At 39.8% G+C, this 72,089-nt stretch overlaps 1 protein-coding gene across 3 annotated transcripts; it reads right to left on the minus strand.

The window, feature by feature from the left end:
* Positions 1–6,326: 6,326 nt before the first annotated feature.
* Positions 6,327–26,859, minus strand: oprl1 (opiate receptor-like 1). Of its 3 annotated transcripts, none has more exons than XM_073061848.1 (4): positions 26,354–26,859; positions 26,009–26,248; positions 12,105–12,460; positions 6,327–8,307 (listed from the first exon to the last, which is right to left on the minus strand). In XM_073061848.1, exons 2-4 carry the CDS (start codon positions 26,233–26,235, stop codon positions 7,787–7,789), a joined length of 1,104 nt encoding a protein of 367 aa, XP_072917949.1. In that variant the 5' UTR covers positions 26,236–26,248; positions 26,354–26,859; the 3' UTR covers positions 6,327–7,786. The 3 variants fall into 3 exon arrangements, with proteins under 3 accessions (XP_072917949.1, XP_072917947.1, XP_072917946.1); XM_073061846.1 differs by having other exon boundaries at positions 26,388–26,858; XM_073061845.1 differs by having other exon boundaries at positions 26,372–26,858.
* Positions 26,860–72,089: the final 45,230 nt, after the last annotated feature.

The following is a 72,089-nucleotide window of genomic DNA, read 5'->3' on the forward strand; positions in this document are numbered from 1 at the left end:
TAGAATGTACTGCTGAGGTGATATGGAATTAAGACAGTTCCAATTCCTTGTTCCTGATCTCCTCAGCAGTACATTCTGGGTACAAGAGGTAAAAGTATTGCATGCCTATGAGAAGGGGGCAAGCAGGTGAGGCTAGTGAGATTGCTTTTGCACAGAGTTGGCCTAGATTTGATGTTAATGATATGGATGGCATTGTGGTCTAGTTTGTAGGTGATACAAAGATAAGTGGAGGGGCAGGTATTATAATATTGAGGTATCAGATATGTTGCAGAAGGACTTGGAAAGAAGGAGAATGGGCAAAGAAATGGCAGATGGAATGCCATACACTTTGGTAGAAGGAATAAAGATGTAGACTATTTTCTAAATGAGGAATGAATGCAGATTTTGGAGGTGCACAGGGATTTGGGATTCCTAGTGCAGGATCCTTAAAAGTTAATTTGCAGTTTCAGTCAGTAGCATTCAGTTTGAGAAGACTGGAATATAAAAGCAAGAATGTAATGCTTGAGACTTTATAAAACATTGGTCAGACCACATTTGAAGTATTGTGAGCATTTTTATCCCCATAACTAAGATGTGATCTTCCGGCATTGGAGAGGGTGCAGAGGAGCTTTACAAAAATGAAAGTGTTAACATATATGGGGCATTTGATGGCCCTGGGTCCTGTACTCACTTGAAGTTAGAAGTTGCGGTGTTATCAGATTGAAGCCTGCCTAATACAGATAGTTCTAGAAAGAGTTGAAATGGAGAGGATGCTTCCAATAGTGGGGGAGTCTCGGACCAAAGGGCACAGCCTGATAATATTTAGAACATTTAGAACAGAGATGAAAATGAATTTCTTTAGGCAGAGGATGGTGAATCTGTGGAATTCATCATCACAGACGCCCAAGGACATTGTATCTATGGGTAGATTTAAAGCAGAGGATGATAGTTTCTTGATTAATAAAGGTGTCAAAGTTTACAGGGGAAGACAGAAGAATAAGATTGACAGGGAAAATAAATTGGTCATAACTGAATGGCGGAACAAACTTAATTGTCCGAATTGTCTAATTATACTCCCAAGACTTATGGTGTTATGAAGGCCTGAATGGCTTTGTTCCATGTTATAGCTTTCTGTAATTTTCCTTTGACTCCATCCATGCATTGGTAATATTTTTACTGCTTGAGGCAGAGTTTTGAATCTCCAAACAATATTTCAGCTGCCACTGTTCTGCTTTGTGTACTTGAAGGCCTTATAGAAATGAAGCATTGTGTACTTCTCATTGCGATTATATTTATCTTACATTTCAGCTATGGACTCATAATGAAAAGGTATTAATTATTACCAGCAATTTTTATTTTACAATCAACAAGCTTGTACCAAGTTAACATCACTGATGTTGCAATTACCCTTTTTAATTTTCAGATCTACCTCTGGTTATGAATGTGAGTTATCTGACTTGAATAACAACACTTTTCTAAGTAGATTTCATTAGACCATGCTGAAATCATTTCACATGAGGCTATTGTTAGCTCAAAACGCAATCATCCTTTTCAAGTGAGACGAAAAACAAAATCATTTGAGAATTTTTCAGAGCTGGGATAGGCAAAAATGTTATCAATAAATTCCGTTTCAGTTAGATGGGATAGATGGGAAAGACAACCCTTTTTATCATCTTCAATGCTGAATCAAATAGATTTGTGCACATATAAGTAGTTCTCAGTATTCCTTTGAAAATTTTCTATCCTGGATTGATCTACTGTTTGCAAATAGCAAAAAACTGTGTGTAAATCATGAGAATATTTTGTAGTGGTTGAAGCCATGAGGATGATAAGCAGTTGGTAAGCATTTTCTTGTGAATTGATTTACATTTTAATCAAGTTCCTGGCAAAGCTTACATTCTATCATAAAGCATAATAAAGGCAGTGTAAGCTGCTCATCTCAGACATACAGCACAGCAAAAGGAAACTGTTCCTTTTGGACCTATCTGTTTCCAGCATCATGCAGGCTACCTGAAACAGCTGCAAGAGAATTAATCTTGGGGTAGTATATTGTGACGCATACTGTATGTACTTTCGTGATAAATCTACTTTGAATTTGATCTTTGAACTTTGAATGTGTAACAGTCTGTAAAGTGAGTGCACAAAGTTTGGATTATACTGGTAAATTTTGGAGAATATTAATGTGGGTGAGGAATGGGTTGAGCTGCAAATCATAAACACGAGACTTTCTGCAGATGCTGGAAATCTTGCACAATGCAGACCAAATGCTGGAGGAACTCAGCAAGTTAGGCAGCTTCTTTGGAGGGGGAAGAAACAGTCTGTGTTTCAAGCCAAAACCCTTAATCAGGACCCAGTGAAGGGTCTTGGCCAAAAGCGTTGACTATTTTTTCCCCTTCATAGATGCTGGCTGACTTGTTGGCTTCCTCCAGCATTTTCTTTGTGTTGGTGTGAGTTAGACTGTAATGCTGAGAGGATGGCTGTCTGAAGCTATAGAATTGTTGTGACATGAACAAGATCACTGGAGGGACACTGAAGCTAATGATGTAGAAGTATTTTATTCAGCAAAAACAAGCAACAGGCATCATTTTGAGATGCTTTTGGAAGAAGAGGCCTGCTTGGCCCAATATTACGTGACATTTTTATATGCTAAAGATCAAAGGTGACAGCAGGACAATCCTACAGTTACAATGCATCTACAATGCTTCTGTTGAATTACAAATAGTTTTCAAACACCTTTGTACCCACACTCCAGACACTCAAAATTAATGTTAATTCCCACTGACTCTGGGCATCATTCATGCATATGGAGGCTTCTGCGGGTGGTCAAATTGGAAGGCCACTGTTCAGAGCTGCATGTTAAATTGAATCTACAATCCACATTGAGGGCTGAAGATTGGCTGCTGTTAAAATTAGTATTTGCTATATACCATAACTCTAGAATATGTCCGAACAGTACAGTGCATTGTATCTACTGGGCCTGGCCACTGGCTTCATGGGACCACTAGAGAATGTGAGTTGATTCATGACATTATACAGACTGATCTAAATGCAGTTGCATTATTTTACCAGTAAACAAAGTGATTTAAGATGATTATTCTCTACGGACTGCCACAGAACACTATGCTACCCCAGGGAAGACTTTGGATGCACAGTTGGAAACCTTCTTAATTATCACACTACAATCCATGATACAAGACCACATACAGAAAAATTCTGAACTGCTTGATATTTCTGCAGGAGTAGCAATCAAGGAGAAATTTGAAGTAGCATGTCATTTGTCTTCAATCAGAGATTAGCAACATAAGTACGTCCTCTCAGACTATTGTCAGTATCTTGAAGAACAGAGAAACTTGGGGTTTCTATTCCTAGCTTATTAAATTTCATGCCCAGACCAGATGTATTTAAGATCTCAGTCCTCAGACAGTAACTTCTTCCTTGCAAACCACTTCAATTTACCGGAGTTGCTAGAGCACTGCTGTTAAATTAGGAATGAATTATAAATGAAAATTAAACAATTTAAGGACAAAATTTGATCTTCCTTTTGGCCAGCATTAGTAAGCTATTAAGATGTTAAGAATTTTATCATTAACAGGTCTGTTGAAATAATGCACATTAGAAATATATATTACAATTGTCAACATCAGGTCCATTTAAGTATTAAGTATTAGTTTAAGGGGATTTTTAATAATTTAGGAGTTTTGTACACAGTCTAAGAAAAATAAGAATTGGTGGCATCAATGGCCATTTCCAACTTGTTTTGTTATTTATTAAACATAGCAGCAATCAAATTTCCTTTCAATGTATTCAGCAGAAATATGTCTTTCACATTTAATGGATATTGTTTCCTTTCAACAAAAGAATAAATATTACAAAGCAAGAAATAGTGTGCTGTGGTGAAGTTATCAATGCTCCTGATCTGATGCTGAAAGCTACCTTTCTCCTCTTCTAATTTGTGATATAGTTCATTAGATTCATCCCACCTGTTTTGGAGGAACTTATTACCTAATTCACCTTGCACAAATGTGACTTTTCTTTTTTAAGATTACCTACATTATGTTCCATTGAAATTAATTAGTCTGCCAATTTTTCAAGTGTCATTGGTTTCTTGTAGCACTGTAACAGCAGAAATGAACACTTAATTTCCACTGCCACCAACCTCATAGTTCCCACACCCCACACTTCCCGTTTCTACCTCCTACCCAAGATCCACAAACCTGCCTGTCCAGGTAGACCTATTGTCTCAGCTTGCTCCTGCCCCACTGAACTCATTTCTGCATACCTTGATACTGTCTTATCCCCCCTTGTTCAATCTCTTCCCACCTATGTTCGTGACACTTCTCATGCTTTGAATTTTTTCAATAATTTTAAGTTCCCTGGCCCCCACCGTCTTAATTTCACCATGGACGTCCAGTCCCTATATACCTCCATCCCCCACCCAGATGGTCTCGAAGCTCTTCTCTTCTTTTTGGATTCCAGACCTAACCAATTCCCCTCTACCACCACTCTCCTCCGTCTAGCGGAATTAGTTCTTACTCTCAATAATTTCTCCTTTGGCTCCTCCCACTTCCTCCAAACCAAGGGTGTAGCCATGGGCACCCATATGGGTCCCAGTTATGCCTGCCCTTTTGTTGGCTTTGTGGAACAGTCCATGTTCCAAGTCTATACCGGTATCCGTCCGCTTCTTTTCCTTCGCTACATTGACGACTGCATTGGCACTGCCTCTTGCACGCATGCTGAGCTCATCGACTTCATTAACTTTGCCTCCAACTCTCACCCTGCCCTCAAATTTACCTGGTCCATTTCTGACACCTCCCTCCCCTTTCTTGATCTTTCTGTCTCCATCTCTGGAGATGCCTTATCTACTGATATCTATTATAAGCCTACAGACTCTCACAGCTACCTGGACTATTCCTCTTCCCACCCTGTCCCTTGCAAAAATGCTATCCCCTTCTCACAATTCCTCCGTCTCCGCCGCATCTGCTCTCAGGATGAGGCTTTTCATTCCAGGATGAAGGGGATGTCTTCCTTTTTTAAACAAAGGGGCTTCCCTTTTTCCACCATCAACTCTGCTCTCAAACGCATCTCTCCCATTTCCCGCACATCTGCCCTCACCCCATCCACCCGCCACCCCACTCGGGATAGGGTTCCCCTTGTCCTCACCTACCACCCCACAAGCCTCCAGGTCCAATGTATAGTTCTCCGTAACTTCTGCCACCTCCAATGCGATCCCACTACCAAGCATATCTTTCCCTCCCACCCCTTTCTGCTTTCCGTAGGGATCGCTCCCTACGCGACTCCCTTGTCCACTCGTCCACCCATTCCTTCCCACCGATCTCCCTCCTGGCACTTATCCTTGTAAGCAGAACAAGTGCTACACCTGCCCTTACACTTCCTCCCTCACCACCATTCAGGGCCCCAGACAGTCCTTCCAGGTGAGGTGACACTTCACCTGTGAGTTGGCTGGTGTGGTATACTGCGTCTGGTGCTCCCGGTGTGGCCTTTTATATATTGGTGAGACCCGACGCAGACTGGGAGACTGTTTTGCTGAACACCTACGTTCGGTCCACCAGAGAAAGCAGGATCTCCCAGTGGCCACACATTTTAATTCCATGTCCCGTTCCCATTCTGATATGTCTATCCATGGCCTCCTCTACTGTCAAGATGAATCCAAACTCAGGTTGGAGGAACAACACCTTATATACCGGCTGGGTAGCCTCCAACCTGATGGCATGAACATTGACTTCTCTAACTACCGTTAATGCCCCTTCTTACCTCATCCCTGACATATTTAGTTGTTTGCCCGTTCTCCATCTCCCTCTAGTGCTTTCCCCCCCCCCCACCTCTTTCTCCCAAGGCCTCCCGTCCCATGATCCCTTCCTTTCTCCAGCTCAGTATCACTTTTGCCAATCACCTTTCCAGCTCTTAGCTTCATCCCACCCCCTCCGGTCTTCTCCCATCATTTCGCTTTTCCCCCTCCCCCCACTACTTTCAAATCTCTTACAATCTTTCCTTTCAGTTGGTCCTGACGAAAGGTCTCGGCCCGAAACGTCGACAGTGCTTCTCCTTATAGATGCTGCCTGGCCTGCTGTGTTCCACCAGCATTTTGTGTGTGTTGTTTGAATTTCCAGCACCTGCAGATTTCCTCGTGTTTGCACTTCCTTACCTATTTTTGTCTCCTTTGAACTGGGTTTCACCAACCTACCTAAGAAATTTTTTTGCAGCTTTCTTAAGTCAGAAGCAATTCTTGTATGTCCACCAATAATTGAGAGCTTTCCATCAAACAATATTCCTTAAGTTTAGAGTGAGTTTTACCATGGTATTGACTATTAAATAATGAGTTAATTAAGTATATTTATAACTTTTATTTATTGTTGCAAGAGACAAATACAAGTTCAACATCAATACATTTTCAATTTACTGCAGTGTATAATTTCAATAACAGCAAATATTTTAGAATATTCTGGCATCACAGATGACACAGCTCAGCTTTAACTTGGAGTCAGACAAACAGTCAGACATACAGTCAAACAAAACATTTCTTGAATTTTAGCTAATTTCAATTAACAGATAAATACACAATTGCATTAAGACTAATACTTACATAATTATAAACATAATATATGTTTTACATAATTAGTGCACCTATTACAAAATAATTGTACAAAGCATTTTGAAAATGTTTAACCATGAAAATAAGTTCCTCAATGGAAATTATTATAAACATTCAAACAACATTCAAAATGAATCTCGAAAGAGTATAATGTGATTATAGAAATGATCATCTGCAGGGAATGATTAAGTGGTGATTTGAATAACCAAAGCCTGAAATTATATTTGGACTTATTTATAAATGTTTAATATGCTCAAATTTCATTTCCTTTATCTGATATTTTTAAGGTCTATGAACCAATTATATATGGGAAATACTACTTCTGAAATAGCAAGAAAATGAATTTGATATGGAATTGTTCACAGAGAATGATATTAAACCGTGTGACTGTATTCACTGCACATAAAGATATGCTCTAAACATTAAGATAATAATTATATACATAGAAACTGGTAAAAAGGAATATCGGACTATTATATTGGAATGTGGTTCATGCTGCAAGCATTAAAGTTGCATCTTTTGTAAACAATCACAAATAAAGTTAAAGTGCAAACCTATACTATTATATGATTCTCTGAGTACCTCATGCCCTGCAATAAAAAGTTTTATTACAATTAAATAAATATAATTTATGTTTTCATATAAATAATTTTACAATATTTTATTTTCTCTTATGCTTTAGGTATTTTAACTTGGGTCATAAGCATCCAAAAATATTAAATTTCCAAGTCCTTTTTTAAAGTTAATTCATCTGTAACTGTAATAACTTTTTAATGCTATATTTATTAAGCCAGACATTGCCCTTAATTACTTCTTCCTATACAATGAAATGATCAGCATATTTCAGTAGCATGCAATAAATTCAATTATATATAATACATCTGACAATTAAATGAAATTTTTATAGCCCAAAGATTTGCTTAAAGTTATTAGTGGAGAGTGTGACTTGTCTGAAAATTTGAAATTTGAATTAATATGCCTGTTTATATTTTTGTTAATTTCTTGTATCAATTTGTGCAATTTTTCAATGTCTGAAATTCATTTTTATTAGTTTTCTTTTAAGAACCAGTTCTTAATTTATTTGAGCTAGAATTGCAGCAGAAATATTTATTTCAAAGGCCTGTAGTTTGGGTCATCTCCATATTTGATTATTTTGTTCTCCTGATGGCCAGCAGCTGAAACTGCCCCCATTTCTAGTCATGCAGCATTTTCATTGCCATCTGTATTCTTACATGAGAGTGCAATGCCTTTTGTGATACTTCTCATACCATTTGATGTCTTAATTTCTGATTTAAGAGCAGAGGGAAAGCAAAATTCTTTGAAACATCTTTTGAAATTTTCATCCAGAAAGGCATAAAGAACAGGATTGAGGCTGCTATTGGCATAGCCAAGGGCAACACAAAAATGCCAGCTTGGCATAATAGTTAAAATTTCACGATTACACACAGCTTGCACCAACACTAGAACATGGACTGGAGTCCAACAGATAATGAAGACAGCAACAACCACCAAGACCATTCTTGTGATTCTGCGCAGGTTCCTGTCCTTCTCCTTTGATCCGGAAAGTATGCGCACTCTTCGCAACCGCCTGAGCATTAATGTGTAGCAAATGGTTATGACAACAACTGGGATGACAAAAGAGAAGAAAAACACAGCAATCTCAATTATAGGCTTCCAGTAACTGTGGGGCTGAGGGTGAACCAAAAGGCATTCAATTTCTGAAAAAAAAAGGAAAAAGTACAATGTATTAACATTTGAATATTGTCACATCTATTGCAGTAAGCTTGCAAGTGTTTTGCAATAAGCTTGCATAGTGGCGGGGGTGCAACAGTAGCATTGTGGCAAGAGTGATGCTATCGCAGCTTGGAATGTTGGAGTTCAAAGTCAAATTCCAGCGGCGTCATTAAGAGGTTGTGTGTTCTCCGCGAGGTTGTGCGTTTCCGCAGGATGCTCCATTTTCCTCCCACAGTTCAAAGGCATTCTGTTTAGTATGTTAATTGGTGATTGTAAATTGTCCTGAGCTAAGAAGAAGAATGCCCTTAACTCTAAGTGGAGTCATTGGGACACCATCATGATGGCGTTTTCTTTTAGCAAGCTTTCTTGATTTTACGAGGCCAAGTTCCTACTTGATGCTCAACCCAACACAGACAGAAAACATGCAAGGGAGCCTTTGCTCTGAAGACCGGTGCTGATGCCACTACACCACCAACCGACTTGTCCTGTGCTAAGGCTAGAGTTAAATAGTGTGTTGCTGGGCAGCATGGTTTGTTGTTCTGTGCTTTGTCTCTAAATAAAGTTAAAATAAACTTTGAATTATTAATTGACACACTAAGTGATTAAATATGAAGGGACAAGTTCAAGCATAATCAGACCTAATTAGGTAAGTGTTAACTAAACCAGAAAGTGAAGATTTTATTCTGTCTCCATTTTAAAGTCACACTGTTTATGTTACGACTAATTTATCCCATTTATGTACTTGTTGTGGAAACTGTCATTATAACTGTGTCATGCTATGATTGTACTCTCAAGCCATTCACTAAGCAAGTTTGTTCAGTGATCAACCAAATTATGTCGACCAGAAGACTCTAGGTGCCCAATTAAAATGTTTGCCTTAAGCTCATAAGGGAGATAGCTAAGAGATGCTAGCAGGCACAAATCACACAAATGCTACAGAGTAAGCCCATGCTGATTTTGTGCAAGATAAATTCATTTATCTCACTTTCCCAGCTTCATTCCATAACTCTGCAATATTTTTTTCATTCTTATTCTTTTTAATTTTTTTTTTCTTTGAGTCCAGTGTTCGAATCTGTCTCCACTACTCACACACTCCCAACATTATACTCCAGATCCTAGTCATTCACAGTGCCAGTCAAATTAGGAAAAGGAAAGTTACTCAGAGTTTGTGTGTCTAATTAAGAACATAAGGCCATAAGATATAGGAGTAGAAGCAGGACATTTGGCCCATCGAGTCTGTTCCACCTTTCGAACATGGGCTGATCCAATTCTTCCAGTCATCCCCACTCCCCAGCTTTCACCCCATACCCTTTGACGCCCTGGCTAATCAAGAACTTTTTATCTCTGCCTTAAATACACCCAATGACTTGGCCTCCACCGGCGCTTTTGGCAACAAATTCCACAGACTTACAACTCTCTGACTAAAGTAATTTCTCTGCATCTCAGTCCTAAATGGACATCCTTCAATCCTGAAGTCATGCCCTCATGTCCTAGAATCCCCTACCATGGGAAATAACTTTGCCAAATCTAATCTGTCCAGGCCTTTTAACATTTGGAATGTTTCTATGAGATCCCCCCTCATTCTCCTGAACTCCAGGGAACACAGCCCAAGAGCTGCCAGATGTTTCTCATACAGTAACCCTCTTATTCCTGAAATCATTCTCATGAATCTTCTCTGAACCCTCTCCAATGTCAGTATATCCTTTCTAAAATAAAGGAACCCAAAACTGCACACAATACTCCGTGTGGTCTCATGAGTGCCTTATAGAGCCTCAACATCACATCCCTGCTCTTGTATTCTATACAGTACCTCTTGAAAAGAATGCCAACATTGCATTTGCCTTCTTCACAGCCGACCCAACCTGGAGGTTAACCTTCAGGTATCCTGCATAAGGACTCCCAAGTCCCTTTGCATCTCTGCATTTTGAATTCTCTCCCCATAAATAATAGTCTGCCCCGTTTATTTCTTCCACTAAAGTGCATGACCATACACATTCCAATATTGTATTTCATTTGCCACTTCTTTGCCCAGTCCCCTAAACTATCAAAGTCTCACTGCAGGCTCTCTGTTTCCTCAACACTACCTGCTCCTCCACCTATCTTTGCATCATCGGCAAATTTAGCCACAAATCCATTAATTCTACAGTCAAAATCATTGACATACATTGTAAAAAGCAGTGGTCCCAACACTGACCCCTGCGGAACTCCGCTGGTAACTGGCAGCCAGCCAGAATAGGATCCCTCTATTCCCACTCTCTTTTTTCTGCCGACCAACCAATGCTCCACCCATGCTAGTAACTTCCCTGTAATTCCATTGGCTCTTATCTTGCTAAGGAGCCTCATGTGTGGCACCTTGTCAAAGGCCTTCTGAAAATCCAAGTACACCACGTCTACTGCATCTAATTTCCTTAAAGAACTGCAGTCGGTTAGTCAGGCAGGATTTTCCTTTCAGGAAACCATACTGGCTTTGGCCTATTTTGTTATGTGCCTCCAGGTACTCTATAATCTCATCCCTAACTATCGATTCCAATAACTTCCTAACCACTGAAGTCAGGCTAACAGGTCTATAGTTTCCTTTCTGCTGCCTCCCACCCTTCTTAAATAGTGGAGTAACATTTGCAATTTTCCTGTCATCTGGTACAATGCCAGAATTTATTGATTCTTGAAAGATCATTGTTAATGCCTCTGCAATCCCTCCTGCTACTTCCTTCAGAACCCGAGGGTGCATCCCATCAGGTCCAGGAGATTTATCCACCCTCAGACCATTAAGCTTCTTGAGCACCTTCTCAGTCATAATTTTCGCGCACATACTTCACTATTGGAATGGCTGCCATTGCTAAAAATGCATAGTTTACCTACAGGAAAACAATCATCCTGGGCTACGATTTATGGCAAATATATTGTTCATACACAATACTGATCATTGTAAATACAGTATATAATGCCAGCAAAGTTGTGATGCTAAAGAAATCTCCGTCAAGCTCCCTGTCTACTAAACATCCTTAAGCCAAAATTACCCCAAATTAGATACATATTAGGTCTATGCATGTTGCTCTCGATTTCCAGCATCTACTGAATCTTGTGATTACATATTAAATCTGTTTACTGCACTTTTCCAGTTAGCTCTTCAACCTCTAGACTGCCTCCAAATCTGAATCAATGTGATATTTTCACTCTCTGACCAGCTAATGGAGCAATCTTCATATTTATTATTTACTTATTTAGGGACAGGGACTCCCAGCCCAATGAGCTGCACTGCCCAGCAACTCACTTATTTAACCCTGGCCTAATCACAAGACATTTTACAATGACCAATATACCATCTAAACAATATCTTTGGACTCTGGGAAGAAACTGGAGGACCTGGAGGGTTCTTCTGCACAAGGGAAGAACAATACAAACTTTCTGAGGGTGCCAGAATTGAACTCTGAACCCTGATGCCCTGAGCTGCAATAATGTCCTGCTAACCATTATGCTACCATGGTGCCCTATCCCTAATAATTTTTCCTGGATGCTTTTCTCCTCACATTCCATCAATTGAACCACTCTACTACCCTAATCATCATTAAATTGTGGTAGGACAATTGGAGAGACCACTATGGTCACAGGGAGTAGATGGAAACTCCATATGAACAGCAACAAAGGTCATAATTGAACCTAGGTCACTGGAACTTTGAAGCAGTAACATGCTGTAGATCATCAGTAATGTTAGTAAAGGCATACTTTTTAAACTACATACATCTTACATCTTAGTGTATAGTGACATTTTGCTGTGACTTACCCTTATTTTCGGTGTCAGCTGATCCCATGATCATTGCTGGTATTCCAATTACAGAAGCAAACACCCAGATGCACACATTTACAATCTTGGCATTGAAGGGTGTTCGCATATCTAATGCTTTAACAGGGTGACAGACAGCAATGTACCGATCGACACTCATCACTGTCAGAGTTAGGATGCTGGTGAACATATTGTAGTAGTCAATTGAGATTGCTAATTTACAGACAATATTTCCAAAAGGCCAGAATCCCAAGAGTGCATCAGTCGCTTGGAAAGGTAATGTTATTAATTCTAATGCATCTGCAAGTGCAAGATTGAATATATATATGTTTGTTGCTGTCTTCATCTTGGTATACCTGTAAGAAATGAACCTTATGAAAGGTGGAGTTTTACTTGTAACTTAACCAGCATAATTGAACATATGAACAGATTTATACATCACATTTATTAAAGATATTGAAACATTGCCCTCATAAATACACAATCCACAGTGCAATTTTTACCTTACAAATGAGATATTAATCCAGCAGAGAGTACTGACGGTGCAGTAACAAAATCATACAATTTCCACCTCAATAATTTACAGAAAATTACCACCTAATGATGTTCTGTTTGTTGTGAAATGACTATTACAGAAGCAATTGTTCTGGTACGATATTTTGTCAAAAGGTTAGTCCATTGCTTGACTTTTCACATCTAGTACAATGCATTCCAGTGAACAACAATGTAATAATTGCACAGATGAATCACTCCATGGCACAAACAAGAATGATTGTATCTACTTGCAAATGAATTGATAGTTCTTTGGGGAAAAATGTTCTTCCTTACTACATTAAAATCAAAAATATGTCAGCACAGGAAGTAGGTTATTTATTCAATTACTCCTGAACTGATGCAATTTTTCTGATGGAGCAATTTCATTCCTTTGTTTTCTCAAACCCTTTTTTCAAATATTTTGACATTAAATTTCTTTAATTTATATCAAGGTTACAATTGATAAAGGGTTCTATTGCTCCATACACTTTCTATGGTACGGGAGTTTCTTCTGGTATTCCTCTTCACTCTTCAATTGAGAATCCTGGGCATAAGGACTTGAAAGGTAATGTGGACAAAATGACATAGTGGTTCCAGGATGCCAATAGAGTTCTGATTGGGTGAAATTTATATCTAGAAATTCAGTGCCTTTAAAATAGATTGACAGCAAGTGAAACATTCAAATTCAGCAGTCTTCAGTGAAGCGCCAAACAGCATGATGGGCATCATAAAATTTACAGTGCCTTAGCATTAAAAAAACAAGCTATAATAGTTTACCTTAGTGCTAAAACTTTTCCTACCACCACATAAAATGATATCCTGTTTGAAACTCTTATTACACAAAAATTGCATCAATAGAACAGCAAAACAGCTCACATTACAGTACTACTATTGCCATTTATATCTGAATGGTCATTGAACAAATACTTAAGCTGTAGAAAATACTATCACATGAAGCTGAAGTTGACACATGACTAATTTTGATGAAAATGATCTAAATGCTGATCTCATAGCAGTATTATGAAACCCGCTTGCTATGATCGATAATTGTTTTCCCATTAAATTCTTTGTACCAATACCTAATTAATATCAGGGTTAACCCAAAATAAAGAGTACACGAGTAATGTAAATAAAATAAATTTAGTCAGTTTTAATCAGTACACAGAATGCTGTATTGTACAAACAAATTGCTCTTAAACATTGGGAAATGTATGGCCAGGCAGCATCTATGGAAAGGATTAAACATTCCACGTTTTAGGCTGAGACTCTTCATTAGGAGTTCTGCTTGACCCACTGAGTTTGTGCTTTGGATTTCTAGCATCTGTGGATTTTCTCATGTCAGTGATAGGGAAATGTATAATTGCTTGGTATTGCTTCATAGTGGGGGCAGCAAGGTAACATAGTGGTTAGTACAATGCTTTATAGTATCAGAAACCCAGGGTCCAATTCCTGCCACAGTTTGTACATTCTCCCCAGGACCACGTGGATTTTCTCTGGGTGCTCCAGTTACCTCCCACAGTTCCAAAATGTACTGATTGTAAATCATACTACTAGTACTCAGAAATACATGGTTCTCAGTAGTAAATCATTGTAAGTTGTCCTGTGTTTAGGCTAGGATTAAACCAGGGTTCTGTTGAGTGGGTGGCACAGCTTGAGGGGCCAGAAGGTCCCATTCTTGGTTTTTATCTCAATAATAAATATTCTGTGAGCACAGTTAAAGGAAGACTATGAGAAATTTGCTAAATGACAGAGAAATAATGAAATTGATTTCAGTACTACATTGTCATGCCAGAAGGTGTTTGCCAAACACACACCTTAGGTTCTTAACAATGAAAATAATTGGAGTTTTTTTTAACATGTAATTAATTATATTTGCAACCTCTTTAAATGGTTTGCCATCAGTAATTAATTGCTCATCTACATGATTCCAGGAATCTTTTCTGGAACCACGTGGACATCTGGTTGACTCTGGGAAGAAATTACCACTGGGCTGAGAAAAAGTTTCAAGGCTGTGATCAATGCTTCCTTGAAATCAAGAGCTAATACATTATACCATTTTATACTGCTAAATTGACGAAAGAGACAATTGTAAGGTATTGTTAAAAATAAATGTATTATCTGGCAAGAAGATATAGAGTGGCCAACTGCATCTCCCACTACCATTCCAAATTATCTGTCTGTTCACTAGAATCAGAATCAGGTTTATTATCACTGGCATGTGACATGAAATTTATTAATTTAGCAGCAGCAGTTTAATGCAATACATAATCTAGCAGGAAGGAAAAATAATAATAAATAAAATAAAGCATAATAATGATAAATTAATGATAAATCAATTACATATATTGAATAGATTTTAAAAAACATGCAAACACAGAAATGCTGTATATTTTAAAAAAGTGAGGTAGTATCCAAAGCTTCTATGTCCATTTAGGAATCGGATGGCAGAGGGGAAGAAGCTGTTCCTGAATCACTGAGTGTGTGCCTTCAGGCTTTTGTATCTCCTATCTGATGGTAACAGTGCGAAAAGGACATGTTCTGGGTGCTGGAGGTCCTTAATAATGGACGCTACCTTTCTGAGACACCGCTCCCTAAAGGTGTCCTGGGTATTTTGTAGGATAGTGCCCAAGATAGAGCTGACTAGATTTACAATCCTCTGCAGTTTCTTTCGGCCCTGTGTGGTAGCCCCTCCATCCCAGAGAGTGAGGCAGCCTGTCAGAATGCTCTCCACGGAACAACTATAGAAGATTTTCAGTGTATTTGTTGAAATGCCAAATCTCTTCAAATTCTCTTCAAAAAAGTATAGCCTTGTATGTATGTATGTCTTGCTTTCTTTATAACTACATCGATATTTTGGGACCAGGTTAGATCCTCAGAGATCTTGACACCCAGGAACTGGAAGCTGCTCACTCTCTCCAATTCTAATCCCTCTGAAAGTTGGTATGTGTTCCTTCATTTTACCCTTCTGGAAGTCCACAATCAGCTCTTTCATATTACTGACGTTGAGTGCAAGGTTGTTGCTGCGGCACCATTCCACTAGTTGGCATATCTCACTCCTGTACGCCCTCTCATCACCACCTGAGATTCTACCATCTATGGTTGTATCGTCAGCAAATTTATAGATGGCATTTGAGTTATGCCTAGCTGCACAGTCACGTGTATACAGAGAGTAGAGCAGTGGGCTAAGCACACACCCCTGAGGTGTGCCAGTGTTGATCATCAGCAAGGAGAAGATGTTACCACCAATCTGCACAGACTGTGGTCTTCCAGTTAGGAAGTCAAGGATCCAATTGCAGAGGGAGGTACAGAATCCCAAGATCTGCAACTTCTCAATCAGGATTGTGGGGATGATGGTATTAAATGCTGAGCTATAGTCTATGAACAACATCCTGACGTAGGTGTTTGTGTTGTCTAGGTGGTATAAAGCCATGTGGAGAGCCATTGATATTGTGTCTGCCATTGACCTATTGTGGTGATAATTAAATTGTAATAGGTCCAGGTCTTTGCTGAGGCAAGAGTTCAGTCTAGACATAAGCAACCTCTCAAAGCATTTTATCACTGTTGATGTGAGTGCAACCGGGCTATAGTCATTAAGGCAGCCCACATTATCCTTCCTAGGCACTGGTATAATTGTTGCCTTTTTGAAGCAAGTGAGAACTTCTGCTCATAGTAGTGAGAGGTTGAAAATGTCCATAAGCATGCCCCTTCCCCCATGACCCCTCCAAATGAGGGTAGAGTCTGCCCATTACAGGTTTATCATGTGGAGTTATTATGGGACCTAATGGTCTTCTGATTCCGTTCCAAACAAGTGGTTCCAATGTTTTTAGTTGAGATTGATACTTATCCCTATTTCATGGAATAGTTTTATCTGACTGTAAATTATCCTTGTACACAATGTAACTTTAAATTATTTGAATTTGTTTTCCATATACTTTGTGTTAACTGTATGAACCAAAAATCAATTGACTGTAAGAACCAAATATCAAGTCATCTGCCTTGTTTGCAAAGTTAGTTTTTCTAATACTTCAATATATTTACAGTTAACGAATATTCTATGAAATAATGAAAAATCTTATTTCTATTCACAGTATCATTATCTTTTACCAAGCAGCATTACCTCTGGCAGGCTCAGAAATCAAACATGCATGGTCCAAACAATTAACCACTCATATCATCCAAAACTTTCAATGCCATGCTTTATAAATTTAGAAAAATTATCATTTTCCTGGATTTGTCCCAGGAGGTCTTGCCAGTCCAAAGGAAAATTTAAGTGTTCACATCAATTTACATGTATTTTTATCAATGCAAAGCCTCATACCTCAGTGTTCAGATTTGGAACTGCACGTCATCGAAACAAATTCCCATGCACACAAAAGACAAATCTTGCAAAAGAAACAGGTCTGAAATATACCAGAAGTTGAATGAAAGCTGCTTATAAATGTACAATAGACTACCGTGATTCCTAAGACATATTTATTTATTGTTTGGACATCAATAACCACTGCTTCAAAACTCAACCATCCTACATTTTTCCGTGTTAGGCCTGCCATGATAAGAGTGGAGATCGGAGTAGATCCACATCACTGTGCTCTCTCAAATGTGCCTCTTTCAAGTTAGAATTATTGCTGGGAATGCTCATATCACCAGTTAATCCTGCACAGCTTTACCAGCTGGGTGTTTGCAGTTTACTGAGCAGCCAAATCAATACATCAGAAAGAATATTTCCATTCTAATTGCTGTCATAACTTTAGCAAGAAGCAAATCATATGCTGTCAACAAAATCCCCAATTATAACATTGTTCGGTCACTTAACAATAATGGCATTTGAGAGTGATGAAGTTAAATATTTATTTTCCTGATCACAATCCACTGTTCTGCTAGGTATTTAAATATTACAGAAACAAATCAGTCCATTGGTAGAGATCTATAAAAGAAAAAATGAGTCTTAGTTCACCCATTGAAATCACAGGTTAACTACATAATTAACATTATGCCTTAAATGTAGCCATTACTTCAGTTCTATTACCCTAGAGCAGATCCATATCATGAGTTGATAATGATGGAAGATCACCTTCTTTAAGAAGAATTTATGGGTTAAATGATTAGAAACGTGGTCCCAGAACTCACAAAGAAGCACTCAAACACTCGAGTCACATCACTGTCACATTATTTGAATTTCCAAACATTACATATTCCATCCTGCCACTCTATCCACAGCCTTGATTAATTGCTAAATATATGCAAACTCTGAGGGTGTTCTTTAAAGCTGATTTTGGGCTATGAAGAAGGTGGAAGTCCTCTTCATAGCCCAGAATCAGTTTTAGATAGATAGATAGATAGATACTTTATTCATCCCCATGGGGAAATTCAACTTATTTTCCAATGTCCCATACACTTGATGTTTTAAAGAACATCTTCAGAGTTTGTGTATGTTTGGCAATTAATTTCTTCTTCTTGTCAGAAAGCTTGTTATGAAAATAGTTAATAGATGCAAGCCTTCTTTTTCAGTCAAGTATCAAGCAACGTCAGGAGCATAAAATGAGCTGAAACCACAGAAATGGCTATATTTCAAATATACTGCATAAAATAACATGTTTAACAAAGGAAGTTCAAATAATAAATGACAGGTATCACCTAGATATACATATTGCTTACTAAAATTAAACTAAGACTACAATGTACCCAATTTCATAGTATTTCCTATTTTTATGATGTAGCATTTATGACTACTGAGTGTTATTGTCTATGATGTTGGAGAAAGTTCTAATGTTGTTCATAAATCATGAGATTTTATCCTTGTTTCTTTTTTACAGGAAGATCATAAATGATCATGTAACAAATAAATTTGTATTTCCACTGTACATTGCAAACTCAGGGTAACAGCATTCGCAAGCAACACTGACATGTATCAGCATGTCAACCACAAGAATAGTTGTAATTATCAATAAATAAATATACAGCCTCTCCAGGAGAGAAACATTTAAAAATGTAAATAGGAAATATTTATCTGTGGCAGATAAACAATCAAATCATACAGGTTCTAGGCTGCAATTACAGGCCATAGGAAGATAAAGCAATTTCCTTTCAGACCAGCTTTAAATTTATAGGTTTAATTACAAATAATAGTCAAAGTCAAGTTAGGTAAGTGTATTACTGAGGCTATAATTAGTACATTGTAAAAGTTAGCTTCTCTGTTTATCAAGTCATAGAGTCACAGCATTACACTGTACTAAAACAGGCCCTTCAGCCAAACTCTTCCATACTGACCCAGTTGTCTACTTGAGCTAGTCCCATTTGGGTACAATTGGCCTAAACGTCTTCTAAACCTTTCCCTTAACCTGATTGAAATGTTTTTTTTTACATTTATTAGTCCATGCAGTTACAACAATTTTCTTATCCACAGCATTGCTGATAAATCTGTGCAAGGCCAAATTAAAATTAATATTATATCAACAGCTTAAAAGAGATAATTAAAAAAAGCAGATGCTAGAAATGTAAATGCTTGAAACATTTGCCTGGCAGCATTCTGTGGAAGGAGAAACAGAAGTTAACATTTCAAGATCAATGGCCCTTACTATTTGCTGTGTGTTCCTGGCACCTTTTGTTTCTACCGAGGTTTGAAGCTTCATTGTCCTGGATGGTTATAACTCCTTCTCCTCAATTCCAATCAACCCACTTCTGCATAGACAGTACAGTGGCAGCAGATAGCCGCTGGACATTTGATTTTCCAGGGCAGTGGTGTAATTTGCATGAGAATGTTGCATAAGTGAATTTTGGATTCACAGACAATTAACAAAGTTTTTATGCGCTAACAATTTCAACTGATGAATATTCAATGTGAAATATAATATCTGAATCATACCTTACAGCAATTATTCTTTAGTTTTTTTTAAAATTAATTACCAAAGTCATACCATTTTAAAAAATGACACCATACTGTTATTGAGCATTAATTGCCTCATACACATAAAGTATTACGTCAGGGCAAACTGGAATTAAATTGTTGCTTATGGTTTTATTTTGGTTTCCACATATTTGTCTTTGATTAAGTTAGTCTGTTTTGTTGATATTCATGCTGTGCTCCTTTGCCTTTATGTATGACCTCGAGTTTAATTATTGTCATTAATCTGACCATAGACATATAGTCTGGGTGGTACATTTCAATTTCCATGCTAAAGCTGTGTGGCCACTTACCCTAGGACTCAGAACAACAGGTACAGAAGGGAAATGAAACTTACAAGAAAAACATCGGAAGCTGATGGAAAATTAAAATGAGCCACAAATGGATAAGACTTCAGATTGCCAGAATATAAAAGTAGCTTGTAGATTACAAAGACTGCATCAATGTTCAATTTATAGGTTAAAACTTAATGTCAATATTTCACATTTTTGTGCATAAATATCTTAATTAAATAGTGAAAGGCCTGGATAGAATGAATGTGGAAAAGGAGTTTCCATTAGCAGAAATGTCTAGGATCCAAGGGTCAGCCTCAGAGTAAAGAGAAGTCTGTTTAAGACAGGGGTGAGGAGAAGTTTCTTCAGCCAGAAGGTGGTGAATATATGGAATTTGTTGCCAAAGAGGGCAGTGGAGGCCAAATCATTGGGTGTAGCTAAGGTAGAGATTGATAGGTGCTTGATTAGTAAAGTAGTTGAGGCTTATAGGGAGGAGGTGGGAGAATGAAGCTGAAAACAACAATGAGTCAACATTGAATTGTGGAGCAGACACAGTGGGCCAAATGGATCGTATCTTATGGTCTTAACTTCAGAGCAACAAGTAGCAGTAATTAAACAAAAAAGCTATATTATTAATGGTTATGTGAAACTAATTATCATGTCTGACCCAAACATTAATAAATTTCTGGAGCAGTGTTAATGACCAGGATTTTGCTAATTACACAGAAAATCACCAGTATCTAAGACCTGACTTGTCAGGACTATAACTTGAATATGGATGCATCACACTTAGACACTAAGCTTTGCTAACCGTTTTCCAACTGTGCTTCTTCGCTGGACTCTGAATTTGCTGAGATTTTGTAGCATTTGCATTACTGAATCTGCAGCAAGATTCACATGAAACCAATTTTTGAATGGAGATGGTTAGGCTGATGAACTTGGGGCTTCACCACATAGTTCCATGATATCCTTAGCAAGTGGGGCTGTTGATGGAGAAAAAGGAAAGTTCTGGGACAGAGACATTTGGACGGTATATGTAAATGTTGGGTCCAATCTGGAATATACAGTTCACAATTTACATCAATTAACTTTCATGAGCCTTTCATAATGAATCTTCCCTGATCCAAATACCCATAATTGTGTTAACTGAGAATTTTTCTGACTTTTTAAACATTAATGGCATTTTTGAGCATCAGAAACATTTTGCTTTGGTAAATTTGTCAAAGTAAAATTTCACCTTTGCTGTAGGCAGTGCCCATACAGAATCCAGAGAAGAAAATTTGAAAACACAATCTATAAAACACAGGTTAGAAACCCCAGTGAAGTATGTGTACACTTAAGTGAGGATTTAATTTAATCTCAAGCAATTACAATTTTGCTGTTTTGTTTGCTCTAAGTATCTTGTATAGCAGAAAATAATAAAACAATGAAGATTGCTAATTTCCCAGATGGTTTCAAAAGCAATGAATTGAGTTCAATTTGGCTACATTGCAGTGTTAAATGGGTGTTATAGAATTCTTGTCAATCTTATCTATTCATCTGAACAATAAAATACTCCATTGATGTTTTTAAAAAAATATTTTCATGAAATGTTTTTGTTAGGATCTCAGGATAAAGGGCAAAAGAACTCTTTATGTGATGATGTTCCTCACATCTTAATCATCTAGTCACACCAAGGTGCAATCAGTAAATGGTCTTGGAAAATACTTAGCTAAATGATGAGTAGATCCTCCCACATTTCTTTGCCTCCTATATGTCATGGTTTTACAATTTTGGACATGACATTGGCAAATGATAACATTAAATTTATTTATACGCCAGCATTGATTTGGGAAGTCCTTTCACACTTCGTCATATTCTTTAATCCTTAGTCTAAATACAACTTCACTGTACATCAGCAGCAAGAGCAACAGCTCTCTAAGTTCACGCTTGTTAATGTTCAGTTTAAAAAGATGGATCCAAAAGCCTGTTTCCTTGCTTTATGGGGTAGTGCTAAAAGTGCATCAGACAGCACATAGCAGTTTTGGATGCAAATATTTTAGCGAACGATTAATGTTATTGTTTATGACGATGAAGGGCGGTGTTACAGGATTATGAAGCAGTAGGGTCATTGTGTAGAATTTGGTCAGATTTCCATTTCCATCCTCTGAATAGTTTGTCACCAGGCAATAAAGCAGGAGTTCTGACCAATTCTATTGCCTGGATGTAAGATGCTCCAGAGGACTCTCCTCATGTTCTGAATAGATTGCTTTTCTTGACCTATCCCACAAAAAAAAACTAGTTCTTTATCTCATTAACTCTTTATAAAACTTTGCCAGAAACAAGATACATCTGACTATGCAACTTTAAGCATAATCCAGTTCAAAACATCTTTGGGTATCCTTAAAAGGTATTGAAAGGAGCCATAATTACTTTATTACAACCATATCATCTTATCCATATTTTAAATTGTTTCATGAATGCAACACAGTAACAGCAGCAGCAAGCTGCTGTTTAAAGACTAATAAATGCTTCTTTAGCAGCTTATTAAGAAGTCGGGAACATTTTTGTATGTGTGATCTGACTGCCACATCACTTGTTTGTGCACTATAACTGTCTGTGCACGCGGCAACGCAGGTGCAAGCAAATATGTACAACCTTCAACAAACCAAAGGTCAGCTTACATCTATAGAAATTTGCTGTGGTGTGGCAGCACGGCATGCAATAAGAAACATCAGCATTCAACAATAATAATGAACAATGAATTATAAAAATAAAATTCGATGTTAAAGTACTGATATGGAAAAAATGTACATAAATACCAGCATGTACAGTATTTATAATGCAACCAGGAGTATAAAGTGTAAAGAATTTATGTGTCTTTGTGAAGGGCTATGGGAAAGTGTCTCTGTGAATGGGGAAGGGGGCAGGGAACAGCCTTCAGAAAGACATTTTTTTATACTGCCTCTGAAAGAGGAGAGAAAATCTCTTTGAAAGGGACACATTTCTGTGAAGGGGAGAATGGACAAATTATGGAAAAGAAACCAGAACCTATTATAAGAGGCATACATTTCTGTTTGAGAGGGAGAAAGGCATGACTGTGAAAGAGACATAGATGTCCTTGAAGAAAGGAGGTGAATGTATCACTGATGAGATGATGTCTGCCAGTGGGGAAGAGTTACAATTCAAGTACAGTGGTAGGCAGGTTCTACTTTATGTGGATTAAAGCCAGTGAAATTCATTTTCCAAGCTTTCAGAAGTGAAATATTTCACCTGGGAAATAGCAGGTAAACTTCAAATTTGACATTTAAGCATAATCAATTTAGAATCTGTAGAGAGCTATGTCCCAAAAACAGATGGTGCTCCTATTTGCTTCAAGGAATTACTGACATTTACAGTGCCTTGATAAAGTATTCAGCCCCAACCCTTTGTTCACATAAATGAGTATCACTACTATGGATTTTGATAAATTTAACTGAGAATTTTTATTTGTGAATCATGTGCTCTTTACCCCAACAATGGAGCCCAAAAAGGATGGAAAAACTAAAAATACAAAAACTGAAATGTCAGCTTTTCAAAAGTATTCATCCCCCTTAGTTGAACCACCTCACAGCTATAAGTCTCTATTTGCTTTGCACAATGCAATGAAGTAAGATTTGCGGGATCCTCCTTGCACAAGCTGTGCCAGGTTAGTTGGGGAGCAGAAGTGGACAGAATTGTTGAGGTCTTGCCAGAGATGTTCGATCGGGTTAAGGTCAGGACTCTGGCTGGACTCAATTTCTTTATTTGAAGCTACTACATAGTTGCTCTGGCTGTGTACTTAGGGCTGTTGTCCTGCTGAAAGACAAACTTACTGCCCAGTTTGAGCTCTCTGGCAGAGCGGAGCAGATTTTTATCCACCATCGCTCTGTATTTAGCAGCATTCACCTTTCCATCAAACCTGACTAGATTTCCAGTCCTTGCTGCTAACAAGCATCCCCATAGCATGATGCTACCTCCGCCTTACTTTACAGTAGGGGTGGTGTTACATAGCTGAGGCACAGCATTAGATTCACGTCACATGTCCTGCTTGGTGTTGAGGCCAGAGAATTCCACTTTAGTCTCACCCGCCACAAGATCTGCTTCCACATCTTCTAAGATGCTTTGCAAAGTCTTCACAGACAATGAGATGCTTTTTTTTTCAGTCAGGGCTTTATCCTTGCCACTCTTTCATAAATACCCCCTTTTTTTGTGCAAGGCCTTAGAGATTGTGGAGCCATGAATTTCATCTCCAGTTGCAGCCACTGACTTCTGCAGCTCACTCAGAGTGACTGTTGGCATCGCAGTAACCTCTCTTACATGTGCCATTCTTCTCCAGCGACTAAGTTTGAGGGGCCACCTGACCCTAGCAGTGTGGCTGTAGTGTCATATTTTTTTCCACTTTTTCATGATGGACTGCACTGAGTTATATTTAGTGCCTTTGAGATGGTCTCGTACCCTTCCCCAGATTTGTGCTTCTCTAATAGCATTTCCCTGACTTGTATCTTATCTTCATTATGATTTGGTCTGTTGAAAATCTACCATACTGTTGGACCTTGGAGGAGTGGGGGGGGGGGGGGAGGTATTTAATCTTATGGATTCATCGAAAACAGTCACTCCTCCAATTTTCTACATTAACAAATTTGGTAAAGTATAATATTTTGCACCTGAGGAATGTTAGCACAGTAATTACTAAGGGGATGGATTTTTTTTAGCCTCACAATTTTGGTTTTTAATTTTTAGTAAATTGTTGACAGACTTTGGAATTTTTCATTTGATTTGACATGATGGGCAATATTTTGTACATTAGCCTAAAAATCCTACTTCAATATAATTTAAATTTAGAAAACGAGACAGTACAATGTGAAAGTAGTTGTGGGGTCTGAACACCTTTTCGGGGCACTGTGCAGAAATACCTTCAGAGTGGCCAAGTCAGGAGAGAGGAACCTTCAATTGACAAGAGTGTCAATGTTTCCCATCCATTGACAAATGAGCCAAAAGATTCCACAAGTTGGTGTATTTTTTTAATTTTTTTATGTATTTTCAATGTAAAAATATTGAATTTATCCTTCAAAGTAAATGAGAAGAACATATATCCATTTAATGTTTAAAGAGATTTGAAGCAACTAAGTTGTTAAAGAATTGAAAGGCAATTTACTAAAATGTTTTGAATAAAGACAAAAGTAATCAGTTAACTTACCAAAGAACTGTATGGAAAAGAAATCGAATAGAATACATCAGCAACGGGTGGAACATACAACTCATCAAAATAAATGAATATGCGACAATAGTAAAGATATATCAATGAGTTGGGGGGACGATGGATTTATGGATGCTGAGCGGGAGAGATAAGAACTGGAGTAAATTAGAGCCAGTAATATTCATGAATCTATTGCTGTTGATCGATCTATTATTTGTAATACGCTTGTTAACTTCATCATACGATGTAACTAATCTGAAAACTGGTTACATTTGACTTAACGCATATCACCAGTCACGGCGAAACTAGCTCCCAAATTTGAAGTGAATCAATTTCGACCTCTGGGTCCAAAATGCCATATTTCACTGTTAAACCGATTTAATCCAATGGACATTGATAAATGCTGTAAAAAGGAAATCATTGCACCAGGAACTATTGTGGATATGAACGTATTTCGCATTTTACAGATGGGGTGAAAACAATGGGAAAAGTAATTTATTTCCTGCATACCCATCCCAGAATAAACCTAAACATTCCAAGCGGGCAATTTACCATCCCCTTTCTCCGTAATAGGAATCGGTTAACACCATAAAACATGCAATATCTACATAAAATAGTTTGTAATCTGCCGTTCCGAAAGAACAGAAATATTAAATAAAAACCAGGTTCGCAACGTCAGTTTACATAATCTCAGAGGAATTGAGCGCTCTCGTTATTTGTAAGTTCTTATCAATTTATTCCGCAATGAAAGTTTATTATATACCAACCTGAATGAAAAATAAAACAGCTATTATTTGTGAAACATTTGAATTCCGTATTTTACCGTAGTTTATTTACATTGTAATATGAGGGATCTATGAATTTCGAGCCCCGTCCTATCCCTATGAGGGCGCTCTAAGGCAGCACACTCTCTCTCTCACACACACACAAACTGAGTTTCCCGTTTATATAAACGTTTTTAAAACTGTTTGAAATAAACATTAAAAAATAAAATGCTTACCTGACAATTACGTACATTACCAGACAGTTGCCCACCAGCCCCACTATGCAAATAAATAGATAGATCACCACGGTGGCAATTTTAGTCGTGGTTGACCAGTCTATTATGAGGTCGGTAACATTGTCAGACCAGCGATCAAGAAGAATCGTGTAATTTTCATCGAAAGAGTCATTAAGATATTTTAACTGATTTAAACTCCCCAAAGCGCAGACGGTGTCAAAATCCATTGTGCCTCTTGACCTGCGGTAAGGTAACATAAGAAACACAATGTATCTTTTCAAGTGGAAATACACTTCTGTATGCTTGCATATAATAACTAATTATAAACAACGAACAGATTATTACAATGAAATACGAAATTACGTTTCAAGCACTGTACCCGTGGTAGAGAAGTGGACTTCAGAAAGCTTAATGAATTTCAAAGTGCAGCTTGATAGCACATTGATTTCCTTCCATTTGTTGTTCCGCCCAGAACAGAATGATGGAGCTGAGATCCTCTACAAGTTAGGTATTTTGAAATCTTCAGACACATTCCTCTCTTTGGATGGTGCTGAGAAGGTTCCTAGTTTTAACGATGTGGACCCTCACAGTCGTCAAAGTTCCAATCTGCTACTGGTGAGCAGTGTTTAGCTTCAGGTTGACTGACCTACGTGCCCGCCCACTTTACTATTTTTTTAAAATTCCAGCGTCTTGCCTTCACTTCCGAACTGTCCACTGTTACTTTGCACTCAAATAGCAAGCTTCATTCTGCAGCTGGTTCCCATCCACAAAATGTAGATGTCAATACCAATACCTTTGCAAAAAATAGATATTTTTTCACATTCACAATTTCACAAAATAACCTCAGGATGCAGTGTGTAAACCACGCACCAGAGGTCGCTCCGAGCACCAATCCTTTCTGAATCTCACGCAAAACTGAACCCAGCTCTTCTAAACGAGCTGAGAAATTGGATCTCGGAGCGCCCTATTCGTGCGCAAATCAGACATAAAAGCGTTTCAAATGTTCTTTAATGAGATCAAAGCACAGAACACACATTGCCGCTATTCCTGCGTAAAATGGAGCATGAGGTTGTGACCAATCACCAGCGATGAAAGTAACCATGAGCAGGTGGCATTACTTTATTCATGAGTGAAAGGGGCATGGATTCCCCTCACTGCATACCTTCCGAATTCACTGCAGACTCCTGAAGTGCTTTCCGAGGACTTCGGTGTCAGCGGACAGTGCAGACTTTTGTTTAGCTGAGCCCTGATGGTAACGTCCCCGGTTGCAAACTATCCATTGGTGCATTGCAATGGCGGGTTAAGCACTGATTTACAGAGAATTTACTGTCAAAGACACCACATTCTGCTTAGACCTCTCCAATAAACAGTGGCAGGGCTAGGATTTCCTAAAGCTGTTAACACAAACCTGTGACAGTCTAGGAGAAGATATTCAGATGTGTTTCTATGCTCGTCCTGCTTTCTTTATCAAAGTCCACGTGAGTATCCTAACCATGAGTTTCCTTGCTCCAAATCCCCTCCTATCCCTCACTGAATTTCTACTTAGGCACCTTCTGGACACTGGATATCCAGAAGGCTGATTTCATCCCAGATGATATATTATAATTCCACATATCCTGCTTGGCAGGTCCACCTGTGCTGGTCATTACCTATTATAAATCCTTATACTGAAATAGCTTGCTCTGCAATCTATGTTTCTAGATGAGTTAAAGGAATTTTGACCTCCACACAAAATTCTTTTTCTTCATATTGGATTCTCTGTTGAATTTAAACTTGATTTCAAATCGTTGTCTTTTTGGATCTCTTTGCAACATCAATGGCAGTAAGTTAAATTTATTACCAGATGTGGAAGTAGATGTATGCCCTGGTGAAATGCAAAACTTACTTCTAGCATCATCACAGGATTAGGATGCCTACAACTGGGATGATAATGCACCTTAAAATTAATTGATTAGATTGGTATTCAGTAGGTAGAGAGACGAATTAAGGCCTAAGATTTCAACATAATCAGATCCACAATCATTCAAGAATGAGATGTCCCTCATGAAAGTCCAGTCAAGGTTTTTTTTTGACTGTTTCAAGGGGTACAACTGTTGGTGATCAATAGTGGAGGTATCATTTCATCCAGCTCTCAACAAATTGATGTGGTTAATGTACAGGTCTGTTAAACCATCAATGACCACTAAAACACATGTTGACTAATCCTGACTCTTTTGATCTTTTACATAATGGGGTGAGGCTTTGGGGAGTATGGGAAACAAGGGGCGGGGAAGAGAGAGAAATGGGGTGGATGGTGTGAGAGAGAAGAGAGGGTGTGAAAGAGGGAAGGAGAGAGAGAGATAGTGAAATAGGGAGGAGAGAAAGATGGGGAGAGAGGGAGGGGGAGAGTGAGAGAAGAGGGAGTTTTACTGTTAGTGTTTTTGAATCACAAACCAATTCAACAATGAAACACAAATTTAATTAGCTAGGGAATAATAAATAGGTTGCTGAAGATAGTTTTTAACTTGTATTAACTAATTTCAAAAACATTTAAACAGATTAAACTTAATTTTTGATACAGTATATAAATTACTCAGAGTCATTGAGTTTAACAAACATATTCATTTATTATAAAACTTTAAAAATGATTCATAATTACATTTACTTTTAAATGAACATTTTGCTCTGTTTTGTTAAATAAGCCTTCCTTATTTTATGTGCTGCATTAGTGAGTTTCCTGCTGTAAGAGTAATTAAATTGATTTCACATTCCCTCGAGCACAGCCATCAAGATTAACTAGCTGCCATAGTAATACACTTTCAGAGTTATTTCTGATAGAATAATCACTGAAGGCTGAAGATTCCATACAAAAACAAAAGACTTGTTAAATCACGAATAAATATTCAGATGTTTATCCCTCTGCAACATGGGATAAATATATGTATATGTTGCTCCAAAAAAGATCAGATCAAATCAGTGGTTGGTGAGTGTTACTTACAAGAACAGTAAAAACATAAAAATAAGTTGAAGTTGGCTAGTCACTTGTACCTGTTCAATCATTCTATCACATCATGGCTGAATTATCATCGCAACAGCTCTTCCACGCACCCCACTCAATTTCTTTAATATCATACTATACATGAGGTTTTTCATCGTTATTGCTCTGAAAGGTTCTAGGATCCTCCCTGGATTCAATTTTCTGCTAAATGATTTTGGTTAAAATAATTACAACTGCAGGATAATGATCATTAGATGATGTAGGAGCTCAGTGGTTAAGCAGCATCTATGAAGGAAAATTGACAATGGATATTTTGGCTTGCTGCCCAGATGAAAGGTCTTGGCCTGATATGTGCCTGTCCTCAGATGCTTCCTGACCTGCAGAGTTCCTCCAGCTTATGTGTTCCTGCATATTCCAGTATCCGCAGCCTCCTGATGCCCTCAGATGATCTCTGTTGTTTCTGTAGCTATTGGGAGAAAACATATACCAGGTCTCAAGGTGAGGTGAGAGCTTTGACAATCCATTCTTATACAACGCTGCTCCTCAGTGGCTGCTAAATGTCTAAGATGAAGAAATTTCTAAATGTGTTCTGAAATGTTAGGACTCTCAGAAGTAGGAGTCTGACTAGGGTCATGTTTGATCTTAGCTCTAATGTCTCTCAAGTGCATTAATCTATTGGCCTTCACTATCTAGGTTCACATCAGCAAGAATCAAAAGAGATTTTGAATTTGTAGAAAGAAATTCTCTACTGAAATTGATAGTAGATGGGTGTGCTTGGTGCTCAGACAGAAAGATTTACATACCTTGAAGAATATAGAATAATTATTAAACGGATGGTAATAAAATACAAAGCTATACATATTTGGGTTATATTCCAGTGGGATTGGGAAGGAAGGTTAAGGGTTGATGTGACTGAAGCTTTTAACATCATTGGGATAATGAAAATACACAAGATTCAGAACAATATGGAACTGCTCCACTGGAAAGCTGTAGGTGTAAATATCGTTGTAACACTCAAAAGATAGATTAAAACATATTTGAGCATTTATAATGTAAGGAAGTGGGAGATATTGAAATTAATGAAATAGGGCTGTCAAGTACCAGTGAATCACACTGCTGGTTCTTTTGGTGTAGGTGTAATGTCTGTATCAGCATGTTTCAGATTTCCCATCCCAACTTTTCACCTCCCATCCTCTGTTGCTGTTTCCACTCTTCCCTCTTCCAAATGCACAATACAGCCATGGGCTGGCATTGAAGTGGGGGTTGGGAGTGACTGCACCATAAAGGCTGGTTTAGGCATGTCCCAGCAATTTGTAGGACAAGTCTGGCAGTTTAAATAGTCCGTACTTGTTGTTAAGATTGATCATCTTGGGAATGCACAGGAGAATGTTTTATCATAAATTATCTTAGAAGAAGTGTGAATGTCTAAAAAAGAAGAAAAGAAAATCAACTAAGTCTGCTAAATTTCTTCCTGGTGGCAGAATGTAGTACACTCATATTTTTGCATAATGATCTTGCATTAAGTATTAAGTCTTATCTGCAGATATGTGTAAATCTAACTTCTTTCCTTTGGATAAGATAGTAAATCAAGTCCCTGCTTTTCTTTCAGAAAGTAAGTGATTTCTTAGCACTCTACAAAAAAGGTAGCATATTTCTCCCTGTCTTGGCAATGATTATACATTAGCTAACATCAATAAGAGAGAAAGAAAAAGTGGTTGCAGTGACCAATTCTAACAAACCGGCAACTCCCATATTTTTGTATGATGAGCCTTCAGTATGATGAGCCTTCGAATCACTCCAGTTAATGATGTTCCAAAAGTAGAACTGTATTCTTTATTATGTTACGTACCCTGTAACTGGGTCACTTACCAGCAAAGATAGAGAGTTCCGTTGAAGTCTGATGGTACTATTTTTAACAGTATTTATTGATAAAAAAAATACACAAAATAATGTCAATGCAAACATGCAGATAGTATACGTCGTCAATACTAAATCTAAAAGCGCGGGTATAATAATAATCGATAAGAAATAGCTCTATCGTTGTCTAGGGGATAATGTATTGTCCGATGGAAATATAAAAGTCACTCAGTTCATTCAAGCTGCAGCTTTTGGGTTGGAGAGAAAGACGGGTTTAAAACTTGCCCATTCCTTTTATGATGTCAATCCTTCGAGAGTTGTTGGGAGTTGGTTTCCCCGTTGTTAACTAAAAACCTTTTGGCTGTGGAAAAGGGCCCACTGATTCCAGGGCAAATGGAACCGGATGCACGTGGCTTTTCCCCTGGTTTCTTGCTATTACGGGATCGCTGGCGTTTCTTCTGGTGCGTCTGAGGGGCTGTTCCCCCAGACCCTCTTTTTATCCTGACTCACAGGGTCGCAGATGTCGATCAGGTTGGGATGATGCAATCCCTCCACCAACCTTCCCCTTGGTTCATTGCCTGGGGTGTCGATGCATCGTACAGGATGCAATACACAAGTCCGTCTCCAAGAGACAATAGCCGGCATCAATGGGTCCGCCTCTCGGAGGCCAAGACACATTCCTCCGCCTTGTGGATTCTGCATGTCTTTCTCTCATTTCCTGGGTCTCCTGAATTGACTCAATAGTGATCTTGCGATTCTCACAAAGGAGGGAACTACCCCCGCACCCTTCGGCCCCTCAGAGCTGTGGTACATTCATAACACCCCCTTTCTTCAAAGCGTTTTCACCAGCAGTGAAAACGAAGTAGTACAGAGTCTTACAGGATTTTAGAATCTAACACAATACAAAAGCTTTTCTTTTCACTACAGAGTAATACAGTTATACATTCAATTCAGTATCTAGATGGTTACCGATTACAATTGTCACTTCCTTTAATATCTTAACATCTTGTACCCTACTAAAGTCTTGTAGCATCAGACTCCAATTGAATAACCACCTATTTTTAGGTCTTATTTTTCTTTAGCCAACAAAACTAAAGAGTTGTGATCTTAGCTTATGGGTATACTACAACAGTTCACGCAAATACTAATCTTTATGTTGCTTTCAAACTCAACAGGCAGGCTTCCATGGGGGTTGTCTTTTATTATTCACAGGCTTTGTCGAAATCCCTTAAAACCGGTTTCTGCTATTTAAAAATGGTGTCCCCATTAACCCTCGTCTCTTTTCCGGTTAGTTCCCACGTGGGGAGCTTGGGTACCCTGGCAAAATAGGCTGTTACCTGCTTCTTTCATAGGAGTTATTTTATCAACACTGTGTCCCAAACTTAGACCATCTTCTGAATTTCCACCCAATTCTTTAATTTTACGCAAGTTGCTAGCTTTCTCTTCAGGACCCTTCAGGCTATTAGTTTTCAGTTTGAACTCTTTGTTCAAGCAGCATTTCAAATTCTGCCTTTTCACACCACACTCTGGAATGACAATAGCATGGGGGGCCCCGTCATCGTCCAACTCAACCTGTAAGTGATCCGCAGGTTTTAAATTTTCTTCATTCGATTTGGGAACTACATATTTCCCGTTTTCTTCAATGATAATATTCATCTCCCCACTTCTGATCTCCGCATTAACTTTTAACACCCCTTCGAGCACAAACACCTGGGAACTCTCACTTCCCACTATTACCAAGGTTAACCCTTTCTTCGCTGAACCAAGTCTATCTGACCCACAAGGACTGCCTTCCTTGTCAACTGAATCAAATACCTCAGACTTTTTCTGAGCTTCATTACTAGGTTCAGTACCACATGCATCCACATCTTGGACACACTCCAATGGGACATTTGCCTCTTCCAGGTTTTCAATACCCGTACCCGGTCCAAATTCTAAATTCCCCTGATTCTCCCAGCTACTCTCTGGACAACTCCCTTCCAGAGTAAACTCAACCCCGTGGGCTGAAACAACCTCATCTGCCAACCCAGCAGACTTCTTCAAGGTAAGGGCAGCCTTTTCATCTAGGACTGCCCTCAGTTCATTATCGGGAACACCTTTAGAATTTTCAACTTCTTCAAACAGTTCTGCCAAACCAGACAGATTATCCATGTCCAACTCTGGACCTTTTAACAGCTCTACCTGTTTCTCATCTTTATCTCCTGCCTCTAGAACTTTTCTCCTCACTAAGGGCAGGTCTACCTCCTCTCCCTTACTCTTTTTCACTTTACTACTCTTCGTTTTACCACCCTCTAAACCCTCGTGGTACAGGGTCGGTAAAAACGTCTCAGCCAAATCGATACTGGCCAGATTTAAACTGCTCTCGTTCTCAGCTGCTTTTCTCGACATGCTGCGAGTAACCGCGCATGCGGGATAGATCTTGGACGCTAGGGGTGGGGCTGCAACGCTCACCTGCTGGCTCGTCAGCGTTATTGCTGACCAAACCTTACCACCGGCTAAATCGTTACCCAGAAGGACGTCCGCGTCAGTTCTCGGGAATTCTGATCGCACCCCCATTTCAACTGGTCCAGAGACTAGCTCACAATTCATAATGACCCTATGCAAGGGCACCATTTTCGTCCCTTTGCCTATTCCTTTCACAGCTACCATTCCCGTCTTGCAACCAAAATCTAGTACCTTACTGCTGATCAATGATAGTTCAGCCCCCGTGTCTCTCCAGATCCGTACTGGAACTGGGGTGTCTCCCTCCCTCACAGACACGGTTCCGTTTGACATACAAGTCTCAGACCCTTCTCGTACTCTGTCTACCCAGGGCTCTCTTGTCGATTTACTGATTACCACGGCACATCCGATAGGGACTGCTGCTTTCACTTTTCCTGTCTCTTTCTTCGGAGCAAAGCACCTAGATGCAATATGCCCCCCCTTTCCACAATTAAAACAGGTCAAGCCCGGAAATCTCTGGCCGTCTTGCCTTTCCCCCTCTTCCTCCTCCATGGACAACGCTGTATATGCCCGCTGTGCCTTCCCTTTTAACACACTTTGTAACAACACCACCCACTGATCTCTGGGCCACTTCTGATTCACTGCCACCTTTTCAAAAAGCAAGAAATAACTATCAACATCCGTCTCCTCGAACGGAGGTACTAACCTCAACTCCCGACTAACATTAAACCGCTCCTCTCGGTCTGACCCCTGAACTCGTTGCTCTTGCCTTAACTTCTCCATCTCCAAGTCATGTTTCCTCTGTTTCTCTGCCTCTCTCTCCTTCTCGGCCCTTTCATTCTCCTTCTCAGCTGCTTCCAGCTGCTTTAACTTAATTGCATGTTCCAACCTTAATTTCTCCAACTCTAACTGAGCCGTCCCACTAGCCGGTACCTTTTCAGGGATATTTTCCAATACCTCAGCTGTAAACACATTCTTCCCAATATAATACTGAGTTATTGTCCTTCGCACCTCCCGCTTTTTCACTGACAACCTCACCTCTGCGAGGTTTAACCCCTTCGCCAAATTTATCAAGTCTGATTTGGTGGCCACCTCCAGCGCCTCCAGAGTCAGGTTTTCTATAAATTCCCCCACGTCCATCTTTGCTGGTTTCCCGTCTGGCTGCCTGCGTAACCAGATCCAAGTTCGGACTTACAAGCCCGATTCACTGGCCCCCCCCCAATTTGGTGTCAAACCCTGGGATGAGAACCCCAATTGTTACATACCCCGTAACTGGGTCACTTACCAGCAAAGATAGAGAGGTCTGTTGAAGTCTGATGGTACTATTTTTAACAGTATTTATTGATTAAAAAATACACAAAATAATGTCAATGCAAACATGCAGATAGTATACGTCGTCAATACTAAATCTAAAAGCGCGGTTATAATAATAATCAATAAGAAATAGCTCTATCGTTGTCTAGGGGATAATGTATTGTCCGATGGAAATATAAAAGTCACTCAGATCATTCAAGCTGCAGCTTTTGGGTTGGAGAGAAAGATGGGTTTAAAACTTGCCCATTCCTTTTATGATGTCAATCCTTCGAGAGTCGTTGGGAGTTGGTTTCCCCGTTGTTAGCTAAAAACCTTTTGGCCGTGGAAAAGGGCCCACTGATTCCAGGGCAAATGGAACCGGATGCACGTGGCCTTTCCCCTGGTTTCTTGCTATTACGGGATCGCTGGCGTTTCTTCTGGTGCGTCTGAGGGGCTGTTCCCCCAGACCCTCTTTTTATCCTGACTCACAGGGTCGCAGATGTCGATCAGGTTGGGATGATGCAATCCCTCCACCAACCTTCCCCTTGGTTCATTGCCTGGGGTGTCGATGCATCGTACAGGATGCAATACACAAGTCCGTCTCCAAGAGACAATAGCCGGCATCAATGGGTCCGCCTCTCGGAGGCCAAGACACATTCCACTGCCTTGTGGATTCTGCATGTCTTTCTCTCATTTCCTGGGTCTCCTGAATTGACTCAATAGTGATCTTGCGATTCTCACAAAGGAGGGGGCTACCCCACACCCTCTGGCCCCTCCGAGCTGTGGTACATTCATACCAATTAGCACATAACAAAACAATCTTGTAATGACGTAACTTACGAAACAAAGACTAGTGACATTAAACATATTTAAGCAGAGATAATCAAAGTTAAGTAATTTCAAATGCAATTAGATGAAGTTAAGTGTAATTAAGCAAACAACAAAAAAAATGACATCCAGCTCCAAACTGCCCAGAACAAAGCATGAATACGTAACTTATTTCCTTTGCTTTTACCACACCATCACTCATGTGACTAGTTACCATAGTACACATAATAAACACAGAATATAATTCAGATAGAAAACAGTTGCATAGTTCCTACAGTGGTCAAAAATATTCCATACTACTGATTTGATTTAGGTTAACATTGCGAAAGAAGTTGTACATAAATGCAAGACTTTAATTTATCTTTCATTGGAGTGAAAATATGAAATACCAGCTACTGTAATTTTCAATATTATTGCTATGGAACCATGTTGCTTTTATTTTGCATTTTTATAACCTTATCAGTCTCTGTCAACATGTTAATGAATACAGGGCAGAGACTGCACCATAATTGTGTGCTGAATATACTGTACATAAGCAATACTGCCCATGGACAAAAATCTACTTCTAAAATGCAGCTTCAGAACATGCTTTCTGGGGAGCAGGTGAATCACAAAGTTTCTCAAAATGTATTGGATATAATCACCATGGATGGCTTAATTTTGTGATTAGCCACTGTAATCTCAGCAGAAGTCAGAATAAGAGGTTTCCACTGATGTTCAATACTGAGTTAGCAGGATTTCCACTGAAATTTCAGAATGACTGTATTCAAAATATGATGCTTCTAGTTAGTTTCTGTCAGCTTGTATTGCTTCTTAATGTTTTTTGAAAACATTTGCAGAGTCTTTTTTTTGTTGTAACCATGCATTTCCATTCAGTTTTCTTTATTCTTATCAGTTCTTCACTTCACCCTAGAGCAGCACCTCGAGTAACACATGTCATTCGTAGGCACACTCTGGGCAGTGAATGTGCTCAGTTTACTTAACTGTGCAGGTGATGCAGATTAGTGAATCTCTCCGTGATTTTGCTTTCACTAGCCTAGTGGCAATTGCAATGTGCCAGCTGCAGAGCTGTTGAAAGCAAGTAGATTATTACAGACATGTTATCACATCTATGGCTTCTTTATTTGTGTTCCAATTGAACCCTTGAGCAAACCTTATATTGAGCAAGGCACACAAAATGGTGGAGGAACGTGGCAGGTCAGGCAGCATCTTTGGAGGGGAATGAGCTGGTGATGTTTTGGGGCAAAACCCTTCATCAGGAATGGAAAGGAAGGGAAGAAGTCAGAATTAAAAAGGGAGGAGAGAATGAAAATATTACATTAATATTTGAACTTAAAGCTGAGGAGGTGCTAGAATAAAAACTACAGCACAGAATGTGCAGAAAGTGTAGAAATTCCATCTTCCAGTACAAGTCTGGCAGGATATTATGGCATAAATGAGATTCCACATTGTTGATCGATGTCATAAATTCCTCAGGTTTTTTTGCCTTTGATAATCTTAGTTGCTGAAACAATAAAAAAACGATGATCACAGCTCTTTCTTACCTATTCAAGTCAACAATATTCACAATTTTCTTGGTCTTAGGTTAGCTTGTTCTCTATAGATGAGTCCTTAATTTAATATATCAGATTGATATTTTCCTCCTGTCTGAAAACCTAAGGATATAAACATTCAAAGATTCAAAAAATAGAAAAAGGTGTAATACTCATAGTTCAGCAGTATTTGCGGAACAACATTTTGTTTTACTATGATGAAAAGTTATTTTCCTGAAGTGCTAATGTACTTTCTTTCTCCACACCGGGTGACCAAACTTCTGAGAATTTCTCATGTTTTTTTTTCAAATTTCCAGTCGCAAGCTTATTTTGCTTTTTGTAAACATTGATATATTTGAGAGATACATGATTGATAGTTTGGATTAAAAATACAATCTCCTCCAATTCTATCATTCCCAGAACAATTGATTGAATAGAATATCTTGGCAGAAGAGAATAGTAGCGCTGCAAATTAGTCTTTAGCAATGGTTTTTCGGTCCCATGAGCTTACAGTTAATACAGAAAATATTGCAACTCTTGCACTCTTGAGAAAATGACAGTTCTCTAAGCAAACTGTTTTTTCCGGCTTGGTAGTCAGCCTTATCTTATGAAGTCAATAGAATGATAATTGTTTTCAATTTAACCAGCTAATTATTAAACAGAATTTTACTGGTGTGTTTAAAAATAAAGACAACAGTTGTGCATTCTGTCATTCATAAATGAAGAAATGTAATTTGTGCTCTAAAATCTTTTTGTGTGGCACAAAGGAACAATTAATAAAGTAGCTGTCTCACAGTGTCAGTGAACTGAATTCACTCCTGACCTTGGGTGCTCTCTGTTTAAACGTAGAACATAGAATAGAACAGCACATTACAGACCCTTCGGCCCACAATGTTTTGCCAACCCTCAAACCCTGCCTCCCATATACCCCCCCCCACCTTAAATTCCTCCATATACCTGTCTAGTAGTCTCTTAAATTTCACTAGTTAAAGTTTGTACTTTCTCCCTCTGACCATATGGGTTTCCTCCGGGTGCATCAGATTCTTTCCAAATCCCAAAGTCATGCAGGTTGGTAAGTAGCCGTTACCTTGTGAGTGGTAGAATCTGGGAGGAGTTTGGGGAATAGTAAACAGGGGCTAAGGCAGAATTAGTGCAACTGGGTTGTAGTTGGTTGGTGCAGATTCGGTGGGCCAAAGACCTGTTTGCATGCCACATGTCTCTATGATACTAAACAACCCTACACATGGATTTAAGAGGCATATTAACTGTTGTAGATTGGAGTGTTAACTACATAGATTGAAGTGCAGGTAAGCTCTTTGGAGGCATCATGGTATTCTTGCCATTTCTAAGTATTTTGCATTCAAAATACTAACAGTTAGTCTATTGCAACCTTTAGCAAGTTTCATTTTGAGTGTGTTTAACTGATATTTCAATGAAGAGTGGAGATTTAATGCAATATTTTATTTTATATCTTTTTATTCTACTTATAGTTTACATCCAAAATAAAATTCTCTACCCAATTTCCTTGAATTTAATAAATATTGAGAAGCATAAATACATTCCCAAAATTTCATTAGTTATATATGCTTGACACTGTCAGTGAGCAGAGGCTGAGGACGGGCTTGCTCCCAGTGAGGTAGGGCCAGGTAAGCTCCTTTAATTAATCTAATTAGCTTAGGAGTAGGTAATGGAGGCAGCAGTTAGGGCAGTTGAGTGCTCCGTTTGCAGTATGTGGGAAGTCAGGGTGAGCACAGCTGTCCCTGATGACTACACCTGCAAAAGGTGCATCCAGCTGCAGCTCCTGAGAAACCGTGTTAGGGAGCTGGAGCTGGAGCTGGATGAACTTCGGATCATTCGGGAGGCAGAGGCAGAAATAGACAGGCGTTTCAGGGAGATAGTCACCCCTAAGAGTCCGGAGACAGGTAGTTGGGTGACTGTCAGGAGAGGGAAGGGGGATAGACAGAATGAGCAGAGCACCCCTGTGGCCATTCCCATCAACAATAAGTATACCGTTTTGGATACTGTTGGTGGGGATGACCTACCAGGGAGAAGTTGCAGTGGTTGCATCTCTGGCACCGAGACTGGACCCTCAGCTCAGAAGGAAAGGAGGGAAGAAAGGAGGGAAAAGAGGAGAGCAGTTGTGATAGGGGATTTGATAGTTAGGGGGACAGATAAGAGGTTCTGTGGGAGAGCGTGAGAATCCAGGATAGTCTGTTGCCTCCCTGGTGCCAGGGTCCGTGATATCTTGGATCGAGTTCTCAGTATTCTCAAGAGGGAGGGTGAGCAGCCAGATGTCAGGGTCCATGTAGGGACCAATGACATGGATAGGAAGAAGGAGGAGGTCCTGCAAAGAGAGTTTAGGGAGTTAGGTGCAAAGTTGAAGGACAGGACCTCCAGGGTTGCAATCTCAAGATTGCTACCAGTGCCACGTGCTGGTGAGGACTAGAAATAGGAAGATAATGCAGCTAAATATGTGGCTAAGGAGTTGGTGCAGGAGGGAGGGCTTCATGTTTCTGGACAATTGGGCCTTGTTCCAGGGAAGATGGGACTTGTTCCGATTGGACGGGTTGCACCTGAGCTGAAGGGGAATTAATATAGGTTAGCTAGTGCTGCTCCGGGGGGTTTAAACTAGATTTGCAAGGGGAGGGGAACCAAAGTGTTAGAGCAGATAGTGAGGTGGAGGAGGATAAAGGTCATGCGAGAGCTGCAGGTATAGTGCATGGAGTAAAGCCAGATCTAACATATGAAGAGGCTTTCAGGAAAGAGAAGCAGAATAAAGGGTGCAAATGTAGTAAGGTAGAAGGGCTAAAGTGTGTGTACTTCAATGCAAGAAGCATCAGGAACAAAGGTGATGAACTGAGAGTTTGGATACATACATGGAATTATGATGTAGTGGCCATTACGGAGACTTGGCTGGCACCAGGGCAGGAATGGATTCTCAATATTCCTGGATTTTAGTGCTTTAAAAGGGATAGAGAGGGGTGGAAGGGGAGGAGGGGTGGCATTACTAGTCAGGGATACTATTACAGAAAGGATGGGTAATGTAGCAGGATCCTCTTTTGAGTTAGTATGGGTCGAAGTCAGGAACAAGAAGGGAGCAGTTACTCTACTGGGAGTATTCTATAGGCCCCCTGGTAGCAACAGAGATACTGAGGAGCAGATTGGGAGGCAGATTTTGGAAAGGTGCAAAAATAATAGGGTTGTTATCATGGGTGACTTTAACTTCCCTAATATTGATTGGCACCTGATTCGTTCCAATGGCTTAGATGGGGTAGAGTTTGTTAAGTGTGTCCAGGACAGATTCCTGTCACAGTATGTTGACAGGCTGACTAGGGGGAGTGCCATACTGGATTTAGTATTAGGTAACGAATGGGGTCAAGTCACAGATCTCTCATTGGGTGAGCATCTGGGGGACAGTGACCACTGCTCCCTGGCCTTTAGCATTATCATGGAAAAGGATAGAATCAGCGAGGACAGGAGAATTTTTAATTGGGGAAGGGCAAATTATGAGGCTATAAGGCTAGAACTTGCGGATGTGAATTGGGATGATGTTTTTTCAGGGAAATGTACTATGGACATATAGTCGATGTTTAGGGATCTCTTGCAGGATGTTAGGGATAAATTTCTCCCGTGAGGAAGATAAAGAATGGTAGGGTGAAGGAACAATGGGTGACAAGTGAAGTGGAAAATCTAGTCAGGTGGAAGAAGGCAGCATACATGAGGTTTAGGAAGCAAGGATCAGATGGGGCTATTGAGAAATACAGAGTAGCAAGAAAGGAGCTTAAGAAGGGGCTGAGAAGAGCAAGAAGGGGGCGTGAGAAGGCCTTGGTGAGTAGGGTAAAGGAAAACCCCAAGGCATTCTTCAATTATGTGAAGAACAAAAGGATGACAGGAGTGAAGGTAGGACCGATTAGAAATAAAAGTGGGAAGATGTGCCTGGAGGCTGTGGAAGTGAGCAAGGTCCTCAATGAATACTTCTCTTCAGTATTCACCACTGAGAGGGAACTTGATGACGGTGAGGACAATATGAGTGAGGTTGATGCTCTGGAGCATGTTGATATTAAGGGAGAGGAGGTGTTGGAGTTGTTAAAATACATTAGGGTGGATAAGTCCCAGGGGCCTGATGGAATATTTCCCAGGCTGCTCCACGAGGCGAGGGAAGAGATTACTGAGCCTCTGGCTAGGATCTTTATGTCCTCGTTGTCCACAGGAATGTTACCGGAGGATTGGAGGGAGGAGGGAGGCAAATGTTGTCCCCTTGTTCAAAAAAGGTAGTAGGGATAGTCCAGGTAATTATAGACCAGTGAGCCTTACGTCTCTGGTGGGAAAGCTGTTGGAAAAGGTTCTTAGAGATAGGATCTATGGGCATTTAGAGAATCATGGTCTGATCAGAGACAGTCAGCATGGCTTTGTGAAGGGCAGATTGTGTCTGACAAGCCTGATAGAGTTCTTTGAGGAGGTGACCAGGCATATAGATGACAGTAGTGCAGTGGATGTGATCTACATGGATTTTAGTAAGGCATTTGACAAGGTTCCACAAGGTAGGCTTATTCAGAAAGTCAGAAGGCAAGGGATCCAGGGAAGTTTGGCCAGGTGGATTCAGAATTGGTTCTGCAGAGGGGCATGGTGGAGGGAGTACATTCAGATTGGAGGGTTGTGACTAGTGGTGTCCCACAAGGATCTGTTCTGGGACCTCTACTTTTCATGATTTTTATTAACAACCTGGATGTGGGGTAGAAGGGTGGGTTGGCAAGTTTGCAGACAACACAAAGATTAGTGGTGTTGTAGATAGTGTAGAGGGTTGTCGAAGATTGCAGAGAGACATTGATAGGATGCAGAAGTGGGCCAAGAAGTGGCAGATGGAGTTCAACCCGGAGAAGTGTGAGGGACAAACCCCAAGGCAGAGTACAAAGTAAATGGCAGGATACTTGGTAGTGTGGAGGAGCAGAGGGATCTGGGGGTACATGTCCACAGATCCTGTAAAGTTGCCTCACAGGTAGATAGGGTAGTTAAGAAAGCTTATGGTGCGTTAGCTTTCATAAGTCAAGGAATAGAGTTTAAGAGACGGGATGTAATGATGCAGCTCTATAAAACTCTAGTTAGGCCACACTTGGTGTCCAGTTCTGGTCACTCAGGGAATAGCTGGTGCGTGGAATGCACTGCCTGAGTCAGTGGTGGAGGCAGATACACTAGTGAAATTATAAGAGACTACTAGACAGGTATATGGAGGAATTTAAGGTGCGGGGATATATGGGAGGCAGGGTTTAAGGGTCGCCACAACATTGTGGGTCGAAGGGCCTGTACTGAGCTGTACTATTCTATGTTCTATGTTTTTATGTAATTAATGTCTATTTAATCAATATGTTTAATTAGTATCAAATTATTGTTGATAAATTTTAGTACATATGTTAAGCTATAATTAGACTATTTTCAACCTCTTGCAGTTTTTCAACCACCTAGTGCTGAATTCCAATTGAGAGGTTTGCCTTTTTGGATCAAACTCATGGTTAAACAGCAAATCGGCAAGTAATCAATGGGAAGAACTCAACGGGTCAAGCAGCATCCGTGAGAGGAAATGAAGTATTGGCGTTTTGGGTTGAAACCCTGCATCAAAAGATTGTGTTCAATAAAGGGTTAAAAATAACAACTATTTTTTGTAACAGGGAACATGGCCAATGGGAGCTTGGAAATAAATGGGCTGAATTTTTTAATTCAACTTTATTAAATGTGTATCTGAGCTGCTTGGAGCCATTGAAAAGAGTTCTCTTGTCTGTTGAGAAAACAAAATAACCCATGTTGTCATATCATATCTGACAACCAATGAATTATTTTCCACGTCTATTTGCTTTTAGTATGCAAGCAAATATGACTGTCATTATGCACATAGAAAGTTAGAAAAATAAATAAATTAGGTGCATGTCTGGCTAATTTGGTTGAGAGAGAACTGAGAAATCTCTTCTCAAAATAATGTCATGGCACCACTGCGATACTGAGAAGTGACTATATTATAATTGTCACAAGTCTAGCCTCCTTACGTTTGGGAATAATGTGCCTGACAGGCAAATCTTCATAGTGTTCTACTTATGAAATTGAGCATGTTAGTTTGATTAGAGAGTGGTTTTTATTGTAATTTTATGCTTCATAATAAATATTGCAGTGATGAAGACACTATTGAACTGACACTATTTCAGTGAAGTTGCTGCCAAAGCACTCCTCTTTTCCTCTGTGTGGCTCATTTTTCAAAATATTTGGAGGCAAGGATATTCCTCAAAACCGTATTGCAAATATAAAATTACTGGTATACAATACCTTTTGAAATATCAATACAGAATGACATAATAATTTTATGTGCACTTTTCCTATTTATTAGCATAATGGCAAACACCAACTCTTCTTCCATAAGAGAGCCAAATGGATAATAATTCAACAGCAAAAGGAAACCTAAATGGATAGAATATAGAACATAGAACATTACAGCACAGTGCAGGCCTTTTGACCCACAATGTTGTGCCGATTCTTTAACCCACTCCAAGATCAATATCTTTCCCTCCAACATAGCCCTCCATTTCTTTTCATCATCCATGTTTCCATGTTCCAGAAATGTATAAGGATTTTTATTGGAGCTTGTTTTCAATTATATAATTTAACGGATTCAATCAATTATGTATAAGAAGTGAAGGAATATAGGAAAGATGAAACAGCATTCTGATTTACTATACACCAGGGCTGAATTCAAATATGCATCACACTGAGACTATTACCCTGCAATCAAGTATCATTTTCTCAAAGTGATAAATTTTTCTATAAGAAGCATAGCAAGAAAACTGACAACTTAAATAAAATTCTGCAGGCATGTCATCTTTTCAAAGATGTTAAACTTGTTACATAGCCTGAGTTATTTCACATGATGTTTTAAGCTTAGAGGTAACTTCTTCTAAAAAAACAGTGATGATTTATGAATAAACAGTTAAAAAATGCCAGGATTTCCTTGGAAACAGCATTCCAGTAGGGTGGTTAAAATGGAGAGAAGCATCCAGCTTAGTGAAAATGGGACATATGATTATCATATTTTCAAACAAACATACATGTTCAGTGAGACATATATTTGCTGTCTTCCACATGACTTAAATTAGTTTATTCACACTAGGTAGGAAGTAAAAAATAAGAATGCTGCATTTTTCTGAGGTTAGTAAAATGGGATTTTTATTTTCAAAACACCCCTAATTTTGGGTGGTGTGTGTTAGGGATTATTGAGGAGTTATGGAATTATGTGAATATATCAGATATAAATTCAAACAAGACCCAGTATTCAGTTGTTATTGTAAATTGAAAGAAGGAGTCAGTTTGACGTTAAAAGGACGTCTTTGTAAACTAGCAGTACTGACTGTGGAACACAGGCATTGTATTAATGTTCAAGGAATGAGAATCAAAATCAGGTTTACTATCACTGGCAAGATTGCAGATCAGTCTGATTATCACTTAGTACATCAAACATGGTCAAAGGCATAATTGATCTATCCATAGCTGGGGTATTTTGTGTACTCAGAGCCTGCTCTCACAACAATAATCCTAGGCATCAGGTTCCCTGACCTCAGAAGCTTTAAAACCATCTGTGTGAGATAATTTTGTCCCAGAAAAGGCATTTGAACCTGAAGAGGTGTCTTATCAATTACAATGTGCTTCCATTATAAATAATATACTAAAAGGAAACATTTGTCAGACAGAAATATTGAAGGAAATAATGTCACTGTAACTATAGGAGTTGTATTCAATCACCTGCTGTAACTCTAATCTTAAGGGAATAAAAATATGATGTACTTTGAGTTTGGGTGACTTTACCAAGATGGTCTCAAAGAAGAATCTACCAACAAGGTTTATTTGACATGATGACTAAAAGCCTTCCATATCCAACAACTTCTCTAGGTTCTCCAGTGACTTGTTCCCCATGCTTATTTCCATAATGAATGGCTAAGTTGTATTCAGGAAAATCAGATCTATATTCAGCTTAACCAATGGACCTCTGCCATCTGGCACCAAGAACACATTTGTTTGTTGTGTATTTAATATTTCAGTGATATTTGAGTAATGTTGTAAATAGATTGTTTGATTAAGCTTTCTTGTTCATTTAAATAATTCATTATGGGTTATATGTAAAAGTACGTAAATGGTATACATTACAAACCCGTCATGTCATACATGCATATCTCACCTTAAAGTAAAAAAAAAGTTTTCTGTTGTGGAGTTACAAAACATAACAGTAGTGACAAGGAAGTTTTAAGTGAACCTGAGACAACTACCTATCTGTTGAACACAGCAAGATGTTTGAGTTTTAAGAAAAGCACAGCATGAAATGGCTGAGCTAAAAAGATTGCAGCACTTTTATTTTCTTCGCAAGAGGGGAAGATGTATGAATTTAAAAATGGTTGAAAAGGTAGTTGCAATTAAATGGTAGTCAAGAATGAAACTGAGCGTGAACAAAATTGCAGCATCTATACAGAACCCAGCCTGGTCGAACAAGTTGTGCTACCATCGTGGCGGGGCACGCATACTGTATACCATACCGATGCAGATTTAAGGGCGAAACCTATGGAAAATGCAACAAAGTAAGACACATACAAAGATGCAAACACGAGAAAATCTGCAGATGCTGGAAATTCAAGCAACACACACGGGGAGGGATGAAGCTAAGAGCTGGCAAGTTGATTGGCAAAAGGGATACACAGCTGGAGAAGGGGGAGTATCATAGGACAGAAGGCCTTGGACGGAAGAAAGGGGGAGGGAAGCACCAGAGAAAGATGGAAAACAGGCAAGGAGTTATTGTGAGAGGGAAAGAGAAAATAATTAAAAATTACAGAGAGATAAGAAGGGGAGGAGGGGCATTAACGGAAGTTAGAGAAATCAATGTTCATGACATCAGGTTGGAGGCCTGCCTTTTTGTTGACTATGTGGAGAAGTTCATGTTCCAAGCCTATACTGGTATCCGTCCCCACCTTTTTCTTCACTACATCGACGCCTGCATTGGTGCTGCTTCCTGCACACATGTTGAGCTCGTTGACTGCATCAATTTTGCCTCCAACTTCCACCCTGCCCTCAAATTTACCTGGTCCATTTCCGACATGTACCTTCCCTTCCTTGATTTCTCTGTCTCTATCTCTGGAGACGGCTTATCTACTGATGTCTACTATAAGCCCACGGACTCTCGCAGCTACCTGGACTATTCCTCTTCCCACCCTGTTACTTGTAAAAATGCCTTCCCCTTCTTTCAATTCCTCCGTCTCCACTACATCTGCTCTCAGGATGAGGCTTTTCATTCCAGGATGAAGGAGATGGTTTCCTTTTTTAAACAAAGGGACTTCCCTTCCTCCACCATCAACTCTGCTCTCAAACACATCTCTCCCATTTCATGCACATCATTTCACCCTAGCCTCCTGCCACCCCACTAGGGATAGGGTTCCTCTTGTCCTCACCTACCACCCCACCAGCCTCCAGGTCTAACATATAATTCTCCGTAACTTCCGCCATCTCCAGCGGGATCTCACCACCAAGCACGTCTTTCCCACCCTCCCCCCACTTTCTGCTTTCTGCAGGGATCGCTCCCTACACAACTCCCTTGTTCATTCATCCCCCCCCAATCCCTTCCCACCGATTTCCCTCCTGGCACTTATCCTTGTAAGCGGAACAAGTGCTACACCTGCCCTTACACTTCCTCCCTCACCACCATTCAGGGTCCCAGACAGTCCTTCCAGGTGAGGTGACACTTCATCTGTGAGTCAGCTGGTGTGGTATACTGCATCTGGTGCTCCCGGTGTGGCCTTTTATATATTGGTGAGACCCGACGCAGACTGGGAGACCGTTTCGCTGAACACCTACGCTCTGTCCGCCAGAAAAAGCAGGATCTCCCTGTGGCCACACATTTTAATTCCGCGTCCCATTCCCATTCTGATATGTCTATCCATGGCCTCCTCTACTGTCAAGATGAAGCCACACTCAGGTTGGAGGAACAACACTTTATGTTCTGTCTGGGTAGCCTCCAACCTGATGGCACGAACATTGATTTCTCTAACTTCCGTTAATGCCCCTCCTCCCCTTCTTACCCCATCCCTAATTATTAATTTTTAATTTTTTCTCTCTCTGTCCCTCTCACAATAACTCCTTGCCTGTTCTCCATCTTTCTCTGGTGCTCCCCTCCCCCTTTCTTTCTACCAAGGCCTTCCATCCTATGATACTCCCCCTTCTCCAGCCTTGCATCCCTTTTGCCAATCAACTTCCCAGCTCTTAGCTTTATGCTTAGCATCCCCCTCCTGTCTTCTCCCATCACTTTGGGTCTCCCCCTCCCCCTCCCACTTTCAAATCTCTTACTATCTCTTTTTTCCATTAGTCCTAACAAAGGGTCTCACCCCGAAATGTCAACTATAATTCTTCCTATAGATGCTGCCTGGCCTGCTGCGTTCCACCAGCATTTTGTGTGTTGCTACACACACAAAGAGCATGTCAGGCAGACAAAAAAATAAATGACTGTACAGAGAACAGAAAAAGATAAAAAGTCAAGTTGAAGTTTGAAAAAGAGCACTAATCTGTTTGCTTTTGATGAAAAACCTGACAATGATGAGAGTGATACAGGAATGGGTAGCCTTGAGATGTACAGTGTGAACATTAACAATAGACAAGCAATATGGCAGAAACAAATATCACTGTGATGATTGTATGCCCTAGTATCAATTGTTTGGTGACAATAAAGTAAAGTATAAAGTATAAAAGTATACCAGAAGTAAACAGCAAATTAATTAAAATGGATTTTTGTCACTGGTTCAGTTATTTCAGTGGTTCCACAAAATGAGTTTGAGAGGCATTTCAATGATACTAACCAGAAGGCTGCAGATAACCAAGTAAGAACTTAAACCAGAGAAGATAACTCCTGTGAGAATGACATCCATAACAGTGAAACGCAACAATCAACAAGCTACATTGGGTTTTCATGTGGCAAAAAATAGGAGGACCAACATTGTAGGGGCATGATTGGCTGAAACATTTCAACTTGATTGGACATCTATCCACCATTTGCATGCCACATTCCCTGCAACAGAATTAATTAAGAAAGGTGCTGGATGATGCCACAAGCGTCTCCATGCTGAACTCCATGAATCATTGCCTATCAGAAGACAAACAAGTGTTGGTGTCAACCTCTGTGCCTCTTCTTGGAAAGTATATTGGACCAAGGAAGGAACATGCTGTGCAGAGGAATCATGAAAGTGACAAAGGCAGTAATCCGACTGTGACAGTTTTTGCAGGCAGAATATCTGAGAAAATGTCTGATGTTATTTATCAGAAGTTTTCTTTGTGAAATGTGGCTTGGTTTTAAGCTGAAAGAGAGTTCAAGGAGCTTCAGGAAAGTTGCAATCATTTGGCATTTGTGAGTATAACAAATCAGAATCTACTCTGTCTGCATTAAGGTTGTTGCATGAATTTAAAGTGGGAGGGAAAAAGCTGCTTGTAAAAGTAGATGCAAAGACCAAAGCCCAGCTGGACGAATGGAAGGCCAAACAGAAAGGAGTCAATGAAGATACAAAGACAGAGGATTTCTGGATGATGTTGTAGATGAGGAAACCAAAGGAGAGATCAGATCGTAAAGGGATCAATAGAAAGATTATAAGAGAATACTCCAGTGAATTAAATGCACCTTCCCATGATCAAGATGCACAAACTAGAAGTAAAAGGAAGGAGAAGAGAAGTATCCAAAGCTGACAGAACCACTTCCTGCCGCCTCAGAGTCAACTCCTACCATCACCACAGAGGAAGCCCCTGAACCTGAGATTGTTTCACAGCCACAAGTCTCACCTGACAAGAAGAATTACCTCCCTTATCAGGAAAGATGTTATCTCACAAAAGTAAGCCTCCACAAGGATGAAATATTTGGGCCTGAATGGGAAATTTAAAAATATAGTATGCTGTGGATATCTGTTCGGTTGCTGTATTATACTGTGTACATAGTTGAGATGCATTCTACATTGAGTTGGGGTTTATAGCTAAGCAAGTAGTGTTATAGTTCAGTAATGTTTGAATAATCTTGTATATATATTGTTTTGGTTAATCGTTCTTGTTTGTTTAAATAATTCACTATGGTTTTATGTATAAATACATGAATTATATATGTCGTCACGTTACCACATGATACGCACGGACATTGCTTAAACTAAACATGAACTTAGACCCATATTTTGGGCTCTTGCGTCTTCCTTTGATTTAGTTTAATCTTTCGAAGTTACAAAACAAAACAGGCTCTGTTTCTTGGAGAATACAATTACATGATCAATTTCAAGAGGACAAGTAATCACGGACATGCTGATGGAGCATCTTGGGAAAGGAGAAGAAAGGTGTCCAGAGCTGTCGGAACCACTTCCTGCAGTCCCAGAGTCAACTCCTACACCCACCACAGAAGAGGCCCCAGAACCCGAGATTGTTTTACAACCATAAATAATGTCCCAGAGCCTGTTGGTCCTGGCTTTTATGCTGCAGTACCATTTCCTGGATGGTAGCAGCTGGAGCAGTTTGTGGTTGGGGTGACTCGGGTCCCCAATGATCCATCGGGTCTTTTTTACATACCTGTCTTTGCAAATGTCCTGAATAATGGGATGTTCACGTCTACAGATGCACTGGGCTGTCCACACCACTCTCTGCAGAATCCTGCGATTGAGATCAGTACAGTTCCCATACCAGGCAGTGATGCAGCCAATCAGGATGCTTTCAACTGTGCCCTGTAGAAACACCTTAGATTTGGGGACCCATCCCAAACTTCTTCAACCATTTGAGGTGAAAGAGGCACTGTTGTAGTTTTTTTTTACCACACAGCCAGTATACATTGACCACATGAGATCCTCAGTGATGTGGATGCTGAGGATCTTAAACCTGTTCACCCTTTCAACCCCAGATCCATTGATGTCAATGGGGTTAGCCCATCTCCATTCCTCCTGTAATCCACAACCAGCTCCTTTGTTTTTGCGACACTGAGGGAGAGGTGACACCACTGTGTCAGAGAGTTGAATTCTTCCCTGTAGGCTGCCTCATTATTATTTGAGATAAGGCCAATCAATGTAGTATCATCTGCAAATTTAATTAGAGGATTCAAGCTGTAAGTGTTGACACAGTCATAGGTATACAGAGAGTAAAGGCAGGGGCTTAGAACACAACCCTGGGGGGCTTTTGTTTTGAGGGCCAAAGGGGCAGAGGTGAGGGAGCCCACTCTTACCACCTGCTGGTGATCTGACAGGAAGTCCAGGATCCAGCTGCACAAGGCAGGCTGAAGGCCGAGGTCTCAGAGCTTCTTGTCAAGCCTGGAGAGAATTATGGTGTTGAATGCTGAACTGTAGTCCAAGAACAGCATTCTCACATAAGCATCCTTCCACTCCAGATGTATAAGGACAGTGTGTAGAGCTGTAGCTATTGCGTCATCTGTTGATCAGTTGTGTTGGTAGGTGAATTGTAGGGGGTCCAGTTTGAGTGGTAGCGAGCTGCAGATATAGTCCTTGAGCAGCCTCTCAAATCATTTGCTTATTATTGAGGTGAGTGCAACAAGATGCTAGTCATTCAGCCATGTTACCTTGTACAGGGACAATGGTGGATGTTTTGCAGCAGGAGGGCACCCTACACCATTTTCCACATATCCGCCTAATTGCCACCACCCCATTACCCTCCACTTGGCTCAATACTGCTCATTCCACTTGCACTTCTCTCTGAGTCACCTGCTTTCCTAACAACCCCACTTTTGCAAGAAGCTCCTGTTTGGAGTTAAAATGAAATATGATTTCAATTGGAAAAATGGCATTTGGTTTGTCTATCCTCTTAGTCAGAAACAGTACAGAATTCATCATGGTCTGTTGCTTGCTATGCAATCTTTCCTACTGAGGGCCCAGCCAATACCAATGAAGACACCATGCCTCAGAATGATGGCGCAAGTTTAAAGAGCAGCAGAATTATGAAGAACAGGAGCCAAAAGAGGAGCTTCTGCAGCTTTATCAGTTGGCTAAGCAGCGGAGGAGGGCATTGTCTGCACAAGATTTAAAGGATGCATTGACAGAGCAGTTCTTCGTTTTACGACTCTGCAAAATCATTGTCCTGGAAGCAAATCAAGTGACTCTCACCATAATGAAATGGCTTCACACAAATAATCAGTGTGTGCCCAAATTGCAATTAATTCTCACATGCTGCTTTGCATATCCAAGTGGAAGATATCGATAAGTCCTGGATCCAATTACTGAAGTTGTTTGCTTCAATTGTTTTCAGTAATTTTGAAGCCTTCCTTAACACATTTTGCGAGGAGATGAAAATTATCTGAGCTTTGCTCAATTAAGAATCAGAACCATAACCCGAAACAGGTTTAATATTACTGGCATATGTCGTGAAATTTATTGTCTTTGCAGCAGCAGTACAGTGCAATACATAATAATAGAAAAAATTGAGAATTATGTTAAGTATATATATAAATATATAAACTCATTAAATAAATAGTGGTAGATGGAGTTTGTCAGCCTGGGAAGGCAGTCCATCTAAGAGAGGGAAAACTCTGATTTCAAACCTCCGTTGCCTTGCGGCCATACCCACTCATGGGAAAGGCTTCGGGAGTAAATCCTGAGGACAAATCCGGAGCTGGAGTTCCTAAGGCAGTCCAACATTGCCTTCAACCTTGCTCTGGCAACTCCTGCGACGACACTGGTGCCAAGCTGTACCGGTCCTTGTCCTTCCCTTGGACAACATCGGTGTTGGAGACTTGGGGCTTGGGCAACTGCTGGTCTTTTATACAACCTTGCCCAGGCCTGCGCCCTGGAACCCATTCCAGGCGCAGATCCATGGTCTCACGAGACTAACGGATGCCACCAAATAAGTAGTGCAAAAATAAAAATAAAACAGTAGCGAGGTAGTTCAATGTCGATTCAGAAATCAGGTGACAGAGGGGAAGAAGCTGTTCCTGAATAATTGGGTATGTGCTCTCAGACTTCTATTCCGTCCCCCGATGGTAGCAGTGAGGACAAGGCATGGCCTGGGTGATGGTAGTCCTTCACATGATGGATGCTGCCTCTTTGAGACTTTACTCCTTGAAGATATCTTGCATTAAATGGAGGCTAGTGCCCATGATGGAGCTGACAACGCTTATAACTTTCAATCCTTTTCAGTAGCATCATCCCCCCATCCTCCTATACCAGACAGTGATTCAGCCAGTTAGAATGCTTTCCATGGTACAACTGCAGAAAGTTTGAAGTTAATAACTCATCTCCTTCTACCTTAGGCCACAAACTTATCAATCACCCCTGCTGTGGACACTTCCTGGAGGTCCAAGATCCGTATGTTCCACAACCGCTGGACTAAGTGTGTAAATGTAGGAGGGGACTATGTTGAAAAACAAATGTGCTAGGTTTTCTAAAATTGACTCCTTCTACCTTAGGCCACGAACTTATCAATCACCACTTATATAAAGGAGGCAAACAATGTGGTTTACTTTTGGGCACATTATTGATAAAATCAAAATGCACCATTAAAATAGATAGCAAAATATACTAGCGAGATGAATATTACTGAAAATTGATAGGCTATCAGATTAAGATCAATGTGATCTGGGTCTCTGAAAGAGGAAAGCGTTATAAAGTTACAAGCATTGTAGAAAAGATATTTAAATACTGATTTAAATTTAGATTGGTTACAGAAGTTTAACGTTAGGCCAGGAGGTACACAGACTTTCAAGGCAGCAGAAACTGATAAATCTGGAAAATTGGCTCAGCCTGACAATAGGTATGTGAATAATTATGAATGATTTGCAGAGTTTATAAATAAACAATTTAGAAATGTAATTCATAATTAAAAGATGCTGGAATGAATTTGCTAAATCAAACAATATAAGGCTAACTTAACTGTTTGACACAAACTGTTCACACAAAAAGCTTTTGGAATCTAGAAGACACTATCTAAATAATGTGGAAGTTACCCTCATATCGAATTTCAAAGAAAACTGAATAGATTTTTGTAAACTGAGAAATATACAGTGTTACTGACAAAATTAATACCTAGTACAAGTCAGGCCTGTTTTCCTAAAAAACAAGGGCATGAATAATTGGAAGATCAAATGGCCTATGTCTGTACCACATGTGCCTGTGACCCTCTGACACAGCCATTTCTGTCTTCCAAATAATAATACAACATACTTTTCATTATAGTATGCCATCTATTTGTGGTGGTTTATTTACAGTTTATCCCTCTCCCAGCTGATAAATAACAAAAGTTTCAAGGATCCCCTAAAATCAGAGCCTCTGTTAGTAATCTAATGTCCAGATTAATTTTGTTTGTACATTTGTCAATGTTTTGCCAGTATCATACAACTTATAGTGTCTTTAAAATTTTAATAGTATTTGATATAGTGGTACTTATGTTTGATTATGGAGGGTGAGAATTAAATGAAAAAATAAAATCATACTAGTTTACATGGTAAACACGAGGAAATCTGCAGATGCTGGAAATTCAAACAACACACACAAAATGCTGGTGGAAAATGCTGTTCTAGTTTACATGGTTTTAGTTTACCAGAGCGTCTTGCAGCAATTCATATTTCTACTTAAAATGTCTTAAATGAACAAATTTACAACCTCATTAAGTATTGCCATTGTTTATTCTCATTTTACACTGTTTGATATAGTTTGTTCCTTCTGCGTCACTGATGGAGGTGTAACACTATTATTTGATGCACGTGCTTATCATGCTCGATGTGCCGTACAAATTCGCAAGGCAAACACAATCAGAGGGTCCAGAGGCTCATGGTGCAAAATATAAGATCCAGTAAGGACTGGCACAAAACAAAACAGTACACTTTACAATTTGATAAAAATGTACAATTCAGGAAGCAGGAAGAAGATGGGCATTGCAAATTCTCATCTTTCAACTGCCTCATCAATGCAATATAAAGTCTGCAAAATGTTTGGCTTCTCAGGAAAGGATCCAGAATGATTAAGCGTTAATTTTTATTTTTCACAGGGTGCTACCTGAAATGCTGAATTTTACCAGCATTTTTCAGATTTTCAGATCTGTGTACCTTGCTTAGGCTTATTGATTTAATATTTTCGCCAGAGGACTGATTCCTTTAGTTATGGATTTTAACTCAGTTTGCTTTAGCTCTTCAGTCAACATTGAAGCATTCCCTTGGGTTTCTTAGCAGCCTGGAATCATTTACCGAAGCATAAGGTGATCAATTCTAACAATCCTCTCATTTCTACCGGGACTCTCAAAAATATTTAAAAAGTTTAATATATTTTGAAGCCAGCAGAACTGGGAAGAGGACTTGACTGGGTGTCAAAGACTCAGGAGCAGATTTCTTCAGTGTATTATTTGCAGAACAGCCTCCAATTAAACACACACAAGGAAGATCAGCTCAGTGTATCTAGACTGGGCTCATTTGGGTGCATTGTGACCATGAGCTAACTGCAAGCAGCAAGCTCATTCATGCAAACAAAGCTTGCTCCAATGTTTCAGTGTCTGAATGTATATCAAAACTGCTGTAATTTTACAGAACGAAGGAGAGAATAGTTTGAAAGCTGAAGGAGTGCTTGAGAGCAATGTGTTAATTAGTGAATCTGAAGTGTCAGAACAAAAGTTAGGAGCCATCAACACGCCAAGACATGTTGAAAGGAAAAGAAAAATAATGCAAACAGTAAGACATATATTAGAGCGAGACTAGAGGGTGAAAGAACACAAATATATCTAATAAGATTTGATGTAAAAAGAATGTATTATAATATGAATAACGATGAATGGTGGTTGGACTGTGTTGAATACAAGATGTCAAAAGCTTTCACTTTTTAATAATAACAGCTACATATAAAGTTGCTGGAAAATATAAGATGAAAAGTGGCCAAGATGCAATAGAAATATTGATAAGGCTTCACTTTGTGAAGATGAACATGCTAACAAAAATACAATGCTGAATTATTTTAATTAAATGATACAAAGAGAGTTCAATACTAACATTATTTTAATATGAATTAAACGTTTAAAATGTTCAATTTAAATTTAACCTGATAAACGGATTTTTTTTCTTTTAATTCAAAATTGTGAATATCTTTATAGGGAACTGTGGCTTGTGACTACTCCACAGAGCTAATCTCTAGAATACATATGTTTTTTATCACAGCATGACTGCGAGGAGGTAGTAATGTGCTGGACCAAGCAATAACCCTTGATAAAGAAAGATGCTGAAATGTATTTTATAATTTTCAGACACTTTTATTTATTTAGTATGAATTTAAATAAAATAGACACATCAAGTATGCATGAAAGCACTGGCTATGTTAATGAGAAATTGTAAAACCTAAGATAACTATGATAAAAGCCATTGCATGGAGTTGAAAGAAGTAATGAATGGAGCCTGATATTTAAACATAAGAAAGCTGGAATTTATAATGAGCAAACATAAAAATCCAAAATGTAAATGAGAAAAACAGGAAAAATAAAGTTAGGTGGTAGCAGTAAAGAAAATTCCCTATAGACAACTTCAAACTTTTCTCTTAGAAACTATTTGTCAATTGAGAAGGTTGTAGAAGTTAATGAAGTAATTGTTACAGGATGGTTCAGGGTGGATCTTCCATTTATTAGCATCTCTCCCCATCTCTCCCCTGGCATGGTTATGATACTAGAAAATTAAGTAAAGAAGAGAAAAAATTGAATTTAAAATTGATTCTTCACTATTGTTTTAGACTCCCCTTTTCTGAAAGCCACACTCTGGAAATTGCAGGGGAATCAGATAGTGGAAAAATTATGACACGATTGCAGGCCATTTTAGAGCACCATAAGCTTTTTTTTAGAAAAAGTTATTTATAACTAGGTTTAATTGTAGTTCACCTGAATTGCAAACGTTATTGTGAAAAGAGGCTTGTATTGATTTTTATAGCTTTTGTTCGGATTTCTGTCTTCTTCGTCTGAATGAAATGCTTTAAATGGGTATATACTTCTTTCAGGATCTTGTCCATATGGTATACAGTCTAGTCAATAGACTTTGAAACTATTCATCAGTGCGCTAACAAATCAACGGACTTGGGCTGTTTTGGATCTAACATCTTTACAATGAGGGGGGTCTCTGGGTATTGAACATAATAAGACCATAAGACATAGGAGCAGAATTAGGCTATCTGGCCAATCGAGTCTGCTCCACCATTCAATCATGGCTGATGCTTTTTTCTATCTCCTCCTCAATCCCAGTTCCTGGCCTTCTCCCTGCGACCTTTGATGCCATATCCAATCAAGAGACTATCATTCTCTGCCTTAAATGCACCCAATGACCTGGCCTCCACTGCTGCATGTGGCAACAAATTCCACAAACTCACTACCCTTTGGCTAAAGAAATTTCTTCGCATCTCTATCCTGGGACTATGCCCTCGACAAGACTCTCCCACCATGGGAAATATCCTTTCCACATCTACTCTGTCTGGGCCTTTCAACATTTGAAAGGTTTCAATGAGATCCCCCTCATCCTTCTGAATTCCAGCGAGTACAGACCCAGAGCCATCAAATGTTCTTCACATGATAATCCTTTAATTCCTGGAATCATCCTTGTGATCATCCTCTGGACCCACTCCAATGCCAGCACATCTTTTCAAAGATGAGGGGCCCAAAACTGTTCACAATAGTCAAGGTGAGGCCTCACCAGTGCCTTAGAAAACCTAAGCATCACATCCTTGCTCTTGTACTCTAGACCTCTTGAAATGAATGCTAACATGACATTTACTTTCCTCACCACTGACTCAACCTGCAAGTTAACTTTCAGGGTGTTCTGCACAAGGACACCCAAGTCCCTCTGCATCTTAGATTCCTGGATTTTCTCCCCGTTTAGAAAGTAGTCTGCATATTTATTTCTACCACCAAAGTGCATGACCATGCATTTTCCAACATTGTATTTTATTTAGCACTTACTTGCCCATTCTCCTAATCTGTCTAAGTCCTTCTGCACCCTACCTGTTTCCTCAACACTACCTGCACTTCCACCAATCTTCGTATCATCTGCAACCTTGGCAACAAAGCCATCTATTCCATCATTGAAATCATTTATATAATGTTAGGACTATTGCTGGAACAGCCGAAATTTCTCACTAACCCTTGAAAAGAACATAAGTCTTGTAGTCATTGACTACCTCCAACTTCTTCACTGTTATCCGAAGTGAAACCAATTGGCTCACAACCTTAATCTCACAACTGAACCTGAGAGAAAGCTGGGGCAACTTATCTACACCATCCAGGGCATAGTGATTGGCATTTCATCAAGTACACTAAATATTCATTCTCTTCACAACCAACGAACAGTGGCTGCACATGGACACCAAATACAAAATGCATTACATTCATCCAAAATATTCAGGCAAGATCACTGAGAAGGACAAAGGGAGCAGGCAGATGGGAACACCACCACCTGTAGGTTCCTCTCCTAGTTGCCTATCATGTTTCTTTGGAAATAAATCACGGTCTTCCAATGTGGCTGTGTCTAAATTCTGGAATGTCCTGCACATCAGCATCACTGGATCTGTACTCGCGTGGTTTTGGAATCAATTTCTTCTTGCACAGATGATGCATGAATTTTTATCTGTTTCAATCATTTTTTTTCTTTTATGTCCTTTGTTTTTCCAACAACAATAGTTGTTGAGTTTTCTGCGCTGTAAGAACATCTTCTCCAGAAAGGCTACAAACTCAAGGAGGTAACTTGTTGCCACCTGCTGAAGCAAAATTTGGATATTAAATGCTGGCTTTGACAAAAATGCCTAGGTTCTGAAAGTGAACCTAAAAAATAACCTCCAAGAACTTATTAACATCATTTGATTCTATCTCTGTCTCGTTTGCTAGTGAAACCTTCATCTATGTTTTTCAATACAACTGCTTCAGGCCCTTCAGGTCAGCTTCTAATTTGCTCAAACTTGAGCTTATTGAAGGGTCTGTTGCCTTATACGTATCCAGACATGTCCCTTTCACCCATCACACTTGAATTGAATAAACTACGTTGACATTCTTTCCAAATTCCTCTTTGGCTTCACCCCTGTCAATATATGTAGCCCTGTAGTGTTCTTCCAGCCACCATGATTTCTGTGCACCTCCAACTGTGCCTCTTAAACATCCCAAGTTTTAATTTCTCTGTCATTGCTGGTTATGGCTGCAGCCCACCAAAGGCTTAAACCTCTAAATTGCTTTGTAAGGCTCACCTGTCTTTCCATCTCTCTCCCACCTTCTTTCTCAAAGAATCTTAGAGTCATAGAGTCATTAAGCACTACAGCTCAGAAACAGACCTTTCAGCCCATCCAGTCTGTGCTAAACCGTTACATTGCCTAATCCAATCAACCCACACCTGGATCATACCCCTCCCATCCAAACCTCTCTTAAATGTGCTATCAAACCCTCATCCAACACTTCCTCTGGCAGCTTATTCCACACTCTCATCACCTTCTGTGTAAACAAATTCCCACTCAGGTTCCCTTTATCTCCTAAAATCTTAACATTTTGTTTTTAGAGCAACTTTTGGGGCACATGCCTCAACTTTATCTGTGGCTTATTTGAAATTTTATTGGCTAAGAGATCCCCAAAATACCCAAATGGAAATTTTAATTAGTTATAGGTTCTATTTGAATGAAGATGTTTCAGAAGGTACAGCTGCATATTTGGAATTACAGATACAATATACACAAGAACACATTTGACATTAGTTCCACAAGGTCAATTAAAAGAAACAGGAAATTCAATACTTTCATTTAATTCAAATGTTGGATATTAAAATGTGAAATTTCATGTTGAAATGATTATGTTACATGCACATGTAACATATGCATGTATTCATTTAAAATGAAACATTATGTATCATTTGTGTTAAATTATCTGTAATCCTTATCAATAGGCACCAGGCCTTAGCAGAATATTTTCCGCAGGATGAGATGTGTACTTAACTCTATTGGCCCTCTGGGGCCAATACAATCATAGCATCGAATAATATGCACCATGGAAACATGTCCTTTGATTGAACTCATCCCTGCCCACCAACCTAGTACCATTTGTTGTGTTCAGCCCAAATCCTTCCAAACCCCTCATATCTTTTTACTTATCCAAATGTATTTTGGTGCTAATCTATTTCCCTGCTTTGGGGATCATTGAAAATAAACAGTCTAACAGGAGGGGGTTATCATTTCCCCGGCTATAGGTTAACTCATTTAAGAGCCTACACAAAGTATACTGCAGATGCTGTGGTCAAATGAACACATACAAACAAGCTGGATGTACTCAGCAGGTCGAGCAGCATCCGTTGAATTGAGCAGTCAACGTTTCGGGCTGAAATGTTGACTGCTCATTTCCACGGATGCTGCCCGACCTGCTGAGTTCATCCAGCTTGTTTGTATGTGTTCATTTAAGAGCCTAATGACCTCATATAGTGCTGTTTGGAGCAGGGTATTGTCTTAGTCTATTACTAACAGTGCTCCTCTGTTCAGCCAAGGTGGCATGCAGAGAGTGAGAAACATTCTCCTGAACTGACAGGATTTTCTTAGGGTCCCTTGTTCTACCACAGCCTCCAGTGTGTCCAGTTTGACTCTTATAACAGAACCAGCCTTTCTAATCGGTTTATTGAGCCTGTTGGCATCACCCATGTTGATGCCATTGCCCCAGCATACTACCGCAAAGAAGAATGTACTGGCGACATCAGACTGGTAGAACATGTGAAGGAGAGGCCTACATACTCCAAAGGACTTCAGTCTCCTCAGGTACAGGCAAATCTGGCCCTTCTTGTACACAGCCTCTGTGTTGGTGCTCCACTCAGGTCTGTCATCAGATGCACCTCAGGTACTTGTACATCCTCACCACATCCATGTCCTCAACATCAATTGTAACAGGCTTACTCTTCCTAAAGTTCATCACCGTCCCCTTTGTCTTACTGATGTTGAGGTGCAGATGATTCAGCTTGCATCAATTGACAAAGGCCCTACATTCATCCTCCTGTTCTCCCTTTATAAACCCAGCTGTTGCTGAATCATCAGAGAATTTCTGCAGATGGCATGACTCAGTGTTGTATCAAAAGTCCAAGGTATACAGAGTAAACAGGAAGGAAGGAAACCAATATAATCCCCGGGAGGCCCCAGTGTGGCTTATAGCCATGTCTGACACACAGCTTTGAAGCTGCATAAGTTGTGGTCTGCCAGTCAGGTAGTCCGTTATCAGAATACAATGGGAATGCCGACCTGCGCTGAATGGAGCTTCTCCCTCAGCAACCAGGGCTGCGTGGTACTGAAGGCACTTGAAAACCTGCGTATCCCAATGGGAGTAGGCTCTGTTCGGCGTTGTCAACTCCATTGTCTTTCTGGTCGGCAAACTGCAGGGGATGGAGGGCTGACCTGACCTGGGGTCAGAGGTGAGCCCAGACCAGCCCCTTTAGAGTCTTTATTACTTGTCCAGATTTCCTCCCATTAATACAGAATACATCTGCTTCCCTGTCCAACATTTCACAGTGATTCCACATTGAAAAAACATCGTTAGATGCAAAGTGTACAGAACCATAGAACATTACAGCACAGAAACAGGCCCTTTGGCCCTTCTTGGCTGTGCTGAATCATTTTTCTGCCTAATCTAATCCCACTGACCTGCACCTGGACCATATCCCTCCATACACCTCTCATCCATGTACCTGTCCAAGTTTTTCTTAAATGTTAAAAGTGAACCCGCATTTACCATCTTCATCTGGCAACTCATTCCACACTCCCACCACTCTCTGTATGAAGAAGCCCCCCCCCCCCGATGTTCCCTTTAAACTTTTCCCCCTTCACCCTTAACCCATGTCCTCTGGTTTTTCTCTCCCCTAACCTCAGTGGAAAAACCCTGCTTGCATTCACTCTATCTATACCCATCATAATTTTATACACCTCTATCAAATCTCTACTCATTCATCTATGCTCTAGGGAATAAAATCCTAACCTATTCAACCTTTCTCTGTAACTCAGTTTCTCAAGTCCCAGCAACATCCTTGTAAACCTTCTCTGCACTCTTCAACCTTATTAATATCCTTCCTGTAATTCGGTGACCAAAACTGCACACAATACTCCAAATTCAGCCTCACCAATGCCTTATACATCCTCACCATAACATTCCAACTCTTATACTCAATACTTAGGTTTATAAAGTCCAATGCACCAAAAGTTCTCTTGATGACTCTATCTACCTGTGATGCCACTTTTAGGGAATTATGTATCTGTATTCCCAGATCCCTCTGTTCTACTGCTCTCCTCAGTGCCCTACCATTTACCTTGTATGTTCTACCTTGGTTTTCCCTTCCAAAGTGTAATACTTCACACTTGTCTGTATTAAAATCCATCTGCCATTTTTTAGCCCATTTTACCAGCTGGTCCAAATCCCTCTGCAAGCTTTGAAAACCTTCCTCACTGTTTACTACACCTCCAATCTTTGTATCGTCAGCAAATTTGCTGATCCAATTTACCACATTATCATCCAGATCATTGATATAGATGACAAATAACAATGGACCCAGCACTGATCCCTGTGGCACACCACTAGTCACAGGCCTCCACTCAGAGAAGCAATCCTCCACTACCACTCTCTGGCTTCTCCCATTGAGCCAATGTATTGGAATGTCCTGAGCTATATAAATTCTTGTTCTTGCTTAAAATCTAACAGGAATTTCTGATCTCTTCATAAGAACATAAGAAATAGGAGCAGGAGTAGGCCATCTGGCCCGTCGAGCCTGCTCCACCATTCAATAAGATCATGGCTAATCTGGCCATGGACTCATCTCCACCTACTTGCCTTTTCCCCATAACACTTAATTCCCCTACTATGCAAAAATCTATCCAAATTTGTCTTAAATATACTTACTGAGGTAGTCTCCACTGCTTCATTGGGCAGATAATTCCACAGATTCACCACTGTCTGGGAAAAGCAGTTCCTACTCATCTCCACCTAATTCTACTTCCCGAATCTTGAGGCTATGTTCCCTAATTCTAGTCTCACCCATCAGTGGAAACAACTTTCCTGTCTCTATCTTATCTATCCCTTTCATAATTTTACATGGTTCTATAAGATCTCCTCTCATTTTTCTGAACTCTAGCGAGTACAGTCCCAGGCGACTCAATCCCTCCTTGTAGCCTAACCCGCGTATCAACCTGGTGAACCTCCTCTGCACTGCCTCCAAAGCCCGTATATCCTTTTTCAAGAAAGGAGATCAGAACTGCACACAGTACTCCAAGTGCGGCCTCTCCAGTACCCTGTACAGTTGCACCATAACCTCCCTGCTCTTAAATTCAATCCCTCTAGCAAAGAAGACCAACATCCCATTTGTTTTCTTGATAGCCTGCTGCCCTGCAAACCAACCTTTTGTGATTCATGAACAAGCACCCCCAAGTCCCTCTGCACAGATTATTATTTAATATTTATAAACATTATTTCATTTTCCTTTTTCCTTCCAAAGTAGATGGCCTTGCATTTACCAACATTGTACTCCATCTTCCAGACCCTTGACCATTCCCTTAACCTATCCATATCTCTCTGCAGTCTCTCTGTATCTTCTGCACAATTTGCTTTTCCACTCAATTTAGTGTATCAGCAAACTTAGATACACCACACTCAAACCCCTCTTCCAGATCGTTAATGTATATCGTGAACAGTTGCAGACCCAGCACTGACCCCTGTGGCACACCGTTCACCACTGGTTGCCAACCAGAGTAACACCCATGTATCCCAATTCTCTGCTTTCTATTAGTTAACCAATCTTCTTCTATCCATGCTAATACATCACCCCCAACTCTATGCATCCTTATCTTATGGATAAGACTTTTATGCAGCATCTTATCGAACGCCTTCTGGAAATCTAGGTAAATAGTGTCCATCTGTTCCCCTTTATCCACTGTATTCATTATATCCTCAAAGATCACCAAGCTTACTCCAGTAAGTTTGTCAAAAGAACTGCCTTCCATGCTGCTTCTGCCTGATGGATTCATTGCTTTCCATATGCCTTGCTAGTTCCTCTTAATGATAGCATTCCTGCGTACAATAGAATGCAGGAGACTGGAGGCTGCTGCAAGTTTAGCCACAAGTTTACTACACTTCCTGAGAGTGTAATAAAATGCATCCTTGTGAGAAAGCAATAAAATCCACCCAGAGTTTGAGGTTACAGTTCATACCCAGTGGATAGACACTAAATATTAGTCATTATTGCTCAGACCATTGCTGTTCATAAAGACAAATTCATAGCTCCTGCTAGCGAAAACCCTTATTTATATATTTTAGAAGCATATCACCCGGGGATCCAGAATGTTTATTGTGAGGATTACAAAATCCAAACCATTAAATTTATCTCCCCCAAATCCAGCACTATTCCCAATGGCCAAGCATTCAACCATCTTAATCAAAACTAACACAGAAACAGTCCCGACACTGCTTCACATTAGATCATTCTCGCCATTTTCATACCTCAGTGTTCTATTCTATTCTCCATTAAATCATCCCAAATTACCCCAGTTGCTCAATGTTCTATCAGAAACTTTGCCTTTAGGAGCATTTTATGATTTTAAGCCTGTTAATTCACTAGAGCAGATAAATTCTCTAGCTTTGAATCAGAATTAGAATCAGATTTATTATCATTGAGATATGTTGAGAGTTTTGTGGCAGCAGTACAGAACAAGACATAAAAAAATTACTATTGGTACGATAAATATAATTAAGTAAGGCAACAGAGAAATAGTGTGGTAGAGTTCATAGGTTCATGGAACATTCAGAAATCTGATGGTGGTTCCTAAAATGTTGACTATGGATCTTCAGGCTCCTATACCTCCTACCTGATGATAGCAATGAGAAGAAGGCATGTCTTGTGTGGGGAGGGATGTTAATGATGAATGCTATCTTCTTGAGGCATTGCTTTTTGATAACGAGTTGAAGGTTTAATTGCACTTGCTGCCAGGACCTTTATCATGGGTACTCAATAACAGCAGTAAGTTACAGGGCTATGAGTAAGAAGATATTTCAGGATTTAATTTCTGTAATCTGTGAAAAGATAGCAAAACATTCATACATTTGGAAGAAAGCTAAAACTATCCATTTCAAATCAACAGCTTGACTGATAACTTAGAATAAACTACTCATCTGGAGTAACATTCACTTCAACATAAAATAATCGTTGTTATTTTCACCTTTTCAACAAATCCAAAGGAGCAACAGTTTCACAATCTGCAATGCATTACTCAAGTAATTGAAAGATCATACTGTCACAAGTTCATAAAATTGCGCCTTAGCAGTAGCACAGCTATGGTGCATCATGTATGTCATTATTAAGGTGCAAAGAATACCAGGAAGCAATATATAATTACCCCATAATTAGTCATCATTTTCTCGGTCTCAGTCTTTTTCCACCTAGGTGTTTGTTGAACAGTTAGTGTCTATGATTATGAGATCATGAATTTGCTCTTTCTCTCACTGCCACCAAAAACAGGAATATTCTATATAGCTGTTTTGCTTCTAATGCATTCATAATAAACTGGGTTGAAGGAAATCGCAGACATGATAGCATATGTCAAATTCAAATTGTCAAGAGATATTCATGGAAGACTCCTTAATGGGTTAGGTAGCCACAACTCTTAGTTTGGAGTTAAAAATTATGAACTGAAAGATAGTTAGTGAAGCCAGTCAGGTATTGAAATATAATATAAAAATAAACATTGAAAATACATCCCTATTAAAATAATACATAAATTAGGAATTGAATTTTTTGAGGATACTCTAGTTTAGTTATTTGGCATGTTTAGCCTTGTGATTAAAGTCAGCAATATACAAAAAATATTAATGTAATATGTGTTTCTACCACATTTAGTAAGAATGTGAACAAACTCAAAGAACCAACTACATTTCACTAAGACACTTCTCTGTTGATCAGTTGAGTTGGCCTGTGAACATTGTCATAACAGCTGCAGAATTTTTAATGAGAAAACATTATTGGTACATAAAATACAAAGTACATTAAGTTGTACTTTGTATTGGTACAACTTAAAACGCATATAATGACCACACTTGTCTATTTTTATGAAGTTTATAAATTTGGTGCTGGTAAATATACTCAGTGGCCACTTTATTATGTGCTTCCTGTACCTAAGAAAGTTGCCACAGATGGTATGTTCATGGTTTTCTTCTGCTGTAGCCTATCCACATCAGGGTTCATCATTTTGTGTATTCAGAGATGCTCCTCTGCACACACACACGGTTACCTGAGTTACTGTCATATTCCTGTCAATTTGAACTAGTCTGGTATTCTCCTCTGACCTCTCACATTAACAATGTTTTTTTTGCCTACAAAACTGTTGCTCGCTAGATTATTTTTTTGTTTTTGTTTTTTGAACCATTCTCTGTAATCTCTAGAGAACATTGTGCATGCAAATTCCAGGAAGTCAGCAGTTTCTGAGATATTTAAACCACCCATCAGGAACCAGCAATCACTGCAAGGTCATGGTCACTTAGACTCCATTTCTCCACGTGGTGAACAATAACTGGACCTCCGGACCATGTCAGCCTGCATTGAGCTGCTGCCACATGATCGGCTGATAGATCACACACACAAAATGCTGGAGGAACTCAGCAGGCCAGGCAGTATCTATGGAAAATGTTTTGGCCAGAGACCCTTCAGCAGGACTGGAGAAAAATGATGAGGAGTCAGAGTAAAAGTGTAGGGAAAGGGGAGGGAGAAACATAAGGTGACAGGTGACATGGGGAGGGGAAATGTGAAGTAAAGAGTTAGGAAGTTGGTTGGTGAGAGGGATACAGGGCAGGAGAAGGGGAAATCTAATAGGAGAGGACAGAAGGCCTTGGAATAAAGAAAAGGGGAGGAGCACCAGAGGGAGGTGAGGGGCAGGCGAGGAGATAAAGTGAGAGAGGGAAATGTGAATGGGGAGTAGAGAAGCGGGGGATGCATTACCGAAAGTTAGATAAATCAGTGTTCATGCCATCAGGTTGGAGGCTACCCAGGCAGAATATAAGGTGTTGCTCCTCCAACCTGAGTATGGTCTCATTGCAACAGCAGAGGAAGGCATGGATGGACATGTCAGAATGGGAATAGGAAGTGGAATTAAAATGGGTGGCCATTGGGAGATCCCACTTTTTCTAGTGAATGGAGCATAGGTGCTTGGCGAAGCAGTCTCCCAATCTATGTCAGATATCACACTGGGAGCACCGGACACAATAGATAACCCCAACAGACTCGCAGGTGAAGTGTCACCACTCCTGGAAGGACCGTTCGGGGACCTGAATGGTGGTGAGGCAGGAGGTGTAGGGAAGGTGTAGCACTTCTTCCACTTGCAAGGATAAGTGCGAGGAGTGGAGATCAATGGAGAGGGGCAAACAGACAAGGGCGTCACATAGGGAGCGATCCCTGTGAAAAGCAGAAAGTGGGGGGCAAGGGAAAGATTTGCTTGGTGGTGGGATCCCGTTGGAGATGGTGGAAGTTGTGGAGAATTCTGTGCTGGATCTGGAGGCTGGTGGGGTGGTAGGTGAGGACAAGAGGAACCTTATCTCTGCTGTGTAGCAAGAGGATGGGGTGAGGGCAGCCGTGTGTGAAATTGAAGAGATGTGGTTGAGGACAGCTTTGATGGTGGAGGAAGGGAAGCCCCTTTCTTTGAAGAAGGTGGGCACTTCGTTAGTTCTGGAATGAAAAGTCTGATCCTGAGAGCAGATTCAGTGGTGATAGAGGAATTGAGAGAAGGCAATGTCCCTCTCCTTCTCTATTCCCCATTCACATTTCCCTCTCTCACCTTAGCTCCTCACCTGCTCTTCACCTCTCTCTGGTGCTCTTTCCCCCCTTTTTCTTTCTTCCATGGCCTTCTGTCCTCTCCTATTAGATTTCCCCTTTTCCTGCCCTGTATCTCTCTCACCAACCAACTTCCTAACTCTTTACTTCACATTTCCCCTCCCCATGTCACCTGTCACCTTATGTTTCTCCCTCCCCTCTCCCCACACTTTTACTCTGACTCCTCATCATTTTTCTCCAGTCCTGCTGAATTTTTCTCCAGTCTTTCACGAGCCTGTGTACAGGAGTACCTGCTATGATGAGCGAGTGTACAGGTCTACCTAATAAAGCAGCCACTCAGTGTATATAGCAAAGAAAACATCCTAAATGATCCGAATCATAGTTTCCCGAAATCACTACTAATAAAGGTGGACAGAATGACTGGCGGCAGATGTTAGATGCTGGGCATGATGCTTCTAATTCACGGTAATGTTCACGGTGGAATTTTAAAATCTGTTTTCCAATATATTCACTGAAACATGTTTCCTTTGCCAATGTCAGCAGCTATGTCAAATGAATCATTAATCTAACAATTTTGCGAAAGGCATGCGCTCAGAGATTTCTAAAATATAACCTTGAATGTTCATACACTCAGAGGCACTTGATGTGACATGGTTTTGAAAGAGCTGTACATGAAAGCTCTAGAGTCCCCTGCTGAGAGTGTTCTTCAACTAAATTGCAGTACCATCTATTGCCATTAGATATATTTAAAATCTATGGCTGATTGACAAAGAATTAAAAAGAACACATAAATAACTTCCCAATGACAATAACACATAAAATATTAGATGGAATATTCTCATCTATACTTGAAACATTATTTGATGAATTGGTTTGGGATTTTAGGAATATTACAGGAAGATTCAGGTCATCAGAATATAATTACAACACTGTGGCTATTATTTTAACCACAAGAGCACATCAAATTAAAACTTCTATGTGAGTATGATTAAGAATGTTGAGAAAATTTGTCATTACAAGGGACTTATGCTTCAATGAGTGTAAATAACTAAGACTGCAAGCAAGTTTCCATGGCAATCAGTAAATATGACATTTAAGAATATTGACCTTGTTCTCAATTCTTGGTACTGAGTGAGAGAAACCAACTGTTCTGGTTAAACTAGTAGAAAACAAAAGAACAAAATAATTTTTCACCCTATCAACACACACAAAATGCTGGAAGTATCTACAGAAATGAACAAACAGTCAATGTTTTGGGTTGAGATTCTTCTTCAGGACTAGAAAGGAAGGGGGAAGATGACACAATAAAAAAGGTGGGGGGAATGGAAGGAGAATAGCTAGAAGGTGATAGGTGAAGCCTGGTGGGTAGGAAAGATAAAGGGCTGGAAAGGAAGGGAGAGGAGAGTGGACCATAGGGGAAAGGGGAGGTGGAGGGGATCAAGGGTGAGGTGATAGACAGGTGAGAAGAGACTGTCATTCTATTTAGATATTCAGCTGATCAAGTTTATGCGGCCTCTCAAGGCAACATTTATTTCTCTGCTTATTTCTCCACATCCATTCGCGTTCACTCTGATTCTCCTACTACTTAGCTAATTAAGGGAAATTAAGGGTAATTTAAGACCATGAGGCCTTAAGACATAGGAGTAGAATTAGGCCATTCAGCCCATCAAGTCTGCTCTGCACTTCCTTCATGGCTGATTTATATCCCTCAACCCATTCTCTGCTTTCTCCCTGTAACCTTTGACACCCTGATTAATCAAGAATGTATCAACCTTCACTTTAAATATACCCAATTAACCGACCTGCAAAAATCCCTGTGCCAATGAATTCTGCAGATTCAACACCCACTGGCTAAAGAAATTTTTCCTCATCTCTGCTGTGAATGGATGTGTCTCAATTCTGAGGCTGTGCCCTCTGATCCTAGATTCCCTCACTATAGAATACATCCTCTCCACATCCACTCAATCTAAGCCTTTCAATGTTAAATAGATTTAAATGTGATCCCGCCCTCATTCTTCTAAACTCCAGTGAGTGCAGGCCCAGAGCCATCAAATGCTCCTCATATGTTAATCTTTTCATTCCTGGGATCATTCTCCTGAACCTCCTCTGGACCCTCTCCAATGTCAGCACATCTTTTCTTAGATAAGGGGCCAAAAATTGCTCACAATACTCAGTGCAGTCTGACCAATACCTATTAAGCCTCAGCATTACATCCTTGTTTTTGTACTGTAGTCCTCTCGAAATTAATGCATTTGCCTTCTTTACCAGTGACTCAACTCGCAAGTTAGCTTTTAATCCTGCATGGGGACTCCATGGGGATTTTTGAATTTTCTCCCATTTAGAAGATAGTCCATGCCTTTATTCCTTCTGCCAAGATGCAAAACAATGCACTTCCCTACATTATATTCCGTCAATCCCTTCTTTGCCCTTTTCCCAAATCTGTCTAAGTCCTTCTGCAGACACCCTGATTCCTAAACACTACAGGCCCCTTCACCTATATTCATATCTTCCACAAAATTGGTCACAAAGCCATCAATTCCTTCATCCAAATTATTGACATGTAATGTGAAACGAAGCAGTCTCAAAACAGACCCCCGTGGAACATCACTAGTCACTGGCAGCCAATTCCCATTCTTTGTCTCCTGCCAGTCAGCAAAACTTCTATCCATGCTAGTACCTTTCCTATACCACGGGCTCTTATCTTGTTAAGCAGCCTGAAGTGCGGCACCTTATTAAAGGGCTTCTGAAATTCCAAGTAAACAACCTGGTAGGTCATTTCCCTCCCCCAACAGTAGCCAAAATAGTATATTTATTATTGAGGGGAATGGCCATAGAGATACTCTGCAATGGCTATATATTCCTTTATTTTCTTTCCTGACAGTCACCTAGGTAACTGTACCATACAACTTAGGGGTGACTACCTCTCTGTAGCTCCTATCTATCACCTCCTCATTTTCCCGTCTGAGCAGAAGGTCATACAGTTGCAGCTCCATTTTGGTAAGAGTTCCTCAGAGTCTCCACTGTCTTGAAGGAGTTGCAGCAAGGGGCATTTCATGCAAGTGCAGTTATCAGGGAGACAGGAGGTCTCCCAGAATTCTTACATCTCACTGCCTCCGAACCCATTCTCAGCACACAGGCTATGTATAGACAGAAGAAAAAATTACTAGAAACTTAGCTACTTAGAACCTCTATCTATGCTTACCCAAGCTTGTTCTTGCCTAAGCCTGTTGAGCCAAGGCCTAACCATTCCAACACTAGTCCACTGCAACAATAGCTACTTCCACAATGGCTGCTCTACTTACACTTCCCTTATTTTATTGGTCCTGCGATGATTGCAGACCACAAAAAAATCTAGAGTAATCGATCATCTTTCGGACATAGAAAGACTGCCAGCGACACAAACATTGTCACAGGGAAAATATGTAAGCTCTACACAGATAACATCAGAGTTCAGGATTGCATCTATATATTAGCCTTCAACTTCACCTTTACCTCCTCTTATCATTTGCCTTTTATCTAAATCAACAGCAGTAGCACTGAACCCAAGTTATGATATGCATGAGAGGAACAGGAGAAGATTCAAGTAGGAGAGAGAAAATGATAAAAAATGACTTATTACAATGACATATGAGGAGGGAAATTTCTCTATTTATAACGTTCGCTTTCCAGTTTGGAGAGATGGATCATTTGCAGGAACATAAATCCTACTGTTGAGAAGGTTCTCATATTTTGAATTACCAACCATAACATTTTATGGTGAAGTTAATCACTAATTAAAGCACAAATTAGATATAAAATATATTGCTAGATGTGTACAGGGATAATGAGATTAAAAATTATAGTAATAAGAAAGTTACCAGTAAGAAATTTGAGAAAATCTTCCTTATCCAAAGAGTGGTAAGATCTCACTGATGCAAAGAGTAGTTGGCATGGAAGCTAAAGTAAAATTAACAGACTATAGGGTTCTCATCCAAACCTGATGTGTTCTTTACGGGGTACAGCAAGGTAACATGTGACTTTATGTACATTGCAATTGGACAAATGCCTCAGCAAGGACCTGGACCCACTGCAATTTGCCTATCACCACAATAGGCCTACAGCAGATGCAATCTCAATGGCTCTTCACACAGCCTTAGATCACCTGGACAACACAAACACCAATGTCAAGATGCTGTTCATTGACTATAGCTCAGCATTTAATACCATCATTTCAACAGTCCTGATCGATAAGCTACAGAACCTGGTCCTCTGTACCACCCTCCGCAATTTGATCCTCAACTTCCTAACCGGAGGACCACATTCTATGCAGATTGGTGATAATATCTCCTCCTTGCAGATGATCAACACTGATGCAACTTGGGGGGGGGGGGGCGGTGTGCTTAGCCCACTGCTCCACTTCCACCATATTGATAACTGTGTGGCAAAGTATAGCTCAAATGCCATCTATAAATTTGCTGATGATACTATCATTGTTGGTAGAATCTCAGATGGAGATGTGGGAGCATACAGGATTGAGATATACTATACTAGCTATTTGAGTGAGGTCAGTAAGACAAAAAAGCTGATTATGGACTTCAGGAAGGGTAAAACAAGGGAACATGAACCAATCCTTGTAGATGGATCAGTGGAGAGAGTGAGCAATTACAAGTTCCTGAGTGTCAAGATCTCTGAGGATCTAACCTGGTCCCAACATATCAATGAAGCTATAAAGAAGGTAAGACGGTGGCCGTGTTTCATTAGGAGTTTGAAGAGATTTGGTTTGTCAACTAAAATATGTGATAACCTCTATAGATATACCATGGAGAGCATTCTGACAGGCTGCATCACTGTCTGGTATGGGGGGCGGTTGGAGCTACTGCACAGCATCGAAAGAAGCTACAGAAAGTTGTAAAATTATCGAACTCCATCTTGGGTACTAGCCTCCACAGAATCCAAGACATCTTTAAGGAGTGGTGCCTCAGAAAGGCAGCCTCTATTACTAAGAACCCCCGTAAGCCAGGACATGCCCTCTTCTCATTGTTACTATCAGGAAGGAGGTACAGAAGCCTGAAGGCATATACTCAATGATTCAGAAACAGCTTCTTCCCCTCTGCATTCCAATTCCTAAATGGACATTGAACCCATGAACACTACCTCAATTTTAAAAAATCTATATTATATCCATTTTTGCACTATTTTTAATCCATTCAATATACAATTGCTTACTGTAATTGATTGATTTATTTATTTTTTTCTTCTATATTATCAAGTATTGTATTGAACTGCTGCTAAGTTAACAAATTTCACAGCACATACTGGTGATAATAAACTTGATTCTGCTTGATTTTAATATATCCTATCATCTGGCTTTAAAGTTAAAAAAAAGAATAA

Source organism: Hemitrygon akajei, chromosome 11 (genome assembly GCF_048418815.1).
Source record: "Hemitrygon akajei chromosome 11, sHemAka1.3, whole genome shotgun sequence".
Taxonomy (NCBI): Eukaryota; Metazoa; Chordata; class Chondrichthyes; order Myliobatiformes; family Dasyatidae; genus Hemitrygon; species Hemitrygon akajei.

What these genes read in the sequence shown, in the direction of transcription:
- oprl1 (XM_073061848.1), bottom strand. Translation starts at nt 26,235, where the DNA reads ATGGATTTTGACACCGTCTGCGCTTTGGGGAGTTTAAATCAGTTAAAA. An exon ending in GTAATGTACGTAATTGTCAG is followed by an intron (nt 12,461 to 26,008) that starts GTAAGCATTTTA and finishes CATTTCTTACAG; the next exon opens with GTATACCAAGATGAAGACAG. An exon ending in AGCTGACACCGAAAATAAGG is followed by an intron (nt 8,308 to 12,104) that starts GTAAGTCACAGC and finishes TTTTTTTTTCAG; the next exon opens with AAATTGAATGCCTTTTGGTT.